The sequence below is a fragment of the Diabrotica virgifera genome, chromosome 1 (assembly GCF_917563875.1).
Source record: "Diabrotica virgifera virgifera chromosome 1, PGI_DIABVI_V3a".
NCBI classification, from domain to species: domain Eukaryota; kingdom Metazoa; phylum Arthropoda; class Insecta; order Coleoptera; family Chrysomelidae; genus Diabrotica; species Diabrotica virgifera.
Genome location: NC_065443.1, coordinates 116,274,291 through 116,346,379, shown reverse-complemented (window position 1 = coordinate 116,346,379; position 72,089 = coordinate 116,274,291). Strand labels below are relative to the sequence as shown.

At 33.8% G+C, this 72,089-nt stretch overlaps 1 protein-coding gene across 1 annotated transcript; it reads left to right on the top strand.

Annotated features, from left to right (window-relative positions):
* Positions 1 to 49,425: 49,425 nt before the first annotated feature.
* On the top strand, positions 49,426 to 50,987 carry LOC126890562 (piggyBac transposable element-derived protein 3-like). The gene is made up of 2 exons (XM_050659604.1): positions 49,426 to 49,537; positions 49,728 to 50,987. Exons 1-2 carry the CDS (start codon positions 49,500 to 49,502, stop codon positions 50,944 to 50,946), a joined length of 1,257 nt encoding a protein of 418 aa, XP_050515561.1. The 5' UTR covers positions 49,426 to 49,499; the 3' UTR covers positions 50,947 to 50,987.
* Positions 50,988 to 72,089: the final 21,102 nt, after the last annotated feature.

The window sequence follows — 72,089 nt, the reverse complement described above, 5'->3', positions numbered from 1 at the left end:
CACATACATAACCTGAACAGCTAATTACTCAAAATGGGACTAAAGATTTTCATGAGGTAAACATATGCAACAAATAAAAATAACAAACTATAAGTAGATTAATAAATGCATTCATAAAACCCTTTGGTTTAAGCTGCCTGATGTACATACACAAGCATCTACCACCAGATTAAGGCGTGTTCACGACGACGACCGGTCGTCGGGAGTCTGTCGTCAAGACCAGGTTGTTTGCACTTACTTTAGGACGTATTAGGTATACCAATAGGTAAATTCGAGGTGTGCAACGTAAAAATAGGTTATACTAAAGGTCGGCAGGGGGTGTCCTTGTCCAAATCAGTTAAAATGTAGTGCAATTTAGGTCGCGAGTCAAATCCGCCATTAATGAAAGATCGCCATGGTTCAGCCATTTTTTGAAACATAATGTTTCGCAATTTTTTTGCTAGATTTTAATGAATATTTTATTTTAATTAACGAATTTTGTTTATATATAAATCAAGGATAATTTTGTATGGGTCTAGACATAATAATATGTTTTTTTAATTACGATGGTTATTTCTATTTTTACCGTTTTGTTCGATTTAATCTGTAAATTTCTGAGGCGCTTTCAGTTTTTAGCAATTTTTATACCTAGTTTAACAGTACACTTCCTTGCGTTTGTAAATTTTCGACCGCATTATGCAATGAGGCAGATGATTAATAAAATAATTATACAAGTCACTTAGGTTATATTCTGAATAGAAAAGGAACCTACTTAAATAAGTATCAACAGGCCGTCATGAATCTTAGTTTCTGATGATTTAATATCCTCCAAGATTATTAACCTATTTGGTAAAAATTAAGTGTGTCGGCCGTACTTCTGTGGTAGAGAATATTATACTATTACTTTACAAGACCAAAGTCCTAAAAAACCAACGTAATTTGACGATAAAATATCTCGAGCTGAGAAGTCGAGAGGGGGACGTCGAGGCAACCCGTATTTCTATTCCCCACTTAGGTGCAAATAGCGGTTTTCTGACCGTCGTCGCAACGTCGCGTATTAACGTTGGGGCATTTAATCCAACGTTAAGACGTCGTAATATTACGTCCAATTGCTTCTTGGGCTGCAATTATTGCAGTTTATTTCTGTTTTTAGTTTTAATGTCTACCATTGAAGAAGATGTCAGTTCACACAAGTATGAAGTGACGAATTGCACTAATAACACAGGCCTACAGTGTTTTTGGTGCCAATAAAGTGTTAAGGGCGGATTTTAGGTATATTTGGGGTGCTGATTCGAAATATGGCTTTAGTTTTGCCCTATCAGCTCTAGTTTTCAAGATAACGTAGGTCAGGCTAGCTTTTATGCATTAAACTACGAATATGCTGATATGGATATACTAAATTGAAATTATTATTATTTACACAGGTTTTTACACAGTTAATTATTATTTATAATTTAAGAGTTTCCCTTGCTATAGCTCTGGATATTAGCGTTTTCTTTTCATCCGAAATACGTCGACACTTTGCGAATAAAATTCCATTTTAAGCATACCATTAGCAGCTAAATCTAGAAGACATTCTTTCATTTTTTTTTTGTTGACATCAGTCAGATCTATTGATGTGTCCAACAAAGAGTTTAGGTTTAGAATCCATCTACGCCTATTGTCAGCTTCAAAGTGCAACTCTGGAAAGTATGTCAAAATTTGCTCTTGTAAATTATGCAAACTATGTATAATGCAAGGAATGTGAGCCGATACTGCAAAACTTTGGTATGTTGCATTATCTTCATTAATCTTCTGAACACATGGAAAAGACTCAAACCTTTCCTTTTGCAGAGAGGTTGACCACAAACTTTTGCGTGAAATGCTTTTACTTTATTTTCAGCTGTTAAAATCTTCTCTTCTCTTCCTTGAAAGTTTTTGCTCAAATTGTTAAGGTGGCAAAAAAGATTTGACAAAATGCTAATTTCAAGAGCCAATAGGGTCAGAAAAACCGTAAGCATATTAAGTTTTTGCATCTTAGAACATTAACAATTCAGCTCTCAGCTCCAGAACTCTTGTCAATACCTTTCTTTTGGATAGCCAACTAACCTCTGTGTGATAAAGGAGATTTTGATGAAGCGAATCCATATCTTTACAAATGATTTTGGATAGCCGCGTTTGCAAAGCTTTACCTTTGATAGAATTTACAATTTTTATTACCTCCTTGAGCACGTTATTTATATCAGAAGGTACTACCTTACGAGCCTGTCGATGAAGAAAACAGTGTGTCCAGGATATGTTTGGGATTATCGATTTTATTTTGCAATAAGTTCGCTATTTTTGACATTCATAGCTTTAACTCCATCGCTACAAATAGCGATAAAAATATTTTTCCCAATCAAGATTGTAGTTGCAAGTGCTTTCTAAAAACATATCGTACAAACACTGGCCAGTAGTGTTTGCAGGAAGTGCTTTGCAAAATAAGATTTCTTTCATGATATTGTCATCTGCTTCAAAGCGCACAAATACTACAAACTGTACACAATCGGAAACACCTGTAGATTCGTCAAACTGCAAAGCAAAAAATGTTAGCTGTTCTTTAATTTTTTTCCCACGCGAATAAAAGATAAATGTACCAAATAGGAAAAAATGATTACCTAACGTATGTAGTTTTTAATTAAATTATTTCTTTGGCTTTCTATGACACCAGGAGGTCGCTAGAATATTTCAACCTGTACAGTGGTCGCAAAATCAAAAAGATTGAAAAACACTGAGCTAAACAAATGATGACAATACATAGTCATTTTCAGACTCAAACAACCATCGGTGCTACTATGGTATGCGGTCTACCATCGCGTTTCTATTATATATTGCGGTCTACCGAGGGATGCGGTGTATAAGCTGCATTATTACAGTGAAGACAAAAAATCTTTACAAAGTGAATAAAACGTATAAATCATAAGAATTATTATTTTAATTTTACAAATTATTACTTAACAATAGTAATTTAATTTGTCGTTATCAATTTGCTATTTTAGTTGTGAATAAGGCAATGGCCAATCTTGTACACCAACAGAAAAAATAATCAAGTGCGAAAAATATTTGAAAAAGAAAACAGCTTCAAGTTAGCCAGTTGACGCTGGCCTCGTGAAACAACTAATCAAAAATGTTGATACCTTAACAAGTTGAAGATAGAAAAAGTCCCTTGACAAAAAAGAATAAGTACCTATTAAAAATTAATGAATTTATCAATGAAAACTACGAAATTTTTGAATCCGGGAAATCTACAAAAAAAGTTCGGAAGCCTGGTGTTAACCAGCAGTCTTAGTAACTAGGTAACGGTTCCAAGTTCTATCATTAAATGATGGTCTTTGTAATGCTCCAGCTACGTTTGATTTGACCGTCTGATGGAGATGGTTTAAGACTTAAGAGGACACCTGGACAACATGTCTGATATATGTTAATGATATAATGATTATGTCAAAAACCTTTGATGGGCACCTGAAAAACTTAAGAGACGTAGTTGACAGAATGAGCATTGCAAATTGAAAGCTAAATTATAAGGAATGTTATACTTCTTGAAAATCACATTTATTGAAAACAGTAAACAATTTTACAAAACTTGATAACAACAATCTTAATGACAGAACAATCAAAAATTCAATTAGTAGTACTTGAACTGCCAACTTCCTGTTTATTTTTATTTTTTGGCAGAACTTACTAGACATTTTAGGATATTTCGATGACATCCAGAACGTTCTAGCATTTTTGTAGATCTTCTTTTTTGTCAAGGGACTTTTTCAATATGGAATCAATCTGGAATTACGGAAGTGTCGTAACAATATCATACATTTCAGATTTCAGATACCTACTCTTAATATAAAATATCTTCTGAATTTAGAATATATTTCTGATTATTATTTTGAGAGAGATTAAAAGAAAAATCCCAGCTTCTTTATAAAAATTAGATTATAGATTAAATTGAGATGATACTCACCTTAAGCACCGTAAATATTTGTCAAGAAAACTAAAGCCTTTTGTTATGGAGCTAAAAATAAAACAATAATAAACATAATCATGATTCATGAATATAATTATTCTCTAGAGGTTATCTGGTGAACTTTGAAGTTTATTCTAGACAAAATATGTAAATAACCGTTTACATTGTTTGTTTATTTATCAATATTGTACAAGGGTTGTTCTGCCAATTTATTTGAGGGGGTCATTCATTCCAATTAAATTCCCAATATGTTTGAAAATTAATGTTAGCATCTGATAGCAGATAATTTTTTCTACCCAAAATATTTATTTACATATTTAATATGCTCTACAGACACTCTACAGGCCTTGTAGGCCTATGGCTTTACAATTTTACAATTACAAATTTACATTTTTACATAATACACATCATGGTATATACTAATGTCTTATTATATATTTTATTTAATTTCTATGTAAAAATTGCTGCACTATGTTTCTCCACTGTATCCTATTTTTGGCCTTCTCTTTCCAGTCTGTAATTTCCATCGATCCTATATCTTCCTGAAACTTTTCTTGCCATCTTTTTCTTAGTCTACCTCGCCTTCTTGTCCCAACTGGTCTTCTTAGCAGTACCATCTTTGGCATTCTTGCTCTATCCATTCTCTCGACATGACCTGCCCACCTGATTCTTTGTGCCTTTGTGTATCTTGTTATACTTGGTTCATTGTAGAGCATCCTCATTTCTTGATTGGTTCTCCTTTGCCAACCGTCTTCTGTATTTTTCCCCCGAAATATATTGAGTAAAAACAACACGTTTTTTCACACAAACCCCCATACAAGTACACTTGGCAAAATATGCAAGGCCAACAATAAAATAGACGATACAATAACAAAAATACAGAACTATTAACACCGAAACACATACTTGACAAAAAAGCTTTAACATCGCATAATATAGAATCAGACCACAAACTGTTGCTTGACAAAATTTTTATCAAAATACCACAGAACAAGAAAAGGCCATCCAAGCACTTATAAAAACTAAAAATCGAGTCTCTAGAAGACCAGACCATAAAATGGTTGTATAGAACACGACTAGAACAAAGATTTGTTAATAACATATTACAAGCCGCAAAAGAAAGCATATGAGCCAGGAAACTGTATTTGAATACAATAAAAATATTAAAGCCCTGGTTTAACACGGAAATTAGAGGTATAGCGACTGAAAAGAGGAAAGCATACCTATATACAACACTTCAGAAACAAAACACCAAACAATATCTAACAATATAGACAAAAAGAGAATATGTATTGGACACGAAAAAATAAAAACAGTCCAGAACTGTACAATTGTACAAGGATGATATTCAGATGATCCTATACTCGAAGGAGAAGAAACACAAAATGAAAATGAATCAAACGTAGAAACGGAAATAGAAATCATAAAAGAGGAAATAACGAATAACATAATGTAAATTAAAAAACAAAAAAGCCTCAGGATCCGATGGAATACCGAATAAACTCTTAAAATGTCGAGAAGAAACGCTGAGAAAAAACATAAAAAAGCTTTTTCAGGAAATAATATGTCGCCAATGTGTACCAGACCAATGGAGAATGAGTATAATACTACCAATACACACGAGAGAAAACAGGAAAGATCCCACCAATTATCGTACAATTACCTTGCTGAGTAGAACTCTTAAGCAAAACTTTAAACAATAATACAATAAAATAAATAATACAGAATGCACAATTAGTAAAGAACAACAAGGCTTTTGACAACCCAGGTCTACAATAAACGAAACGCCATATTCATAGCCTGACGAATTGAAGAGAAAGCATTGGAATATAATAAACCTGCATATAAAAAATGTGCTTTATAGTCTTTATACGATCATGACAGAACACCTAGTAGAACGTTTAGGGCCAAACTAGACGGGCCACTCTGCAGCGCTACTCTGTGGATCCACAAAGCAGCTTCCGATGATTGACTGTGGGTTTTTATGTGAAGTGGACGTCGCACCCCAGACGAGCGACTGTGGCCAGCCACAGTCGCCGAGCCTCACTACTAGTGGCGTCCACTAGTGGCAAAACCCATTCAGACGGACCACTTTTGAACCTGCAACAAATATTGACGATATAAGGGGATGAGGGTTTAGGGTGTGAGAGTTAGGATATATTATAGGGGTTTTGCTCGTACTCGAACTTCAGCTGTAAATAATGGGAAGCACCTTGCACATCGGGGTTGAATAATAATAAGCACAAACTTTACTGTGAGCGGTATAATCACCGAAAGAAATAGAAACAAACTACATTATTAAAACTAATAGTTCAATGGCTTGGAGTACAAATCAGGCACTCTTGAAGCAGTCTCCGCCATCTCAGCTGTCAGCCGTCGGGAGAACCTCTGTCACTCGGTCGGCAGGGTTGCCAAGTATAATTCTTGTTACATCCTCCCCCTTTGGATCAGACGTAGAGTATGGCTGATACAAAACGGAATAACTGGTTGTTAGCGAGGGCTTGGAACAGACCTCGGCATCATACACGAGCATCTTGATAGCGCTTAGGAGGGCGCTTGGAACGTCTGGGTCTCTGTATGGAACAATCAATCTGCTTAGGCAACGAGGTACTACTGAAGTCACTGGTTGTGATTACAGGTACACCAGAACCTGTAGATTGCTGCGTTGTCTTAGGATGTCGTTTAGGGATAGCCCCTCTGCTTTTGGTTGCGACATCTTTCTGCAACGTGGTTGAAGGTCGGCCTCTACTACGTAACTCATGTAGAGGAGTTACAGGCGAATCGGAATCATCTTCCACAAAAGGATGGAGAGCAGACACGTGGTATTTTCCGATCGATACATCTGGGTGCGTTAGAGTTGCTAACTCGTACGAGGTGGGAGAAAGTTGGTTAAGGATAAGGTATGGGCCATCGCGACGCGGCGCAAATTTAGAAGACAGTCCTGCATCACTTTTACTAAGGATGTGAGTCTTTACTAGAACTTTCTGTCCCTTGTTAAACACAACGGTTTCGCGAAAATGTTTATCTGCATACAATTTCGAAGAGTCTTGGCGTAACTCATTATTTTCTCGAGCACTTAATAAAATGTCAGTATGCCTGCGCAAGTAAGGTGTTATCTCGGGAATAACCGTTTCACTCGCGATAATAGCTCGTAAGTCTTTATGCACATCTGTGGGCGTACGTAGCTCACGCGCAAAGTTCAAATAGGCCGGGGAATAACCGGTAGCTAAATTTGGTACGGTATTCATAGAAAGACGTATACTGGGTAGCACTTCATCCCATTTAGTATGGTCTCTTTGAACTAAAATGGAAATCTGAATTTTAAGATCTCGATTTTTACGTTCCTCCGGATTTGAGGCAGGGTGATAAACAGGAATGAGTGATTGCTGAATACCTAGGCAGTATGTAAACTGCTGCATTATTTTACTAACGAATTGAGGTCCGTTGTCACTTATTATTCTACGAGGGGTGCCGTATCGTAAACAAATTTCACTTATTAGTACCTTTGTGCACTCCTCCGCAGTAGCTTGTTTTAACGGGAATATTTCTATCCATTTCGTGGAAGTATCTTCCACTGCAAAAATCCATCTGTTTCCCTTTTCAGTCACAGGTAGTGGACCCACTAAATCAATTGCAACGCATTCAAAGCGTTGTGCCAACACAGGTGTTTGAATTAGACCTGCTGGTTCTAGATTCAAAGGTTTATACCTTTGGCAGTCGATGCATTTCTTTATATGCTTTACAACATCTCGCCTAATGGTAGGCCAGTAATAACGAAGAGCAATTCTTTGGATTGTCTTTTCATTTTCTTCCTCCCCCTGGAGGAGACATGCGCCAAGTGCATTACAAGTTTTCAAAAGTGACAAAACATGTTTAGCATTGCGTGGAATACGCATTTCAGCAATTGCTGATATCTTCCCTGGATCAGGAGCGATCCCATTGGGCGTAAGAAGGTGCCCTAAATACTTCACTGAAGAGCGCACAAAAGTACATTTTGCTCTATTTACACACAGTTTGAATACTTGCAATCTTTGAAACACACTAGCTAGATCATTGATATGATTTTCAAATGAGCTAGATAAAATAATAATATCATCTAAATATGCCAAAATAGTAATACTTGGTAATCCGCTACGAAAACGGTCAATAAGCCTTTGAAAAGTAGCAGGCGCGTTTCGTAGACCAAAAGGCATACGATTAAATCTAAAAATACCAAAAGGGGTAATAAAAGAAGTTTTATCTCGATCTGATGGACGAACACTTATTTGATGGTAGCCACTTTTCAGATCTAGTGTTGTCATAAATAGTGTCTGTGTGGTGGCATGCAACAGATCGTCCATCCTCGGTAGAGGATATCTATCTGGTACAGTTATTTCGTTGAGGCGTCTGTAATCAACGCACATGCGAAAGGTACCGTCTTTTTTAGGAACGAGCACAGTTGGTGCAGCATAAGCTGAGTCGCTTTCATCAATGATTTCCATTTCCAATAAATGATGGATTTCATTTTTGAGTATCTCTGCTTTCTGAGGTGTTGTCCTATAAGGGGGCACAGCGATTGGAATATCACTGGTTAAATTAATGCAATGCTCAGCAAATGGTGTAGGTTCATTATGTTCCATAAAAATGTCACCGTACTGATTTATCAAGCACTGTAAAGTATTACGCTCAGAAGTATTTAACTGTGAAGCTTCGTCCTGTCGTAAAGTAAGTTCAAGAAGATTAATTGAAGCATTGCAGGAGTTAGGTTCCCGTAATAGTTTATGTTGAATATCAGGAGAATCAGCAAATGAAAATTTCATTTGAGAGATATTAATAATAATATCAGCATTTTTTAAGAAGTCTATGCCAAGAAGAGTTTTAGCTGATGTGTGTTCAGGAAATGCCACAAAAGTTGTAGGTATGGATCTATCTAATAGGAGAACCAAACACTCAAAAATATGAGCTGTTACCGTGCGGCTTATACCGTCAGCAAGCACTAAACTCATTTCCTTGGAAATATAGTGTAGACCTTTGTTTAAAAAATGATTGTATAGTCTAATTCCAGCTATAGTACATTTAGCTCCAGTATCAACATATGCGCAACCACTCAAACCTAAGACACTTATTGGTAAGAGGGGACGATTATTCAAATTGTCAGTTTCTGCTAAAAGAAGCTCTACAGAAGAAGCTGCTTCTGTGGTAATAGGATTTACAGAAATTTTACAGTTAGGACAATTTGTGCGAACATAACCAGGAGTATTGCAACCGTAACAAACTACACTGGAAGAACGTTGAGAAGGTACATTTGAAGTGCTAGGATTTGTATTTGGACGACTAGGAGGTACAGAGGTGCTAACTGAATCATTAGAATTAGATTGCTTAAATTTTCTGCATTCCGGCTGAGTATGGCCAAAAATTTTACAAAATGTACACTTTGGTCTGAATTTTGGTTTAACAGAATCCTTGTTTTCATTCGATTGAGGTTTTTGTCGACGATCAGAGTCGGTAGCAACTAAACCTTCCTTTAAGGATGCTTCGATTTCTCGAGATTCCCTTAAAAGTTCCTTAAAGTCTCGAAATTTATTCCTTGGTAACCTTTTTCGTATTTTACGCGCCATTAAGCCATAAACCATATCCAACTGAACCTCTTCGGTTAGGGTATAAGGTAATTGTGCGAGCAAAGCTCGAATACGAGAAACAAACAGTTCGGTAGGTTCCTTAGAATTTTGTTCACGCGAGAATAATTCTCGAAATATTAAATGAGGAGGAAGTTTTCTCGAATAGGCATCTCTCAAGGCTTGTACAGCGTCTGCCCATGTGAGAATGGTATTTTTGACACCTTGCCACCATGTAGCAGCACTAGCATTAAGAAGCATGGATAAACCACGAAGAGCATTTTCATCACTTATTTGGGAACAGTCCTTAAAAGTGATCACATTGTCGAGAAAAGCTTCAACATCAGCGTTAACAGTACCATCAAAGCGAGCAGTACATTTAACGAAGTTTCCTCCTGACGTATGTGTAGGAGTTCTATTAATGTCTCTGATTTGTACCAGAATATCTTCAGATACTTGTTTGTTAGAATTAGCAAGTACCGAAAGTAATGAATCAAATTGATCTTGTGACATTGTTACCATAGCGGGAGCAGAACATTCTCCTGCTGTAGGATTTTTTGAATTACCTTTTGACATTGTACAAAGTATAGCAGATAACCAAATATTACTAAATGTGTAACAGACACAGGCAATAAAAGTGATTTTATTGTAAAAATTAGATAGTTATATGTATATGCAATAAAAGTTATTTTATTGAGAAATCGTAATATAATTACATGCAATAAAGTTATTTTATTGAAAAAGTATATAATTATATGCAATAAAGTTATTTTATTGAAAAGTTATATAATTATATGCAATAAAGTTATTTTATTGAAAAGTTATACAATTATATGCAATAAAGTTATTTTATTGAAAAAGGTATATAATTATATGCAATAAAGTTATTTTATTGAAAAAAGTTATATAATTATATTTTAATTTAAAATCCGAGCAAATTCGGTAAAATTTTAAATTTGGCAACAAAATGTTGAAAAAATTTGAAGAGCTACGAAACAGTGTTAGACATAGGCAACACCGCGCAGAACGACAAGTAAGCGAACATCAATTCGAATAATCGAAATACGAAATCGATTCCCCGTACTCAGATCGTGCATGCAAAATCGATATATACCGGTGAAACATGAAAATCGGCGCAAAATACATGCCACGCCACGATATGAAAAAGTAGGGTTATTGATTTTAAAATACTACTTACAGCGAAATTCTGGTATTAAAAAGCACTTTAACACTTACGAAACAATGTCTATAATTCCTAGCCACAAAGTTGGGACGCCAATATAAGGGGATGAGGGTTTAGGGTGTGAGAGTTAGGATATATTATAGGGGTTTTGCTCGTACTCGAACTTCAGCTGTAAATAATGGGAAGCACCTTGCACATCGGGGTTGAATAATAATAAGCACAAACTTTACTGTGAGCGGTATAATCACCGAAAGAAATAGAAACAAACTACATTATTAAAACTAATAGTTCAATGGCTTGGAGTACAAATCAGGCACTCTTGAAGCAGTCTCCGCCATCTCAGCTGTCAGCCGTCGGGAGAACCTCTGTCACTCGGTCGGCAGGGTTGCCAAGTATAATTCTTGTTACAACGAGAGTTTAAACGGTGAGCACGTAAAATGAATTTTGATTCCGAACGATTTTTAATTGAATTCCAAAACAGACCGGCTATGTGGGGTGGGATACAAGAACCCGAGGGTATAGTTATAGATCATTAAAAGGAAAAGCGTGGGACGATATCTTTGAATTATTTGTTCCTGATTTTAAAGAAGGTAGCCCTAACGAAAAGAATAAATCCGGTAAGCAATATTTTCTCTATTTATATTTACATTTTATTATACATTCTGACGAGAAAGAAGACTTTCCTCGTCTGAATCCATGATTTGATTGAACTGAACAAAACAAATACTCACAATCTTGTTTGTTTATTTATGTTTAATAGTGGGGTCCCATCCTCTGCCAAAAAAAAGGTTTTATTGTTTGTTGTAGAAAACAAAACGATAAGATATCAGTTAAAAGAGGGTTGCAAGTTATCATGTTTCCATATATTTAATGTCATCATCTCCTTAAAAACAGGACCTCGTTCACTCAGTTGTAATGGGAATCTATTTGTGTGTGTTTTTTGTGTTGAAAATTGTATCAAACTATTTTACGGCTGTAGGATACCAGATGTACTGGTTAATTTTTTATGTGATTCTTTCTGTGATATAGTTTGCTTTTGTCTGGTTCTTCTTAATTCCATTTATGTAGTTTATTGGTATTTTTTCAAAAGGGTAGAAATTTTATAAAATATTTAAAACTATGGACATTACAGACACTGACTTTGACGAACACACTTTTTTAAAAGATTATTAGCCGGCAAGTTTTTAATCATTTGAACAAGCTTACTTTTTTTCTCACTCATTACATTAAACGCCGCACCCTTCCAAACGATCCACTTCGCAGCGTAGTCGCCGGCGCTAGAAAATCGCCTGTTTCAGCCACTCTGTGGATCCACAGAGTAGCGCTGCAGAGTGGCCTGTCTGGTTTGGCCCTTAATGGAACAATGGTGGGACGTCGGTTAGTAGGTAGACCAAAGAAGAAGTGGATGGACGAAGTGAGAACAAACTTATCTACACCAAAGAGATATCGAGGGTGGCCAACTGGAGAATAGCAGCCAGAGACAGAGATACTTGGGGGCCGTTCAAGTATTACGTAACGCAGGTTGGGGGGGGGGGTTAAAAATTGCGTTACGTAATACGTGAACACCCCATTAAAGGTAGAATTCCGCACCAAGCGACCAAGACAGGAGACCGCGACAGGCGACAGATAGGCGAGGTCTCCCCACGACTGCTCTCAATGCAATTATATCAGGGTAGTTCTGCAGCCCGCGATCGAGACCAGCGACCAACTATCGCCTATCGCGCGACCTATCTGTCGCCTGTCGCGGTCTCCTGTCGCGGTCTCCTGTCTCGGTCGCTTGGTGCGGAATTCTACCTTAAGGTGCGTTACGTAGGGGGAAGGGGAGTCAAAAATCTTCAAAAACCGCGTTACGTAAAATACCTACTTGAACGCTCCCTTGTAGGCGGATGCTAGGGGAGACCAGAACTCGACATGGGCTGTAGCGCAATAGGAGGGAAAGATATATGTGTTTTATAGATTTGACGAAAGCATTCGATTGTGCCAGATTGAAGATGAGTTAAGACTACTAAAGAAGAAAAATCACATTAAGATGATAAAGATCACTAAAAACATGAATACAAAGAATAAAACCAGAATACAAGTTGAAAAGGAACTAACTAAACGATAGAATAAATAATATAAAGAGAGGAAGGAAAAACAGTAAAATGACAATTACACTCCAGTATATGGAGCGACGATATTATAAGCAAAACTAAACACTAAATCTTTAAATAAAACACTAGTGGAAGCTCGCTTTATGGTTCAGAGACGTGGTTGGCAAATAAAAGAATGGAAAATATAATAAACGCAATGTAAATGATATTTTGGAGAAGCTGTAGATTAACACTAATGGACAAAGCGACAAAGTTCGAAATGAACGAATTAGAGAATTACATGAGTGTGAAAGAGATGACACTAAATGATGAAATAGACAAACGAAAATTATTCTGTTAGACATATACGAGGAATGAAGGAGAGAAAAATACCACTAAGAACTTGGAAATGGAGACCAAATTGAAGGAGGAAAAGAGGATATCCTATATTACAGAAATTTTCCAAGCTAAAATAGTTCATTCAGAAATCGCATGACAGTCATACAGATAGACAAAAATTACAGAGTGTAGTAAGTATTTTATTTATGGTTGTTGTTGTTTTCTTTAACATAACTGATATAATTTTGTTTTGAAAGCTACTGTGAGATATTTTATAAAGAAACCAAACGAGATATGTTCAAACCACAACCAAAATAACAAATGCAATCCACACTAGCGTCCAATGTACTTTAAACAATTCATTAAAAATATTTTGTACTATTCGTAGTAATTTTCCTATTCATATAAGTAGATACGTTAGGAAGTTTACCGTCTTTCAATGTTCGAAAGAAATTGAAGAACGTTGATTTCTCAATTAAATCTGGCGTTTTAGTCCATTCTTTCACGGTTTTTGCTCTAAATTTTAAACAACCGCTTGGATTGACATGAAATTTGGCATACGTATAGCTTACATGTCAAAGAAAAAAAGTGATATTGTGCCGATGTGTGCTTTTGCCCTGGGGGTGACTTTCACCCCCTTTTGAGGGTGAAAAAATATATGTCCAAAATAAGTCCGGAAATGGGTAAACTGACTAATTTTAAGTAACTTTTGTTCTATAGGGCTTTTTCGCCAAGTCAACACTTTTCGAGTTATTTGCTAGTGAATATGTTCATTTTTCAACAAAATAACCACATTTTTAGACGCTTTTTCGCAAATAACTCAAAAAGTAAGTATTTTGTCGAAAAAAACGTTCTTAGCAAAAATATAGCTTAAAAAAGTAAAAAAAAAATGGTGTATGCGTTAGATCTCTAGATCTCGTAGAACCGGAGTTATAGCCAATGAAAAATATATTCATATTCACCAAATTTCAAATAGAATATTTCGACGTGAAATATCCAAAAAATTAAGCACTTTTTGGGGAAAATCTATTATAACTTTTTTATAGTGTTTAAAAAAAGCTTTATTTTTGTTTTTACAAAAAGTTTCTAGCATTAAATTTAAGCAAGTTACGCTCAAAATAAAGTAGGTCCCTTTTGTTTTTTCAAAAAAAAATCGGGAAGACCACCCTATAATTAGTAACTTAAATGAAATTAATCGTTACCGTAAATCGTTAATCGTAAAAAAGTAAAAAAAAAATGGTGTACGCGTTAGATCTCTGGATCTCGTAGAACCGGAGTTATAGCCAATGAAAAATATATTCATATTCACCAAATTTCAAATAGAATATTTCGACGTGAAATATCCAAAAAAAAAGCACTTTTTGGGGAAAATCTATTATAACTTTTTTATAGTGTTTAAAAAAAGCTTTATTTTTGTTTTTACAAAAAGTTTCTAGCATTAAATTTAAGCAAGTTACGCTCAAAATAAAGTAGGTCCCTTTTGTTTTTTCAAAAAAAAAAAAATCGGGAAGACCACCCTATAATTAGTAACTTAAATGAAATTAATCGTTACCGTAAATCGTTAATCGTAAAAAAGTAAAAAAAAAATGGTGTACGCGTTAGATCTCTGGATCTCGTAGAACCGGAGTTATAGCCAATGAAAAATATATTCATATTCACCAAATTTCAAATAGAATATTTCGACGTGAAATATCCAAAAAATTAAGCACTTTTTGGGGAAAATCTATTATAACTTTTTTATAGTGTTTAAAAAAAGCTTTATTTTTGTTTTTACAAAAAGTTTCTAGCATTAAATTTAAGCAAGTTACGCTCAAAATAAAGTAGGTCCCTTTTGTTTTTTCAAAAAAAAATCGGGAAGACCACCCTATAATTAGTAACTTAAATGAAATTAATCGTTACCGTAAATCGTTAATCGTAAAAAAGTAAAAAAAAAATGGTGTACGCGTTAGATCTCTGGATCTCGTAGAACCGGAGTTATAGCCAATGAAAAATATATTCATATTCACCAAATTTCAAATAGAATATTTCGACGTGAAATATCCAAAAAAAAAGCACTTTTTGGGGAAAATCTATTATAACTTTTTTATAGTGTTTAAAAAAAGCTTTATTTTTGTTTTTACAAAAAGTTTCTAGCATTAAATTTAAGCAAGTTACGCTCAAAATAAAGTAGGTCCCTTTTGTTTTTTCAAAAAAAAAAAATCGGGAAGACCACCCTATAATTAGTAACTTAAATGAAATTAATCGTTACCGTAAATCGTTAATCGTAAAAAAGTAAAAAAAAAAATGGTGTACGCGTTAGATCTCTGGATCTCGTAGAACCGGAGTTATAGCCAATGAAAAATATATTCATATTCACCAAATTTCAAATAGAATATTTCGACGTGAAATATCCAAAAAATTAAGCACTTTTTGGGGAAAATCTATTATAACTTTTTTATAGTGTTTAAAAAAAGCTTTATTTTTGTTTTTACAAAAAGTTTCTAGCATTAAATTTAAGCAAGTTACGCTCAAAATAAAGTAGGTCCCTTTTGTTTTTTCAAAAAAAAAATCGGGAAGACCACCCTATAATTAGTAACTTAAATGAAATTAATCGTTACCGCTCTACAAATTATTTTACTTATGTTGTGTTTATATGATCTGTAAGTTTCATCGATTCAAAGTGCTTATTTTTGAAAAAATTTGGTTTCAAAGTAAAATTTTTAAAAATTTAAATTTTGAAAAATATGCTTTTTTTCAAAATAACTTAAAAATTATTAGAGATACCAAAAATCTCGAAAAACAAAAAAAAAGTCAGATTTGCTTTTCTGAATATCATGTATTTTTTTGTTTTTCTGTTAGACAAAAATTGATTAAGATTTGGTGTTTCTAAATTTGAATACATTCGTGATCAGTGACTCGTTCAACCCCTTTTAACTACAGCCCTTTCAATAATAAGGACTTGGAACCGATGAAACTTACAGATCATATAAACAATATATACACGAGTCAAGAAACTTTTGAAGTCGTAACGATTAAGTTCATTTAAGATACTAATTAGGGGGTGATTTTCTCGATTTTTTACCAAAACATAAAAGGGACTAACTTTATTTTGAGCGTAACTTGTTTAATTTTGATGCTACAAATTTTTTTTATAAAACAAAAATAAAGCTTTTTTTAAACACTTTAAATAAGTTGTAATGAGTTTTCCCCGAAATGTGCTTCATTTTTGGTTATTTCACGTTAAAGTATTCCATTTGGAATTTTACGAATATGAACCTATTTTTTATTAGCTATAACTCTGCTTCTACTAGGTGTAGAGACGTGATATATACATCATTTTTTAAAAAATTTTACAGGCTATATTTTTGCTAAGAATGCTTTTTCGACAAAATACTTACTATTTGAGTTATTTGCGAAAACCGTCTAAAAGCGTGGTTATTTTGTTGAAAAATGAACATATTCACTGCCAAATAACTCGAAAAGTATTGACTTAGTAAAAAAACTCTATAGAACAAAAGTTACTTAAAATTAGCCAGTTTATCCATTTCCTGACTTTCTTTGGACGAATATTTTTTCACCCCCCAAGAGGGGGTAAAAACCACCCCCAGGGCAAAAGCACATCTCGGCACAATATCACTTTTTTTCTTTGACTTGTTAGCTATGTGTATGCCAAATTTCATGTCAATCCAAGCGGTTCTTTAAAATTTAGAGATTTTGCAATATTTTACCGTTAAAGAACGGACTATTTCAGCAGATAGTATAAACAAACCTTCTCTTTGGTAATTAGAACTAGAATTAGAGTTCCTTGGACTCGCTGGACATACCTGGAACATATTGTTATCTACATCCCCTGGGGATAAACTTTCCTAGACATACTTTCAATTAATTATATACTCTTTCGTAGCGTTCTGATATTGGTTCAAGATGTAGCAGCTCAAAATATAGCATGTCTGCATAGTTTTCCCAGTTTGCCTTTTTGAAGTCAAATCTCCTTTTGAATGGGTTTTCTTATGGTCTGACAGTTGGACAGGTGTTTTACCAATTGGTCTATGCTGGGTTTTGGTATGGGGCCCTATGCTACGTTGGTACTGGTAGGTACATCGATTTTTGAGATTAGTACTTGAAAAACAATATTATCCGGGTTATATCCTCTTTTCCAAATTTTGCCCTGAAAGGATGGAGGAAATATAGGATCATGGATTAATACAAAATATCAAAATTTCTTTGAAATCTGGGTATAAAGGTCGCGGCAGATTATCACGCACGAATCGTTTCCAGCACGTAGCGTAGTCTCCGAAAAACCTGATTTTACAAAGAGGTGTCTGATACGATACGTTCCAGACAGTGTGAATTGTTCATATTTAAAACCATTAAAATCAATATTTTTCGGAAACTAAACGCTACGTGCCGGAAACTATACGTGCATGATAATATGCTGAAACCTTTACGGAGAATCCTAAGAATAAGTTGTTTTGCACCGGATGGGAAAGTCACGGAAGTCGTCAGAACAATTAAAAATCTAAAACTTGAATATTTTGGCATGCGACACCCAGAGAGATATAATATACTCCATTTAATAATACAAGGCAAGGTAGACGGAAGAAGAGGGTCAGGTCGAAGAAGAACGTCATGGCTTAAAAACCTGAGAGAAGGGTTTAACAGATCCTCTGCATCCCTTTTCCGAGCTGCCGTCAACAAAATTACTATAGCCAATTTGATAGCCAACGCTCGATAATCGAGCACGGCACTTGAAGGAGTATAAGAAGAAGAGGAAGAAGAGAACAAGGAATACCAAAGGGTTACCAAATGGCAACCAAAAGATAACAGAGAACGAGGTAAACCATTGGAGAACGAGGTAAGCAAAACAAGTTGGAGAACAGGAATATATGAAGAGGTGAGAGAAAGAAATAGAAAAGGACCTATGGAATGACCGGACGAAACGTTATAAATCGACATGTAGTTGTGTACTAATATGGTTTGTATTTAAACCAAGAGGAGTAAACTAAAAAAGACAGATTCACACCCAAGAAAGTCACTAGAAAAATCACCAAATACATCTTCTTTTTTGGTTGATCATATCGGCCTTCGACGGTTATCCATACATATTACGAGTATATTAGGTATACTAATAAATCGGTAAGCAGTTCTAAAAACAACTGTTTTTTATATAAAAGTCGACTAAAAATCTAAAAATTAAAGGAATAATGCAGAAAACACAAACAATCGTCGACATAACTTAACCTATGAAAGGCCAGTAGTGTCAAAATTTCATAACATTGAAGTAAACTTGCTTGGGGTTGGATCAATTACAAACAAGTATTACGGCGCGGTAAATTTGAATTACTCCTCCTGTGGACCAAGAGCTAGCAACGTCGGAAAAGAATTATTTTAAGACAACTGGTTCTTTAATATATTATTCCCTATGCTTCATCGAACACCGTACCGGCCATCTGGCTGCTGATACAGGTTGCGTTCATTACTGCGCAGCACATTTGTACAGGTAAACATATTATTATCGAATTTAAAATTATTGTAAGACGAAATATAGGGTGAGTCAAAACGCAAGTACATTCTTTTCTCAGAAATTTTAAATGAAACACCCTGTATTTTATATCACCATCGAAAAGTATCATTACCGTACTTAAATTTTTGTATAATATTCTCTATACCTAAATTTGTTAGTTTTCGAGATATTTTAATTTTTCAGAGCAAGTTATTAATTAAGGTGTTCTATTTAAAATTACTGAGAAAATAATGTACTTGCGTTTTGACTCATCCTGTATTCGATATAAAAAAAAATAGCAATATCAACCATTTTTATAAATTTTGACAATCAACAAAAAATATGGCACCAATAAACCATTGCTGTTGTGCTTATTTTTATTTATACAGGTAGCTGAACTTATTACGATTTTCATAGAACGTTGGTTATAACTTTGTAAATACCCTGTATAACATAACAAACCTTTATACTTTTGTGATAGAGAAGTTAACAGGATTTCGAATATAAAATAAAATATAGGGTATTCCATTTAAAAAACATAAGTTTGGTCTGCCACTATGATATCGAACACCTTGTAACATTCTAACTAATTTTGTAATGTAAAGCTCAAAGTTGGCTACAAGTTTTGTTATTAACTTTTATCGCTATCTATTACTATAGCGGATCTACTAAGCTTTATCACACTAATCAATCACCCTGAGTTTGTATTTACCTGTACAGGTGTGCTGCGCACTATTATAATGTAACATTTTCCTATAACCAATAATTTATTGATTTATGTTTATTATTAACTAACTGACCACTCTAACCAACTTTGTGTTAAACTTTTCCCTTTCTCATTATTAACACCTCCACCTATGCCCAACAATGCGATAATATTGTTTTCAATTTTTGTCCTGATACCTGTTCTTTCACACACTACGTGAGTTCGTGTTCGGCGTTAATCTTGTTAATTTTTTAATTCAAATATAGACAAAATAATGAAATAATCAAATCCACTTTACCAAAAATAGATATATTGCTGCCACACGTTCCAGGTGAGTACTTTGTTTATTCTTTTTATACAGAACAATACAATTTGTATTAAGAACTATTTAAAAAGCTATTTATTTTGAAGGTCACAAGGCTGTTATTGTTATTATTTTTATTATCTCATCAGATATTGATAAGAGATTTTGTTAAGTGCTATAATTATGCAGTTTCTTTCTCTTTTCATTTATATTTAATTGATAACCTCGTGATGCGCTTTCAAATATTTTAATATACAAATCAAATATCAAATCAAATAATACAAAAGACTTAAAAATATAATGTGGCTCCTTACAGAGTTACAGGGTGTTTTATTTAAAAATTTAAAAACACTTTGTAACTAGTATGTACTTTAAAACCATTTAACACCTAATACTCGACAGGAAGTGAGGTACCGAACACTATGTACTATATTTTGTTAAATAATCGTTTCTGGCTACTACCAGAGGCGTAAGACAGGGAAAGTGAATGGTCGACCCTTCCCAATCCTGGCCACTGGAATTGCTATTTTAGTACAATTTTTCGATTCTCCAATACTTTCTATGTAAATAATATACTCTCCCTTTGTAACGATAAAGTCATTATTTTTCGAGATATTTGAAGTTAAAAATGAACGACAGAGTTATTTTGACTAATGTAGGTATTAATAATTATTATGTCGGTGTTTTTGGGTTACAATATTGTATTCATTACACAAATGCGTTTTTAGTCACTAATATCAAAAACATAATATTATGTACTGAAATTTCTTAAAATGAATAGATGTATTCTACATTTAAAAACAAATTGGGGTTCTAAAAAGAACCGTTTTGTTGTAATCTAAATAAAAGAACAATTTTAATAACACAAAAATATCAAAAAGCACATTTTTAACTCTTGATTAGACAAAAAAAATGTGTATTTAGATATTTTCATGTTATTAAAATTGTTTGGCTAAAGGTTATAAACTAAGGCCAGAATCAGAACAAAAAAAAATTGTTCTTTTATTTAGATGATAACCAAATGGTTGTTTTTAGAACCACAATTTCTTTTTAAATGTTGAATGCATCTATTCGTTTTCAGAAATTTTAATAAATAACGTTGTTTTTTATTATTAGCGATTAAAAATTTATTTACGTAATGAATGCTATCTTATGACCCAAAAAACACCGACATAATTACCTAAATTAGTCACAATAACTGCGTTGCATCATTTTTAACTTCAAATATCTCGAAAAATAATTACTTTATCGTTACGAAGGGAGAGTATATTATTTACATAGAAAGTATTGGAGAATCGAAACATTGCACTAAAATGGTCATTCTTTCAGTGGCGTAGAATTCGAGAAGGGTCAACCATTCACTCTCCACTGTCGTACGCCTCTGGCAGTAGCCACAAACACTTATTTAACATCATTTTGTAGGGTGCGCAGTACCTATACTTCCTACCAAGTATGACAAGGATATGTTAAATGGTTTTAAAGTACTGGGTACAAATAGTTTTTAAATTTTTAAATAAAACACCCTGTAACTCAGTAAGGAGCCAGATTTTATTTAAATGATTTGGGTTAAACCGTAATATTTTGAGCCCAGGAATCTACAGTTAAAATATTTCCAATTATTAATTAAACACCCTGTATGGTCGAATTTGCCGTATCCATTGGATCTGGATCAGTTACACGGAGCACGGAGCGCCAACGTACCGTAAAATGGGGTCACTTTGACCGCTGGGGTGAATTTGACCGAAAACATATAAAAATATCTATTGTGATATATTCCAGCCACCTTTTATAATTTTTAAAATTATTTTTAACGATTCAAATTTATAAATATCTAAGAATTCATTTTTAAAATAAAAAAAAGAATTAATATTCCAAGGGTTGTTAAATCCACCGATATAACGAATTAAGAAAAAATGGTTTAAAAAACGGTCAAATTAACCCCACCTAAAAAAAAATAAGTTTAACAGGCAAAAAGCATATACTGTCAACTTCCCCCCAGATGGGGTGAACTTGACCAAATACATTTTTTATTTTTTTTTCTAAGTCATGATTATTTTCTTGTAATTATAATCTAAGCTACTGAAAGTAGACGCCTAAACCCATAACATATTTGCATAATATACAAAAATAATAAGCAAAATTTAAAATATGATTTTTATAGGATTAAAGTACAAAATCGGTCAAAGTCACCCCATTGTACGGTAATGGATACGTACTTTGATACCTATATTGTTCTACAAACTGAAACACTTTTTTATTAGTAAATTTTTAGTAATTTTTAACTCATTTTTTTATTTGTCTTCTACCCTACCACATAGAAACTAAAAAAATGTTGCTGCAAAGACCACAATCCTTTTAAACTTTTTAAACTCAATGTCCCGTGTCTGCTTCCAAACATTACCTGCTTTTATTAAAGAAAAATAAAATAAACATTACACCTGTTTCACTATTACCTGCAAATCCTGTGAGCGTAACTAGAGGTGAATGACAGATAAGGGGTCAGTTGAGCTGCTAAACACTTTTAACAACAATATTGTGAATAATAGCACGTGGCTACTACTGACAACTATTATTTACAACACTTATCGATGGTTTTTAAGAGTGGTTGAACAGTTGTAAAGATTATCTAAAAATAAATCTACCAGGTAATTCTATAGATTTTGAATAGTGGCTAATAAATCAGTAGAAAGTAATCAATTTGAACTTAGTATGCCAGGCACATGATATACCTACATGTAATTACATTGGTTTTGTACTTTTTCCGCAACATGTAATGATTGGTTCGATTATGAATGATGAAATATTCATAAATTAACATGAACTTTGCGTGATGGAGCAACAAAAAATCAAGTAGATCACATCCTAATAGAAACCAGGCACTTCTCTAATCTAATGAATGTAGGTACATATCACGGAGCTAATATATTCAGACCACTTCTTGGTAGGAGGTACAAAAATAAGAGCAAAAATCACAAATGCAAAAAAATAAGGATAGGTATTATAATACACGTAAACGTAAACCCATTACCTACCTTATTATTATTATCACGAATTAATAGCATAAATGCAGTCGTAAATAGTACAAAATTGTAAGGAATAAAACCAGGATATTAAAAATAGACTTGGAGAGATTTGCTAAACCACTGGCCTGGTTTATGATCCGTTAGTGATCCGAGTTTATGTCTGCACCAAGATATTATTACGTTCTAATTGATTTTGTATGTCTTTTATTTTTGTTTATTTCCTAGTGCTAGTGCATCTATATTGTGATTTTAGTATATGTACATTTACTTTTCTAATGCTTTTGTTTAATTTATAATAATGAAATTTGAAATTATAAAATGTTTACAATAATAGTGCTTTATGTATTTATTTAGAATTATGTCAACACAAAACTAAAAACACGTTTACCTTGTTTGGTCTATACTTAGTGTGACCAACTCCAATTCAGTCGAATCCGGGACAAGGCTGAAAAAAATACCTGAAATCCGGTACTTTTCAATGAAAATCGGGCCATTTTTTTTCAGAAGACGATAATTAAAATGCAGAAAAAAAATTAAAAAAGTCCACCGTCCACCGATATAAAATCATGCGTTTTAGATGTGGTATTAGAATTAAACTCTAGAAATTGTCGACTTTTTTTCGTCCCACCAATTCAATTTGATGTGAATTAGAAGAATAACGTATTCAAAATTTCAAAATAGAATTTTACCAAAACCTTGAAAATTCGGATGGCCCGAAAGCCTTGTCCGGGACGCCGGGACACGACTTCGTAATTCGGGCTAGTTGGTCACACTATCCATACTGTAAAATTATGAATGGCGAAGAATATCCTTCATTATTGTCAGACACAAAGAGATTTGAACAAGTGTTACATAGGTCAGTTATTTCTTATAAGGAAAACAGCTATTAGGGACAGTTTTCTTATTGTCTTATTTTGTGAGTCATGTGTTAAATAATATGCACTTACTTTAATAAAGTGATCAAATCACCTTGTAGTTTGAACGATCAACTTACAGAGCGAGACGAATATGGTTATAATTTAAAGCAGGTTATGTCAATGAATGAATAATAAAGTATGCAGTGTGCACTATTATAGAAAAATGGTTACACAGATCGATGATCGATGTGATTTATATTGTAAAGTATGTATTTGCGTTTGCTTGTTTTTGTTTTTATTTTTGTCAAACTACAAACTGCATCCGAATCCAAGTCGACTTTCACCCATCTGTTTACCGGATGAAACATTTTTTTTATTAAATTTCATACATATAGAATACGTCTTGCATAGCTTGCCTATCAAAATATGTTTATAGCTATCCTTAAGGGTTTGAAATCAACATTTCACGCACATTTTTATGTGTGAAAAAAATTATTTTTTTTTTAAGTATGGTAGAATTATATTATTTTTAAATTAAATAAACATATCCAGTACAAGAGACTAAGTTTTCACTCTAATGGCATATAACATATCCCACCAGAATGAAACCAATGGGAACCTTCTCTGGTTACACCTCCGAGGCTTCTACAATTTGCAAGCCATACGGATGCTGAGACTAAGGAAGATGAGGGAATTCTACAATTTACAATTCACGTCACATCTGCTCAGCGCGGTAAAATTCCAACGAGACTGGTTCCCTTCATACTCCACACAGAGTAAATGTAAATCAAAAATGAATAACCATTTTCAATTTCGCTGCAAAACGAAAATACAGCCGAACCATATTCCAGTCCAATCAGAGAGTGCTGCAAGCACCTCTACCGGTTTCGAAACTTATTAGTCTCTCATCAGGAGGCACATATGCTGCTCTCCCTGATCCAACCAAAACAAACCCCAGCGTGCAGTCCCGAATTGCAACGAACGAAATGGCATAGATGCCCTAGCGGCAACTGCTAGCAAAAGACTAAGTTTTCACTCTAATGGCATATAACATATCCCACCAGAATGAAAACAATGGGAACCTTCTCTGGTTACACCTCCGAGGCTTCTACAATTTGCAAGCCATACGGATGCTGAGACTAAGGAAGATGGGGGAATTCTACAATTTACAATTCACGTCACATCTGCTCAGCGCGGTAAAATTCCAACGAGACTGGTTCCCTTCATACTCCACACAGAGTAAATGTAAATCAAAAATGAATAACCATTTTCAATTTCGCTGCAAAACGAAAATACAGCCGAACCATATTCCAGTCCAATCAGAGAGTGCTGCAAGCACCTCTACCGGTTTCGAAACTTATTAGTCTCTCATCAGGAGGCACATATGCTGCTCTCCCTGATCCAACCAAAACAAACCCCAGCGTGCAGTCCCGAATTGCAACGAACGAAATGGCATAGATGCCCTAGCGGCAACTGCTAGCAAAAGACTAAGTTTTCACTCTAATGGCATATAACATATCCCACCAGAATGAAAACAATGGGAACCTTCTCTGGTTACACCTCCGAGGCTTCTACAATTTGCAAGCCATACGGATGCTGAGACTAAGGAAGATGAGGGAATTCTACAATTTACAATTCACGTCACATCTGCTCAGCGCGGTAAAATTCCAACGAGACTGGTTCCCTTCATACTCCACACAGAGTAAATGTAAATCAAAAATGAATAACCATTTTCAATTTCGCTGCAAAACGAAAATACAGCCGAACCATATTCCAGTCCAATCAGAGAGTGCTGCAAGCACCTCTACCGGTTTCGAAACTTATTAGTCTCTCATCAGGAGGCACATATGCTCCTCTCCCTGATCCAACCAAAACAAACCCCAGCGTGCAGTCCCGAATTGCAACGAACGAAATGGCATAGATGCCCTAGCGGCAACTGCTAGCAAAAGACTAAGTTTTCACTCTAATGGCATATAACATATCCCACCAGAATGAAAACAATGGGAACCTTCTCTGGTTACACCTCCGAGGCTTCTACAATTTGCAAGCCATACGGATGCTGAGACTAAGGAAGATGAGGGAATTCTACAATTTACAATTCACGTCACATCTGCTCAGCGCGGTAAAATTCCAACGAGACTGGTTCCCTTCATACTCCACACAGAGTAAATGTAAATCAAAAATGAATAACCATTTTCAATTTCGCTGCAAAACGAAAATACAGCCGAACCATATTCCAGTCCAATCAGAGAGTGTTGCAAGCACCACTACCGGTTTCGAAACTTATTAGTCTCTCATCAGGAGGCACATATGCTGCTCTCCCTGATCCAACCAAAACAAACCCCAGCGTGCAGTCCCGAATTGCAACGAACGAAATGGCATAGATGCCCTAGCGGCAACTGCTAGCAAAAGACTAAGTTTTCACTCTAATGGCATATAACATATCCCACCAGATTGAAAACAATGGGAACCTTCTCTGGTTACACCTACGAGGCTTCTACAATTTGCAAGCCATACGGATGCTGAGACTAAGGAAGATGAGGGAATTCTACAATTTACAATTCACGTCACATCTGCTCAGCGCGGTAAAATTCCAACGAGACTGGTTCCCTTCATACTCCACACAGAGTAAATGTAAATCAAAAATGAATAACCATTTTCAATTTCGCTGCAAAACGAAAATACAGCCGAACCATATTCCAGTCCAATCAGAGAGTGCTGCAAGCACCTCTACCGGTTTCGAAACTTATTAGTCTCTCATCAGGAGGCACATATGCTGCTCTCCCTGATCCAACCAAAACAAACCCCAGCGTGCAGTCCCGAATTGCAACGAACGAAATGGCATAGATGCCCTAGCGGCAACTGCTAGCAAAAGACTAAGTTTTTACTCTAATGGCATATAACATATCCCACCAGAATGAAAACAATGGGAACCTTCTCTGGTTACACCTCCGAGGCTTCTACAATTTGCAAGCCATACGGATGCTGAGACTAAGGAAGATGAGGGAATTCTACAATTTACAATTCACGTCACATCTGCTCAGCGCGGTAAAATTCCAACGAGACTGGTTCCCTTCATACTCCACACAGAGTAAATGTAAATCAAAAATGAATAACCATTTTCAATTTCGCTGCAAAACGAAAATACAGCCGAACCATATTCCAGTCCAATCATGTGCCTCCTGATGAGAGACTAATAAGTTTCGAAACCGGTAGAGGTGCTTGCAGCACTCTCTGATTGGACTGGAATATGGTTCGGCTGTATTTTCGTTTTGCAGCGAAATTGAAAATGGTTATTCATTTTTGATTTACATTTACTCTGTGTGGACTATGAAGGGAACCAGTCTCGTTGGAATTTTACCGCGCTGAGCAGATGTGACGTGAATTGTAAATTGTAGAATTCCCTCATCTTCCTTAGTCTCAGCATCCGTATGGCTTGCAAATTGTAGAAGCCTCGGAGGTGAAACCAGAGAAGGTTCCCATTGTTTTCATTCTGGTGGGATATGTTATATGCCATTAGAGTGAAAACTTAGTCTTTTGCTAGCAGTTGCCGCTAGGGCATCTATGCCATTTCGTTCGTTGCAATTCGGGACTGCACGCTGGGGTTTGTTTTGGTTGGATCAGGGAGAGCAGCATATGTGCCTCCTGATGAGAGACTAATAAGTTTCGAAACCGGTAGAGGTGCTTGCAGCACTCTCTGATTGGACTAGAATATGGTTCGGCTGTATTTTCGTTTTGCAGCGAAATTGAAAATGGTTATTCATTTTTGATATCCAGTACAATTCAAAGAATATTAAAAAAAATCCAAGGAAAAATATTGATTGGAAAAAATAAAATAAGTCAACGGCGTCAAATTTTTATAAAAAAAAGGCTTTTGCGGTGGGCATCAGAACTCTTCATTGAATCATGTGAAACAAAAAATTCAAAATTATTTTATTAGCTCATGAGTTTCTATAGATAACGCTGTCGAGTTTTTTTACGAATTTTTTACGTTTTTTAACGATTTTTGACTTTTATTCAGAAGTCAAAACAACGAAATTTTTTGGAAAAAAGGGAAGGGTGAAAATCAAGTGAAAATCAACATATATTTATTATTGTTAAAATAAGAATAAACATAAATCAAAAAAATCTCTACAGCGTTACCTCACGAAATGTCTAAAAATATAAATTCAAAATTTCAGGTAGATTAAATTTGTCAAGTAGTTTTTGAGTTACAATGTCCACCGGCTTTGAAAAAATCATTTTTGAGAAGAACGCGTTTAAAGTTTTGTCAACTTTTATTTTCAATTTCCTTTTCGTCTGTCAAATCGTAAAGTGATGTGAGCTTTAAACGTGTTTTTCTCAAAACTGCCTTTTTCAAAGGCGGTTGATATCGTAACTCAAAAATTGCTTGACGTATCCACCTGAAATTTCGTAAATATTTTCTTTAGACATTTCGTAGCACTGTCGAGATATTTTTTATTCAACAATGATAAATATATTGATTTTCATTTGAATTTTTTGTTTCACATAATCCAATGACCAGTTCTGATGTCACCGCAAAATAATTTTTCTTAGGTGTCTGTAAAAATTAGGTACCGTTAGCTTATTTTCAATATTTTTCCCCGAATTTTTTTTTGAAAATTCTTTGAATTATGTGGAATATGTGGTTTAAATTTTAAAATAATATAATTATTTTACCATATTTCCAAAAAAATTCACAAAAATGTGCTTGAAATGTTGATTTCAAACCCTATACCCTCCCTCTTACTTCATAGCAATCATAGCTATGAACATATTTTGATAGGCAAGCTATGCAAGACGTATTTGTTTATGTTTATGTATGATATTTAATTAAAAACTTTCGGATTTCGGAAAAGATTCGGATCCCGTACTATAAAGAAGTGATGATTGAAATGAAGAAAATGTAAATTAACCTGAAGGAAGTTTTGGGTTATAATTTCATTGCATGTAAGTTATTAAAAAAATATTTCTCATAAAACTTGTTTTGTCGTGGAGTGATTTTCCCGAAAACCAAACTAATGTTTTGGCAGTAAGTAGTAATGTTAGGAATCCATGATCTGCGTATATCCTTTCTAGCAGCAATCTTTCAAAAAACTTGCTTATACGGTTGGAAAAAGGCTGATAGGTTCATAAACTATTACTTCATTGGGCTCTTTTCCTGATTTAAGGATCATAAAATGATGTCAGCGATATTTCCACATTTTTGGAAAGTAGGATAAGCTTAGCATGCGGTTACACCTATTATTATTTATAAATATTAGAGTTATAAAGATCAAGCAGCAGTAGATATAAACAAACCAAAACACGTTAAATGCTACTAGGACCACTCACGAATCATAATTTACAATGTATATGTTACACTCAAACTCCGAATTCAGACAATGTCCGAAATTTTTACTCACTTCGCGATGGGGACAACGTGAATTACCCACGTCGCGGAGTGAGCATTTTATTCGGACATTGGCTGAAGCGAAATACCCAGAACGTATTGTGGGTAAACGAAAGTACTCAATTGCCTAAATAAACACGTTCACCGGAGGTTGAGGAAAACCATAATACCCATAACCCGACGTGGGTAATCTATTTTACCCACGTCGGGTTGTGGGTATTTGTAATTTGCGCAAACGTCGAAAAGCTTCCAAACACAACCACACCCTACACTAATTCCACAATAATAAGCAAGACAAAAACAAATTTTCCTTGAAATTACATTTATTTTAATTAAAAAAAACTAAACAGTAAAATACAAGTATCTTATTATTGAAAATAGAAACAAAATTATTAATCCTTTTCATACTTACGTCTTTTATATGAGTCTTTTTTATACATGAGCCACTTTCAATGTTTATTACAGTTGTTATTTTCAGAAAATATTCACTTTACTTGAATCATTTAGAATTGCATTTTATGTTTGACTTTACACAACATGTACAAGATTTTCCCGAACAGTTCCTCCTGCATCCACATCCACATCTGATGAAACCTTGTTTGGACCCGGTTGCTTCTATACAGACATTGAGCTGTTCACCAGGTACATCGATGTTATTAATAAATTTATTAGGAGCTACCTGGAATAGGTTTCTAGAAAAGTATTTGTCGAGAACTCCATGCCTTATACCAAGGGTATAGGAATCATCGTTCTTATTTATTACAATAGCCATTACATTTCTTGGAGCTAGTCGGCCCCGGTCGATATCAGGAATGTAAATACCAAAACATTATCACCGACTGAAACTTAGAGGCTTTTCGGCGTTTGCGCAAATTACAAATACTCACAACCTGACGTGGGTAAAATAGATTACCCACGTCGGGTTATGGATATTATGGTTGTGCTCAATCTTCGGTGAACGTGTTTATTTCGGCAATGGAGTACTTTAGTTTACCCACAACGCGTTCTGGGTATTTCGCTTTGGCCAATGTCCGAATAAAGTGCTCACTTCGGGACGTGGGTAATTCACGTTGTCCACATCGCGAAGTAAGTAAAAATTTCGGACATTGTCCGAATTCGGAGTTTGAGCGTAACATATACATTGTAAATCACAAATCATGCTTTCCAAAGTTTATACGTTGTAAATTATGACTCGGGAGTGCTCCTAGTAGCACTTAACGTGTCTTGGTTTGTTTATTTCTACTGCATCTTGATTGTAAATTTAGTATAGATTTTAATGTCTTGAATAGAATATTAATTTGGCAATCCAGTGTGCTTAAATCCCGACTTTCCGGTGCCAGATTATCCGATGTTTACTGCACTAAGAAAAATCACATTTGTTTTCAATAAATATTTATGATACAAACCGCTAATTTACATCAATGTACATATCAGAGCGAACTATATAGACCAGGGTGGATCTGTGAAAAAACGTCTATTTTTGGATGTGCGAGGTGGCATTCGGATTTTTGCAGATAAAGTTAGGTGACAACTTCAGCAATAATAATTGATTTATTACTCTCAAATAGGCGCGGAACATTAATAAAAAAATTAAAATATTTAAAAATTTCGAAAAAACATCGATTTTTTTCTATTTCTTTGCTTATAACTTTAAAACGATTCATTTTGGAACAAAGTCGTAGGGAAATAAAATAAAGATAATTGAATTATGTATGATAAACGACTGGTTAAAAATGTCTTAAAATATTACTATTTTTGCAAAATAGTAACGAATACAAAATAATGGGGCAAAATAAGCCTGATTTTATTCAATGTTTTTCAACCACCTTGGTTGCACTTAGAACTTTCGTAATTCGCTTAGAAAATTTTTACAACATACTTAAACCGCCCACCAAATTTCATTAAAATCGACCTGATAGATTTTGCAGAATAATTTTGAAATCTAAATTTTTTTAAATAAGTTCAAATTTTTTAAAAACTTTCTGAAGAAGAGTAGACTATTTAGAAGTTTGCTAATTTTTTTACATATAAAGAGGTTCTCTACCTACAATACCTTGTATCTAATACACTTTATAGAATTAAAATCGGATTATTTAAGGCCATTCCTTCCAAAACATAACGGTGAATATCCTCTCTTTCAAAAATTTCTTTCTACACGTTAACGTTTACGTGCAGAAAGCCCAGATCAAAAATTCTGTTCACCTGTTATCGAGCCGACAGACAAACCGGACACCCCCTGGGTGGCAGTTAAGAAGCTAAACAATGAAACGATTAACTTGTGGTCATTCTTTTCTTCAGTGGGATTATGGGTAGGTAATTAGAATGTACATTGTAAATTATTGTAGAAACGTGCAAAGTTATATTTTCGAGAACAATATTAATTTAGATTTCAAATTTTTAAATAAAACAAAATTACTAGTAGATACTACAAATTACTAGTAGATAGGTACAGCGTACAGCATGATATTTTTAGGTCACGGTATTGCTGAGTTGGGTTTTTTTTAAATATAATGTCTTATATTTTCTTTTTTTTTAGGTCATTTTTTTAAGGACAAATTAGCTGTCTTAATTTAAACGTTGATTAAGGCTTGGAAATGTAATACATTTTTGTGAAATGTTGAGAATGTGGCGACACGATACTCTTGCCTCTTGACATATCCTAGACATATAAGTCTTTGTGGCTTTATTATTTTAACTATATAGGATCTGGTTGGTTATATAATTCTTTCAATTCCTGGTTGGTTCTCACTGTCTAAAGTTCTCTGGTGCCATCCTTAACTGCTACATATATTCCTCTAAGAATTCTTCTTTTTGCGATTTTTAAGTTTTGTTATTGTCCATGTTTCACAGGCATTCGTCATTTAGGTCTTATTGCAGAATGGTAGATGCTTATTTTCGTACAACTGGATACATAATCTAATTTCAATATTTTTTGTACCGCAAAAAAAACAACGATTGGCACTTTGTATTTTGTTGTTAATCATTGTTTATGAGTAATGTTATTATCAGGTGTGATCGTAGCTCCCAAATGTTTAAACTGATGAACCCTTTCCTTTCAAAGTTGTTCTGGTGCATTGTAACGTTTTGCCCTATTCTGTCTCGCTGCCCCGTTCATGTTGTAGCTATATATTTTGTTTTATCCTCATTTATTCCTCGGATTGTTTTGCGGAACTTCTCAGTCTAATAAACTCTTCCTTGACACTCTTCGTTGTATTTCCTACTACTATATCTATATAATCGCCTAATCGGTGAAAGCTAGTATAATGCGAAGCACTTTTGTTATAGGTATATAATGTGAGGATAATGTAATATAATGCGAGGAGTGTTTCTGTGCTCGTTTTCCTCACAATACGCTCCAAAGCGATACTGAAGGGAAGTGAGGATAAGGTATCTCCCTGTTTGAGACTACCGTTGATTGTAAAGAATGTCGACTATTTTCCTTCAATTCTTACAGCACTCATAACTCCATCTACATATATATGCTTTTGTGATATTTATCAATTTCTTTGGTATTCCTAGTTCTACCATGGCATTCCACAGTTCCACTCGTATACTACTATCATATGCCTGCTTAAAATCTATAAAAAGCTGGTGTAGTGTCTTGATGCATTCCCAGTATTTATCCAGTAACTGCCTAGAGGTATAGCACAAACTATACCTCTATAGTTTGTGCAATCCATCTCATCATTTATCACCTTTTTGTGTATCGGAATGATAACACTCTCCTTCCAGGAGGTTGGTAATTGATCTTCTTTCCAGTTTGGCAAATCAGCTTACGAAAGGCATGTGTGTCTCCTCTATTTTTCAAACATTCTGCAGATACAGTGTTGGTTCCTGCGCTTTGTGGTTTTTATGTTTATGGATAGCTCTAGAGTCTTCTTCGACTGTAGATTCTTCTACTATGGGTTCTGCCGTAGAATACACACATTCCTTTCAGGTTCCAGCTGACATGCTCCCAAAATTATGTCTATGAAGCATAGCCTATAATAATTATGATTAAAATTAATTTGAAATCTCTGCCTACATAACTGCTGGGCGAATTGAAACGGATAATGAATTTAGGAACATGAAATATACAATATACATGAAATCAATAACAAACATGAACTGATAGTTAAAGATATGGAAAATGTAAAATTGAATATAATATATTAAATGTATGTTAAAGACTAAGTTTTCACTCTAATCTAATGGCATATAAAACAACATAATGTTACTCTACATCCCACCAGAATGAAAACATATGAAAAATATGTTCTCACGGAAACAGAAAACTGCTAAGCAAGGTGATTACATTGCATCAATAGACGACGAACTGAACTCCTTATATGTGGCACCAAAAAACTAATTCGACTGACTACAAAGATTGTTAATATGTGTATAGTATAAATGGATACACCGTTCCCAGCTAATGGAAAGCGGCATAAATTTCCTCATTGTACAAAACAAAGAAAAGCAAAAAAAGCTATAGGATGCCTTTCTCTGGAACAATAAAATAACAGAAAAGATATAATTTAATATCTATGAAACTGGTAAAAAGCATGCTTTTATACGATTGTGAAATGAGGCGATTAACAGAGAGAAATATAAGAAAGACAGAAGCCGCGGAAATGGATGTAATAAGACGAACGCTAAGTACTTCGCTAACGTCTGGAAATTAACACAGAAAAAACAAAAATAATGACTCAGATGAGAAGAAATATAATCCCACAAAACATTATACATGAAGATGACATTGAAACGGTTGAAAAGTTTACATACCTGGGAGTAGAAATTGAATATATGCCGACGGATCAGAAGATGGAGAAATACGGAAGAGAATAACGCAGGCAAACAGAGCTTATTTTGCCCTCTCCCATATATTTCGGTCTAAAAGTGTCCACCGAAATACAAGGATGAGAATCTATAAAACCTTAATTCGACCAATAACATGCTATGGAAGTGAAACCTGGGTCCTGAAAGAAACATCCAAAAACAAGCTCGACACATTCGAAAGAAAAGTACTGAGGAGGACACTAGGACCTGTGAGGGAAAATGAAATCTTCAGAAGTAGATATAACAACGAGCTTTCTCAACTTTATAAGGAAACACCCCTGTCAGACTTCATTAGAATACAAAGATTGCAATGGGCCGGACATGTGATAAGAATGGGAGAGGATAGGCGACCAAAAAGAGCACAGAATGCTGGGAAAGAGACCGGTTGGAAAGCCAAGAAAGCGCTGGGAAGACATAGTAAACAGCGACGCACAAGTCCTTTTAGGAGTCCGTGTATGGAGAAGAGCAGCCACAGACAGGCAAGGGTGGAGGCAAAAAATAAAGGAGGCAAAGGCTCAATTTGGGCTGTAGTGCCGTAATTTCGAAACGGGAGAGGATAAGAAATGAAGAAATTAGAGCACGCATGAGAATACAAGGTACAGTCATGGATGACAGACAACGAAAGCAGCTCAAATGGTTCGGAAATGTCCAACGAATGAAAAACAGTAGACTCCCGAAACAAGTAATTGCATTGTCACCTACAGGAATACAGAAGACAGAAATACCTAAGAGAACATGGATGAAAAGAATAAGAAACTCAATGAGCTTCAAATCCAAAGAACTTAGAGAAGATCAATGGAACAGCCGAATTGAATGAAAAATGGGATCGGATAACGTCGAAAGACGTTCTAAACGGATTATGCATATCATAATTATACATGATAATACATATAATGAAAAAGTTTATACAAGTAACACGTATTATAAGAATTTGAGTAGCATCATGAGCAAGATCGATAAAATGAAATTACATTTATAAATATAGAATTGTGTAATGTTTCTTTAGAGGGTGTTTTGAAATAAAAATTATAATAAAAATTTTGTCAAAAGTCTAAATAATCTTTGTCCATTCATAAGCACTAATTCGTTTTTGTACCTGTAATAACATTATTGATAATCCTACCGACAGGGTTCCTTTACCTGCTGTCTGGCCGCGGGCTGGATATCGACAACAAGGACAGAATGACGGCCGAGAGAGATACATTTTAGCAAAACTTTGAGATTTTTAAAAAAGTTTAAACAAAATAGCTGCTTTGTGTTACCCTTTATGTTAAAAACAAAAACAGATTCGGAAAGTGGGAAAAATTCTCTAGTGCCGTATTTAAATTTAAATTTTTTTACGTTAATTTTAAGCAAAAAAGTTAAAAAAAAAAACATATTGTTTAAACAATTTAATAATTGATAAGCAAATAGTGCACTAGAACTTTTTAATACCTTTCATATAAAAAAAAGAATTATCTCAATATCTGCCATAGTTTTTGCGTTATTTTGTTTAAACTTTTACATTGGAATTTAGCTATGCTCAGAATCGTGAGGAACAGCCTTAAGCGGCCTCAGCACTATTTTAAAGTTATAAACAATTTTTTGTAGTCCATGTGGTGAGACCGCTCCCGTCTGAAAAAATTTCTGATTCGGTTTCTTTGTGGATTCCTATTCAAAAATGTCCCCTTTAAACAAATCTGAAGGGTGCCGGGCGGAATTTTTGGGCAGAAATTGTTTAAACAATTTTTTTAAACAAATACAAAAGATCATATTTTTTGCTCTGGAACATATATTTTTGGATTTTATGGGTCAATTTAAACAAGAAAGGTATCTTGTAATTTTTCTCAGAAATTGATAGTTTTGGAGTTATAGGCGATTTAATATCTGAAAAATGCGAAAATACGCATTATCGAGGCTTAAAAACTCATATTCAAATTAGTATTTTTGAGGTTGCCAGATACTTAAATTGAAGACTAAATATTCAGCTTCAAGATTCTGAAGAGTAATCGCGTCTAACTTTCATTTATACCGTTGTTTTTTAATTGTTAAATATGCGTGTTTATCCGATTTTTTTGCCGGTGCGGCGCGCTCCGTTTCAAAGATCTCCTATTTTCCTCCGAAAAATATTTTTGCTAGATTCTTTGTGATATTCTAAATAAAATAAGTTTCTTGCCATTTTTCTCAAAAGTTCATAGTTTTTAAGTTATAAGTGATTTAAAATCCGAAAAATGACAAAAAACGCATTTTGGTATTTTAAATCGCTTATAACTTTAAAACTATTAAATTTTGAGAAAAATGTCAAGAAACTTATTTTATTTAGAATGTCCCAAAGAATCTAGAAAAAATATTTTTTAGAGAAAAATAGGATATTTTTGAAACGGAGCGCGCCGCATCGGCAAAAAAATCGGATAAACACGAATATTTAGCAATTAAAAAACAACGGTATAAATTAAAGTTAGACGCGATAACTCTTCAGAATCTTGAAGCTGAATATTTGGTCTTCAATTTAAGTATCTGGCAACCTCAAAAATACTAATTTGAATATGAGTTTTTAAGCCTCGAAAATGCGTATTTTCGCATTTTTCAGATTTTAAATCGTCGATAACTCGAAAACTATCAATTTCTGAGAAAATTTACAACATACGTTTCTTGTTCAGAATGACCCACAAAACTCAAAAATATATGTTCCGGAAATATACGTTCCAAAAAAACGTGATCTTTTGTATTTGTTTAAAAAAATTGTTTAAACAATTTCTGCCCAAAAATTCCACCCGGCACAAGAAGGGATCCACAAAGCAACCGAATCAGACTATTGGCTTATAAACAAATAGTGAGGACGTTTGAGTTGGCATAAATTCATTTTCTCGAGAATAGGCGTCTCTGGAGATAAATCTCGAAATAGGTTGATTTTTATTTTTAAATTATAATTTTTTGGTATATATATCATACTAGTGACAGTGACGTCATTGACGTAATCGATGATTTTTTTAAATGAGAATAGGTGCCGTGTGATAGCTCCATCGAAAGGCTATTCAATTTTGTATTCACTAATATAAACTTAACATAATTATTTATACAGGGTTTGAATTAAAAAAAATTTTTGAATTAAATTAATTCCAATATTTAGATTACGTCATCACACCCAGATGGATGACGTCACTAGTATGATATTTATGCCAAAAAATTATAATCTAAAAATAAAAATCGACCTGTTTCGGGATTTATCTCCAGAGTCGCCCATTCAAGAAAATGAATTTATTCCAACTCAAACGTCCTCACTGTATTTGTCTATAATCCAAAACATTGTTTATAACTTTAAAACAGTTCTGAGGCCGCTTAAATAATCCGATTTTAATTCTGTAAAGTGTATTAGATAGGTAGAGAACCTCTTTATATGTAAAAAAATTAGCAAACTTCTAAATGGTCTACTTTTTGTTCAGAAAGTTTTTTAAAAATTTGAACATTTTTAAAAAAATTTAGATTGCAAAATTATTATGCATAATCTATTAGGTCGATTTTAATGAAATTTGGTGGACGGTTTAAGTATGTTGTAAGAATTTTCTAAGCGAATTATGAGGGTTCTAGTTCTAAGTGCAACCAAAGTGTTTGAAAAACATTGAATAAAAACAGTCTTTTCTGCCCCCTTATTTTCTATTTATTGTTATTTTGCAGAAAGGGTAATAATTTAAGACATTTTAAACCAGTCGTATATTATACAAAATTCAATTATCTTTATTTTCTTTTGCTATGACTTTTTTCCAAAATGAATCGTTTTAAAGTTACAAGCAATGAAAGTAGAAAAAAATCGATATTTTTCGATATTTTTAAATATTTAAATTTTTTTATTAATGTTCCGGGCATATTTGAGAAGGACCATAAGTCAATTATAATTATTGAAGTTGTCACCTAACTTTATCTGCAAAAATCTTTATCTGCAGATCCGCCCTGGTCTAATATTATTTATCAACGTTCTGACTAAGAGGATTTTATATGATTTCATCTTGAACTAATTTTTATTACTTATCAGGAGACTGCAACTGTATGTGATACATCGCGATTATTCATATACAATTCAGCTGCATTTCCCGTTTTACTCATATTAATAAATATAAAATATAACGAATAGTTTTAAGTACCTTCTTCTTTTTCTTCTTCTTTTTGTATAGACTAGACTCGGTCTGTTTTTTTCAATGTGCTTCTAGTAAGTTGTTACATTGCTTTCGTGGTCTTCCCACTGATCGTCTTCCTGTTGGGGAACCGTCTCTCGCTGTACTTACTGAGTACTCTATTTGTTGTCATTCGGCTTTTGTGGTCATTCCATTCTATTCTTCTGTTTCTTACCCAGTTATTAATGTTGTCCACCTTGCATCTCAGTCGTATATCTGTACTTCTAGCTCTGTCCCATAGAGTCTTACCATCGATTTTTCGAAGGGTTTTCATCTCCGCTGGTTCGATCAATCTTTTGTCCTCTCCGTGTCGGGTCGTGTTTCTACTGCGTATGTTATTATTGTTCTGATGACTGTTTTGTAAATTCTACCTTTCATTTCTTTTCGGAAATTTTTATTTCTCCATATTGTGTCATTCAGACATTCTGTTTCGAGCCTTTTGTAGCTTAGTCCGTCTCACCTTTACTTTACAGTATAGGGAACATAGGCAATGCAGTCCTTATTAGAGTTTTTAGAGCGGTGATGCCGATTTTATCAAAAAGAATTTGTAATCGAACATTAGAGAGATTAAAAAATTAAAACTGTTTTAGAAAGACAATCTATAATTTTAGGATCCGTATGCGTTTAAGTTTAGTTGATAACACTAAAATTGTAGATTGCATTTCTAAAACAGTTTTAATTTAATGCCTCTAATGTTCGATCACAAATTCCTTTTGATAAAATCGGCATCATCATCATTCTCTTTGCCTTATCCCTATGCGGGGTCGGCTTCCCTAACTGCATTTCTCCACATAATTCTATCTTGGGTCATATCAATGTTAATCCCCTTTACCAACATGTCCTGCCATATCGTCTCCCCCAGGTCTTCTTTGGTCTTCCTCTCCTACTTCTTCCAGGAATCTGCACTTCAGCTATTCTTCGTATTGGGTGATTAACGTCTCGACATTAAACCACCTAGCCTATGCTCTCTCATTTTGGCATCAATTGGTGCCACACCTAGACTTCCCCTAATATACTCATTTCCAATTTTATTCTTCTTTGTCACTCCATTCATCCAGCTAAGCATTTTTCTTCTTTCGTTCCTCTTTCTTTTTCACGTTGTTCTGAAGCTATTTTCTTGTGGCATTTTTATAATCAAGTATATTCAAATGGGAAATAAGCCACAATTTTACCTAAAAATGATTTTATTAACGTTTCGACGCCTAAGTATTTTTTCTTTTTCACTGCCCAACATTCAGTTCCGTACATCATAGCCGGTCTTATGGCTGTTTTATAGAATTTTCCCTTCAGCTTCATTGGAATTTTTCTGTGACACAACACACCACTCGCTTCTTTCCACTTCATCCATCCAGCCCTAATTCTACTGCATGCATCTCCATCTATTTCTCCATTACTCTGTAATACCGATCCTAGGTAATTAAAACTATTGCTTTTCACAATCATTTCACAATCCAAAGATACCATTTTATTTGTATTAACTCCATCTTTAAATAAACATTCCAAATACTCTGTTTGTGTCCTACTAAGTTTTAAACCATTTTCGCCTAGAGCTTTTCTCTTGTCTCTACTGTTCCAGTTTTTGTTCTAAGTCTCTTGCACTATTTCCTATTAACACTACATCATCAGCATACATTAAGCACCATGGAACGCCACCCTATAGTTTCGCTGATATCTGGTCCAAAACTAATGAGAATAAATAAGGACTAAGCACCGAGCCTTGGTGCACTCCTACTTTCACGTGAAATTTATCAGGCTCTGCCACACCTGTTACTCCCTCATACATATCTCTCACATATCTCTTACATTTTCGCCAGGGACTCCTTTCTTATTGAGTGCCCACCGCAGAATCTCTCGAGGAACTCTATCATATGTTTTCTCAAGATCAATGAATACCATATGAGCGTTGGTCTCTTTATTCCTGTATTTTTCCATCAGTTGCTTTACAATGAAAATTGCATCTGTTGTTGATCTGCCCTGCATAAAGCCAAATTGATTATCCGATATTTTGGTTTCTTCAAGTATCCGTCTATCAATTACTCTCTCCCATATTTTCATGGTGTGGCTAAGTAGTTTTATAGCCCTGTAGTTTGTACATTGTTGTATGTCTTCTTTGTTCTTGTAGACAGGTACTAATCTACTGCTTCTCCATTCGTCTGGCATTTGTCCAACTTCCATAATTCTATTAAATAGACCTGCTAGCTAACTTATTCCTGTCTCTCCCAATGCACTCCATACTTCCCCAGCAATATCATCTTCCTCGTTTGTTATTCTGGTAACCGTTGCTGCTACTGTCTCCGTTAACTCCACAGGCTGTCTGTCTAATTCTTCATTTATTTTTTTATTTGTTTTTGATAAAATCGGCATCACCGCGCTAAAAACTCTAATAAGAACTGTATTGCCCATGTTCCCTATACTGTAAAGTCAAGGTGGGACGGACATAAATAGTGTGATGTCTAGATATTTAAACTCCATCACTTGTTCTATTATCTGACCCTCCAGCTCCAATTGACATCTTATTGGATTTGCTGTTATAACCATGCATTTTGTTTTTTTGGTGAAATTAGCATGTTAAATTTTCTGGCAGTTATATTAAATTGGCGCAGCATACGTTCTAAATCATCTTCACTTTGAGAGATTAGTATTGCATCGTCTGCATATCAGATTATTTTAAGTTGTTTTTCTCCCATTTGGTAACATTTTTTAGTTCTTACTCTTTGAGTAATGAGTATCCCATTGCCGGCTTCAACTGGGTCAGTTAGTTCATCTTTAAGTAAGTACCCAGGATCGGTATTACAGGGTATATACCAGGGACAATAGAAAAGTGAGTGGAAATGCATAGTTGCATTTTAAAGTAGGTACATAAAATGCATCCAAAAGTGCATAAACAAAAACAAGCCAAAATAAGTGTAGGTATTAAGGGCCAGATTTTGCTACTCGGGAGTTTTTGGGATCGCTGAACAAGAATACGCCATCAGAATCGACCCCCCACCTAGTGCCTAAAAACCCTCTAAACTCCAGAAGTTAACATGCCTTAGCAGTGACCTTGGGCATCAGGTAGTCCAGGGGTCGATTATGATGGCGTATTCGTCTTAGGTACGTTTCTCCATAAGTTTCTGATTTGGAGGTATTCCTCCTACTTCCCCCAGAAACCTTCGTATTGTGTGACTAACGTCTCGATGTTAGACATGCCCGAACCACACTGAACCATCTAAATCAATGCTGCCTCTCATTTTTGCATCAATTGGCGCTACCCCTAAACTTCCCTTTCCCTAATATACCTAACTCATTTTTTACTTTATTCTTTTTTCTAACTCCACTCATTCATCCTGTTTATTTGAACTATGTAGGTATAGACTAATTTTTTTCGTTTTTCAAGCAAAAGGAGCCATTTTCAGGGCCGTAACTACCATTGGGGCAACCGGGGCAGCGCCACGGGGCCCCCGGCCAAGAGGGCCCCCACACGGAGAGGCTTTGGTTGACCGTGCATAGATTGTACCGAGGTCAAATAAACTTTTTAAATTACTTTCAGTCAAGTTCTACTTCGAGTCGTCCGATTGTAATAACTACACGGGATATTAATTCTAACAACTTCAATGATCGATTTTAACCTGTTTCACTTGCACCATGATAAAAAATTTTGTCTCAAAATCTTTTCATGAAGTCACCTCATTTTCTTTGCTTTTAAACCACAAAGCAGTATTTTAGATGGCTTCTTACAATTTCTTTGCAGTTTTCGAAGTTGAATGTTGAATTTGTTTTTAAGGTTTTAATGAAAGGTACCGGATGTCTTTTTCTAACATTCCCGCCAAATTGGAGTCAACTCTCATTAGAGCTGTATACAATTACTTCCCGACGGTCTCCTCCTTTTTAACCTATCTCCTTCAATTTTTCTTCCATTTTTTCATATCGAATTTTAGCACATTCTCGATTTTTCTTAGACCTTTTCAATTTTCTGTATCTTCTCAGCAATCTGGTTACCTCTTTCTGCATTTTCTTTAAATAAAACTTTATATTTTTCCAACTGCCAACGAAGAGTATCGTTCGTTGGGAGCCACTGAAGTCCTCATACCAATCTGAAAGATGTTCCTCGAAAGTGACTCTAAAACCTTTCAATCCAACTCGCTGGACTGGGGAAGATTTGATGCAGTCAATACATTGAAACACAGATTTTGCGATGTTTTAAAGTGCCTTTCAAGTCTAGTTCTGACAAGTAACAAAAAAATGAAAGGGACGAAGCAACACAACTGAAAAAAAGAAACTAGAATTATTCAAATTTGTTTTGTTACTAGTTGTGCAAAATAAAATCCTTGAAATCCTCAACATAGTCTCGAAAGCACTGCAATCAAAATCTTTCGACCTTTTAGCAGCTTACAGTTTACTTGAAGAGAGCATCTTAAAACTAACTGAAATGAGAGGACAATTTGAAACCTTCTTTGAAAATTCTTCAAATATGTGCCAACGTTGGGGGATTGCAGTAGGGTTCGCTCCAAAAATAATGCAGAAAATGAAAAAACATTTCGATAAACTGTGCGAAGATGAAAGATTTCAAAATCAAGTCTGACTTAAGTCATGCTTTAGAGTTTAGAGTAACCGTGTTTTAATCAATGATCGACACATTATGCCATCAGCTAGACACTCGTTTTCAAGGAACGAAAGCAGGTACCGAATTGTTCAACCTGATTTTATTTTGAATGCAAACGAACAAGACCTTCAAAACAAAGCAATCAACTTCGTAAAACGTTTTCTAGATGATTCCAGATGAGAGATGGGGTTTACCCCTCCTTCCGCTGGGGAGCAAACCCCCCGAGACCCCCGGTAGGGAGCCCCCAGATCACGTTTGCCCCAAGGGCCTCCAACATCGTACTTACGGCCCTGGCCATTTAGTTCAGAGAAATAAGGAAAAAAAATATCGTGTTGGTGACACATCCCCCTCCAGGCTGAAACCAAATTTTTCGAGTAATATGGTCATCTATAATAATAACCTATATGTTTCCTGCAGCCGATTTTGATGATATACATAGTTATAAACAAATGAAGATCAAAAAACGGTAAATTTTCGCTTTTTTCGTCTCTTACTAAAAAATTGGGCATTTTAAACAAATTTGAGAGTAATAAACTCATAAACCATATAAAAAAACTTCAATATGGCGTTCGCTGAATATGTCTATCCTTATTGGTTACTTAGAAAATTGACAAAAAAATCATAAATTTTGAGTTTTTATAAATATTCATAACTTATGTAAAAATTAACTTAGAACCTTCTTATTACATGGAATGCTGAGACTTATGGTGCTTAAATTACACCATAAATTCCAAAGCAATTGGTCAAATAGTTTAAAAGTTATTTAATTTATTTATCCAAAATTAATTTTTTTTGCAACACTGTAAGTCAGAAAATGATGAAGTTACAGTAATATTTTGGATAGTTTATGAAAGAAGAAAATTTACAGTATTAATTTAATTTAAAAAAAAAGACAAAAAATAATTATAGATATTGCAAAATAATTTTGCAAAAACATGTGAATTAAAAAAATGGGGGGGCTAACTTTGTTCCTAAATGTCCTAGAACAGTTGTTTTTCTTTCTAAATGTGTATAAAAATTCAGTCTTTCTAAATATGAAAAAATAATTTTTCTACGGGTAACGGTTAAAAAGTTATTCTAATTGTTTATAAGTAAGCAAAAAATGGACATGTTTTTGCAAAATAATTTTACACTGTTTAAAATTATTTTTTGTTATTTATTTTTAATTAAGGTAATAGTATAAATGTTTTTCTTTCATAAACTGTCCGAAGTATTATTGTAACCTCATAATTTTCTGACTTATAGTGTTGCAAAAAAAAATGAATTTGGGAAAAATAAATTAAATAACTTTTAAACTATTTGACCAATTGCTTTGAAATTTAAAATATAATTTAAGTACAAGAAGTCTCGGCATTCCGCGTAATAAGAAGATTCTAAGTTAATTTTTACCTAAGTTACGAATATTTATAAAAACTCAATATTTATGATTTATTTTGCAATTTTCTAAGCAACCAATAAGGTTGGACATATTCAGCGAATGCCATATTGAAGTTTTTTATACGATTTATGAGTTTCTTACTCTCAAATTTGTTTAAAGTGCTTAACTTTTTGGTAATAGACGAAAAAAGCGATAATTTACCGTTTTTCGATCTTCATTTGTTTATAACTATGTATATCATCAAAATCGGCTGCAGGAAACATATAGGTTAATAATATAGATGTCCATACTACTCAAAAAATTTGGTTTCGGCCTGGAGGGGGATGTGTCACGAGAAAAACCTTATTTCTCTGGACTAATTTTTGTTACTATGTTTTTCAATAAACTTAAATTTCCTAATTTATTTGGCTTAAAAATATTTTATAAGTACGCCAGTTGTTTTGGACATTTGGACATGTCTAACGAGCTAATTAATTTACTTATTGCTGTAAACATAAACATATAAAAACTTAATCAAAAACAATAATTATTTTGCAATATACGATACCCCATTTTTTTATCTCTTTATTTATACTTTATACTTATTTAAAAATTTCCATCAATTGGTGTCATCTACGACGTTGTGCTAAAAATAATCTTTGCCATTCTAGTGTTAAATTAAATACACTCCATGTGTTACCGACTTTTTTGAAGGAACCAAAACTAAAGGCCATCGCTCAAGCATGCATATCACCACATCTTTGACGAATTTTTTTATGGTACTTGGAAGCCAAAAACTTACGTGGCAGTTAAAAATAAACAAAGGACCGGATACCCCATTGTCGCGATAATTATAAATAACAGCAAAAGGTAAATTTGTATATCAGTGCTGAGTGCTGACTAATTCGTATACAATTGTTTTGTTAGTTGGATAATGAAATGAACGTTAGCCAAATATAAATTTAATTCCTTTACCCTTTTAGAAGTGACAATGCAATGTATAGGAGATTTCATTAAATATTCTATAGAAAACTTTATATATTAACCAGCATTTCTCAATCTTTTTGTGTCATGTACCACCAAATACTTTTTATTATTTTTGGTACCACCTAACTGAAATACATATCTAACTAGGTGATTTAATTAACTATAATAGTGGTGCTGATTTTGGCTGTTTTTGCGTTTTGTGTACCACCTCAAAAAAGAAATGTACCACCAGTGGTACATGTACATACCACAGATTAAGAACCGCTGTAAACTAAACTATAGAAAAATTGTCCTAGAAAATCCCCGCCCGGTTCAAGCCCCCCGGAAGCCCACCTAAAAGATGGAGGTATAGTTAAGTTGGCAATATACCTCCCAGGAAATTAAGCAAAGGCAGCTGCAGAATTAAACAGATCGAAAGATCTTCAAGAAGTAAAAGAAGAAGAAGACATATTCTATAGGCTTTTTAACATCAATGTCAGGTAAATAATGGATAGTTTTCAACCATTTCCAAGTAGGAGCAAGACCTTAGGGCGGCTTGACACAATCCAAGAATACTTGGATTCCAACTTGGACTAAGTGCACTTGTACAAGTTGGTTGCCACGGTTAAATGACTTAAATGTCAAATAACCAGATGGAAGTGATTGTGGAAGGCCTTCGAGTGGTTGCTGATATGTTGATACATGAGCTTGAAATCCAGAAAAGGGGAAAATTTCATATAATCAATTGCAACTTTTTAGAACTTTCTCTCTTTGTCTTCACTGCAGCATCCATCTGGCTTGCAAATTTTAGAAGCCTTGGAGGTGTTACCAGGGAAATTGACCAATAAGTTTTCAATTTAAAAATCTTTTAGTAATATTTTTAATATTTTTCAATATTATTAATGTTGCTATTACGATTGAAAACTTTACCTTTTAATCTCCGGATGACGCTAGTCACCTAATCCATACACGTCAGTTGCAATGTGGGGATAAACTTTCATGGTTTGGTCACTTCGAGCAGAGAGCAGCAGCCTCTCCGATGATGACTCCAACAAGAGTCGAAAATCGTCGATTCAGAGTGCTGGACTGCGCTCCCTGTTCTAAGCGAAATATAGGATTGTTTTGCCTTCGCATTGCAACTGAATAAAAATGGTATACATTTTTATTTTATTTTATATAATCCTTTAATAGGTCTGGATCCCGCGTATGAAAAAAAAGTTGATTAATAGCAAGCTGAAAATTTGTTAATAGCTTAAGGGTGTCTAGTCGGATAAACTTTGATATATGGGAACACTGGAACAGGGGCAGTTTTAACTGTGGAACAGGTTAAAAATTTGGAACGGTCACACCTCGAAAACGGCACATTTATTTTGTCCGACAGAACAGACTTAACCTCTCCGAACAGAGCAAATCATGCAAAAATCAGACTGCTATTTATCAGCTGTCATAATTCCTGTCATTTGACATATTCTACATGTTCCACTCATTAAAACGCCCATTTGGTGATAAATAGCAGTCTGATTTTTGCATGAGAGTTTAATCTCTGTTCGGAGAGTTTAAGTCTGTTCTGTCGGACAAAATAAATGTGCCGTTTTCGTGGTGTGACCGTTCCAAATTTTTAACCTGTTCCACAATTAAAACTGCCCCTGTTCCAGTGTTCCCATATATCAAAGTTTATCCGACTAGACACCCTTAAGCTATTAACAAATTTTCAGCTTGCTATTAATCAACTTTTTTTTCATACGCGGGATCCAGACCTATAACCGTACATTCCATAATGCTTCCTCATTATGCTTGAAAACCATTTTCAGACAATGCTTCAGACTATTTTCTTCTTGAGTTTACTTCTCGTTCTTGATTTTCCGACACCGAAGCTATTTTAGTTTACAATTCGACATTACCTACTTGGATCCAAGAAAGTTGGCCAGCGTCCTACTTAAGTTGGATAGAACCTGTTGATACAAGTATACATACCTACTTGGACGAATAGGCGACACGATCAAAGTAGCTTTCTAGTGTTGCACCCGCAGCGTCCAAGCAGGCCTTGACCAAGTATACTTGAATCATGTTAATCTGCTTTTAGGTTAGTGGAGAAGCTCGGATCCGTCCTGGCAGTCGTTGAAAGACTGCTTACCGAGGAATTGGTAGAGTGACGACTAGATATAGACTGGATTACACTGGATGAAGGAAGAAACCGAAGAAAATATTTGAGAAAAACAAACGGGTGTATAAAGGACATGCGGCTATGTGTCATCCTAATGTACCACCTAACCCAACCTTAAGGTGTCGAGGCAATGCATGACATAGATACTGAAAGATGAAATCAAGGAGCGTAGGGCGGAATATGTGAAAACTGTGGGGTTTGCTAGGGAATTTCTTAGAAAAATATGTTTCTATTTAAAAAAGAAAATTAAATTTTCTTTTGTAAAGAAAATCTCATGTGCTGTGACGATTTTTCCCTCATGCCGTTTTAGGAATCGATAGAGGAGTATTGACTCTATTTTTAACAATTTTGGCATAAGGGTCACAATCTATTTTCATAATCGAATACAGGCAAAGATAAATGGAAAACTAACGCAGTTTATACCAGTACAAAGCGGAGTCAGACAAGGTGACTCATTAAGCCTACTGCTCTTTAATATAATAATGGACGAAATAATAGAAGCAGTACGTAAAGGTCATAGTTACAGAATGGGGAACAAAGAAATCCAAATATTATGTTATGCAGACGACGCCTCAATAATCGCCGAGACAGAAGACGATCTCCCAAGATTAACACACATCTTCAATACAACAGCCAAGAAATACAATATGATAATATCAGCAGAAAAAACCAAACGTATGACAACATTTAAATTCCCACTCCACTACGATATAAAATCGAAATTGATGGGAAAATAATAAAGCAGGAAGCAAGGTTTAGATATCTGGGAATAGATATAACCAGTTACGGAGATGTTGAAGAGGAAGTACAACAACAAAGCTTAAAAGCAAGTAAAGCGGCGGGATCCCTTAATGGCACCATCTGGAAGAACAAACACCTAAGACAAGACACAAAAGCAAGAATCTATAAAGCAGCAATTAGACCTATATTGACATACACGACGGAGACAAGATCTGACACATCTAACACGAGACGACTACTAGAAACAACAGAGATGAAAATACTCCGACGAATATCAGGGAAAAGTCTGTTGGATAGGGAGAGAAGCGAAAACATAAGAAGATCATGCAATGTAGAAGACATAAATGGATGGGTGACAAAACGGAAACAGGAGTGGAACGAACACATTAGTAGAATGGCAGAGGATAGGATAGTACGAATAGCCACGAGATAAGTCACCAAATGGACGAAGAAGTATTTGCAGACCAAGAAAAAGCTGGTGCGATAACTTAAATAATTAACGCCTACATACAAGAAGGAAGAAGAAGAAGAAGGGCTACTGGTGCCCTAAGGGTGTTAATTATTATGACACAAGTAATGGTATGAGGACAATGTCCATGATTTCTCCTTCATGCGACTTGAAGGTTTGTTAGTTTTGAGGTACATAATGACAGATGGTGAAAACGAAAATTTTACCTTAAAAAAGTTGCGGAAAATAAGAAAAACTCGATTTTCAGGAAAACTTTAAACTTTTTTTCTTTTTACGAATTTGACGGTAGATTAACCATTCATTTATGTCGTTGGTGTTGTTTACTTGAACCAGAGAACAACAACCACATGGTGGTTATTGTTCTCTGCTTGAACTGAGATCTTATAGTATGTTCATCGAAAAGTTAAAACCTTTTACAATAAATTTTTTCGTTTTCTTTTCTCACTGACACTACACTACAGGATTATGATCTGTGATCTGTGTAACGTGTTAATCCTTTATAAATCATTTTCCTAATAATATTTTGAATATAATAAATATTATATACCTTTGTTCACAATCTACAGTCTGATAAAAGATCGAATGCAACAGGAATGCAAATTGAGTAGTAAGTTTTGTGGACATCGCACACATCTTATGGAAAATATAATGTCACTCAAATTCAATAAAATTTATACGATTAGATTCGTTTTAATATAACGATCAATTCTTACTGCACCAACTCTTAATTATGATTAATTACGGCGCAAATTGCAATTAAAGTTTATCGAAATCACATTTTTGGAGTCCATAAAATAGTTTACAATCATTATTGCTCTGAGTGCTATTCATAACAGCTTAAATCCCGCTGGCCCTAAGCGGATTAGTGAAACTAATCCGCTGATTTATGGAGTACCGAAAATCTGGGTATTTTAAAATATTTTTTCTCTCTCTAACTTATGTACCTACCCATTTTATTTCAGATTTATTTATATTAATTTCTGCTCTTATTTTTGAAAATAGAGAGTTGGCGCAATGATAAGATTTGATCGCTAATTTAAAACGAATCTATTGGTATAAATTTTATTGAATTTGAGTGACATTATATTTTCCATAAGATGTGTGCGATCACATATTCTGGGACCAAAAATAGTTCGATTGAACCTAACTTACCTTAACCCATTCATGCCCGGTGGCAACTACAGTTGCCGCGCCTATGAATGTCTTCCCCGCCCCTCTCCCAATGTGTAATTCGCAAAGTGCACTTAAGTTAGGTGGAGGGGGTTATCGGCTAACAAATTCAGCAAAGCCACAGTTTGTATGTATCATTCAACCAGTTTGTATCGATAGTTTTCTTAGTGGTGTTATATGTGTTTAGTTATATTCATGGCAGCCGACAGTTCAATGTAAGTATACAAATATGTATATATATTTTTTCAAACCAAAGATTTATTTTCTTCAATAGCAAGCTTTTGTCGCAATTTTTAACTATAATTGTTATTCGTGAGGGATTTACTTTTTTCAATATACATATATAAAAGTACATGGCAACTTGAGTTGCCACTGGGAATATGGATTATCGTTTGTTATTTTCAGGTATGTACGAGGAAGAGATGGCAAGGGGTTAATTTTTCACGAACTTCTGGAGGCTCTCGAAGAAGAAAATGAAATGCCTGAATATATATCGATTTTTCCTCCCGAAGAACCTCCAGATGCAGATACAGATAAGGATTCTGATTTCTCGGATGAAGAAGTGGCCGGCGATACCAATCATCTTCCAGGTCGTATCCTGCGCTCTCAAGTAAGTGTGAAGTACAGTCATGAAATTAAAGCTGCAGATGATACTAACAACGTTTCCCAACCAAGTACCTCTCGACAGAATAATATTTCTCAACCATGTAACTCCAAATGCCCGAAATCTGCCAAACGACCACGTCTAAATCCAACTACATGGAAATCAAATATTTTTGAATTTTCTTCGAAGGTTCCTGAACCCGACAACGAATACCGGCCAAATGTAGAGGATCTTTTGAAAGAAACAGTTAAAAGCCCGACTGACGCATTTAGGTGTTACTTTACACAAGATATAATAGAGCACATTGTTCGCGAAACAAACTCTTATGCTGGGCAAAAATTAGTTCATAATCTGAACGCCACTTCGGCAGAAATTTTAACGTTTGTTGGGGTTTTGCTCTTATCGGGATATCATCCACTGCCTTGCAGACGGCTTTACTGGACTGTAGATGAAGACGTTCATACACCAATAGTCTCAAATACAATGAGACGAAATCGTTTTGACGAACTCATGAATTTCATTCATCTCGCCGATAATCAGTCCAATGACGGTACTGATCGAATGTACAAATTTCGCCCTTTGTTAGATATGCTAAATTCTGCATTCAAGCAAATTACTCCTGGTCCCACTGTTAGCGTCGATGAGAGTATGATTCCGTATTACGGGAGACATGGAAGTAAGCAATTTATAAGGGGTAAACCCACTAGATTTGGGTACAAACTGTGGGTAGCTGCCGATCCTTCGGGTTACATCCATCATGTTGAACCGTATTGTGGCTCTTCCACTCGCCTTCCTCAAACTGGTCTAGGACAAGGTGGTGATGTTGTTATAGGTCTAATTGATCACATGCAATTGAAAAAAGGACACAGACTTTATTTTGACAATCTTTTTACGTCGGTTGCATTGTTGCAAGAATTAAGTTCCAGAGAAATTGGAGGCACAGGAACATTGCGTAAAAATCGCTGTAATGCCTCAATGAAACTGCCAGAAAAAAGTGCGTGGAAAAAAAAAGAAAGGTGACGTGCCTACTTCATCGTCTGGAGATCTTTTGCTCGTTCGCTGGAATGATAATAACGTTGTCACAATGCTTACCAATTGTGACAAAGTATATCCTATGAAAAAAGCAAGCAGATATTCTCGTGCTGAAAAAAAAAAGATTACAATCGATATTCCAGGTCCCGTTGAACAGTACAACAGCAACATGGGAGGCGTTGATATAATGGATCAATTCGTGGCTTCTTACCGTTGCCGAATTAGATCAAAAAAATGGTGGTGGCCTTTTTTTTCATGGGCTGTAGATGCCGCATGTGTACAAGGTTGGCTCTTATATCGTCGACTTGGTTATGATATACCATTGTTGAACTTTAGGCGCCAATGCACAGTTTATCTTTTGAAATCGTTTGGAACCCTTCCAAAAATACCTGGTGTCAGAACGTCTTTGAATTTTTCACCTGTACTTCAAGAACTCCGAAAAGACCACACTGATCATATTATTCAGAAAGGTGCGTCCAAGTATCGCCGTTGTAAGGTCTGTGGCAATCGGACATCCTATCTTTGTATTAAATGTGACATTGCATTACACCTTGACAACTGTTTTAAAGTGTTTCACACATAGAATTTTTGTTGTTAGATGTTATTAACTGAATTTAATAAATATATACTAATTTTTTCGTTTATTTTTATATTTACACCGCTTAATCCCAGTGGCAACTAGAGTTGCCGGGCTGCCATTTTGGCAGTTAGATGCTGATAAGGTTTCAATTACCATTTTTACATTTAAGGTACCATAGAAGTTCCGTGACTAAAATATTACACAAAAAAAATCACTAGGGAATTCTGGGCATGAATGGGTTAATACAAATGTGCACATAAAAAAGTTACAGCTCTTTGAAGTTACAAAATGAAAATCGATGTTTTCCAATATATCGAATACTATTAGAGATCTTTTATTGAAAATAGACATGTGGCATTTTTATGGTAGTAGTATCTTAAGAAAAAATTAAGAAAAAAAAAACTCCTACATATTATTTATATCTATATTATCTCCAAATTCTTGGTAACGCTTATCTATTTTTGTCAGGCGCCATCGGGACTAGGAGATTAAGAATGAGATAAGATTATCCATTATGAAGTTTTTAAAAAACAAATCTCTAAAAGATTAGATAGGTACATGGAGTAATCTTATCCAGGAATTTTTATTTACTACAGATGTGCAAAATATTTATTATGCAGATGTCATTAGATAAACATACATACAAGGGCAAGTTATAAAGTTCTCGGTCTACTACGTATCAGGGCCGTTTTTAAAATATCTGCCAATGGTGTGTTTACAAAATATAATTAATTTATCAAATTGTGATAATATATTGGAGAGATCCTTGATATTATCGGTCTTGTTCTTGATACTACTTCGGTCTTCCTTTACGTGAATCATTTCCATTATACATCTTTAGTACAGTCGGAAAATGAAAGAATACCCATGAACGAACATATAAAACACACTGTATTTTCCTGTCACCGTGTCACACAAAAAATTGGCCAGCGCAAGTACATGTAATAATTATTATTACATGTACTTGCGCTGTTAAAAAACCCATGCATCCTTCCAAACAAATACTTCTACTCTTAATAATTACTTTTCGGGAATTCTACAAATTTTCTTGGGGCTTAAACAAAGAGACTTAAAATTCCAACTTTCTCTACATTACTTTTCTAAATATAATAATTACCTATGGCTTTTGCCCTCGCCCGTAACAAAGCAACCGTTTTAAAATTATAATCCTGAAACAAATTGTCTATTCACATCACTTTATTTACTAATGTCTTTAATTCTTCAGAAAAAAACTCATTAAGGATAAACCCACTGCTTAAACACTAACTTATAATAAATAGTTACAAATCAATATACAGGGTGTATCAAATTTATGTGCCCGCGTTATACTAAAAAAAAATAAAGTTTTTATTCTATCTTTGATTGACAAAATGATACACAATAGTATATTCGCTTAAAACTCTGTCTGAAAGAAAAGGATAAGTATAAATTTTAAGAAAACTAAACTTATGACGAATAATGAGCGGAAAATATAACTATTGAAAATAAAACCATACAACAAACAGATATTTATAAATATCTCTGACACGAGATCAAATAAGCAGAGACAATTACAGCACAAAACATAAAATACAAGCAGGATTTGGCAAACTATTATACAGAGAGAGTCTGTAAAGTGGAATAAATTCAATATCTCAAATACTAATTGTTTTTTTGGAAAATGCTCAGACCCGTCGATTAGTATTTCAAATTGTCCTTTTTGACATTCAATAATAATGTATACAGGGTGTCCCAATTTAGAGATATGACGTCATCGTCGATTTTCTTAAATGGCAACACTGTCATTTTGATAGCTAATTTGATAGGGTTTGTAAAGTTATACATAACTGCAAAATATCAAATTTTTATTCTCTACCATTTACAAGATAATAGAAAATAACAAAGTTATATCTGTAATTTGGAATATATTCAATAATTAAAATACTAACTGTTTTTTTGAAAAATGCTCAGACCCGTCGATTAGTATATCAAATTGTCCTTTTTGACATATAATAATAATGTATACAGGGTGTCCCAATTTAGAGATATGACGTCATCGTTGATTTTCTTAAATGGCAACACTGTCATTTTGATAGCTATTTTGATAGGGTGTGTAAAGTTATACACAACTGCAAAATTTCAAATTTGTATTCTCTACCATTTAGATGATAATAAAAAATAACAAAGTTATGAAAAAGAAGTAATCAACTAATAATTGAATTTAATTATTTCAATAAATTAAGCAAAAACTCATAATGTTGCCCTCAATTATTGTCAAATTGTCAATGGGCAACGTTATGAGCATTTGCTTAATTGAAATAAATAAATTCAATTATTATTTGATTACTTCTTGTTCTTCATAACTTTGTTATTTTTTATTATCTTGTAAATGGTAGGGAATAAAATTTTGAAATTTTTCAGATGTGTATAACTTTACACACGCTATCAAAATAGCTATCAAAATGATAGTGTTGCCATTTAAGAAAATCGACGATGACGTCATATCTCTAAATTGGGACACCCTGTATACATTTTTATTGAATGTCAAAAAGGACAATTTGAAATACTAATCGACGGGTCTGAGCATTTTCCAAAAAAACAATTAGTATTTGAGATATTGAATTTATTCCACTTTACAGACTCTCTCTGTATATGTTTAATACATATTTTAAGAATGTTTTATAACAAATGTGTTATTCCCATACAAACTTATAAAGCAGATACTTTAACACGCTTTAACACTGATCCAAAAATCCGAAAAAAAATCTCAGATTTACACGAGTCATCGAATGTGAACTGCTGACCGTAAGCCTTCGAAACCACATAACAAACCATAGAATCGGGCAAATATCAGGCGTTCAAGACGCTTCTTCTTCTTCTTCCTTCTTGTATGTCGGCTTTAAAGCCTGTTTCTTCTTCAATATTAGCCTCCTAAATTGTTTAAGTTATCGCACCATCTTTTTCTTGGTGTGCCAATACTTCTTAGTCCATTTGGTGACTTATCTCGTGCTATTCGTACTATCCTATCCTCTGCCATTCTACTAATGTGTTCGATCCACTCCTGTTTCCGTTTTGTCACCCATCCATTTATGTCTTCTACATTGCATGATCTTCTTATGTTTTCGCTTCTCTCCCTAAAAATAGACTTTTCCCTGATATTCGTCGGAGTATTTTCATCTCTGTTGTTTCTAGTAGTCGTCTCGTTTTAGATGTGTCAGGTCTTGTCTCCGCCGTGTATGTCAATATAGGTCTAATTGCTGCTTTATAGATTCTTGCTTTTGTGTCTTGTCTTAGGTGTTTGTTCTTCCAGATTGTGTCATTAAGAGATCTCGCCGCTTTACTTGCTTTTAAGCTTTGTTGTCGTACTTCCTTTTCAACATCTTCGTAACTGGTTATATCTATTCCCAGATATCTAAACCTTACTTCCTGCTTTATTATTTTCCCATCAATTTCGATTTTACATCGTAGTGGGCGGTGCCGTAACAAACTCCGTCGGGGCCCCACCGCAGAATTGGAAATGGGGCCCCCTTTAAAAAATTACTAAATGCGACATGTGTAACAAATACCTATATGTGTTACAGCCCAGTAAATCAACGTAAAATATGGCGATACCGTGTAATTTTCAATGTCACCACCAAGTGGTCAACTTAAGACTTTTCGAGTTATTTATGAGTAAAAATGTTTATTGTTCAACAAAACAACCTCGTTTTTAGGCGATTTTTCGCAAATAGTTCAAAGAGTAAGTATTCGATCGAAAAGAATATTGATAGCAAAAATGTATCTAGTTATAAAAAAATGAAACAAAAATGAAGTCTGTCGACTCAGTAAAAGAGAACTTGTAGCTCATGACAAGTTTTTCTTATTCGTCAAATTCCAAATCGAGTATTTCAACGTGAAATAACCAAAAAAATGAAATACTGTTCGAGGAAACTCATTAGAACTGCTTTAAAGGGTTTAAAAGAAGCTTTATTTTTTACAAAAGTTTCTAGCATCAAAACTAAGCCAGTTACGCTCAAAATACAGTTAATCCCATTTTTTGGTAAACAATTGTGAAAATCTCCCCCTATTTAGCACCCCAAATAAAACTAATCATTATCGATTTACAAATTATACCTATCTTTTTTATACGACCTGTAAGTTTCACCAGTTCAAAGTGCTTATTTTTAAAAGGGCTTGAACGAGTCACTAATCACGAGTATATGCAAATTTTAAACAGCCATGTCTTATCCAATTTTTGTCTTACAGAAAAACAAAATAAAGCCAAAATATTTATAAAAGCAAGACCTACCTACATTTTTTTACTCGTTGAGATTTTTCGTATCACTAATACTTTTTTTTATTTTGAAAGAAGGCATTTTCCAAAATAAAAAAACTTTTAAATTTTTTCAAAAATTAGAACTTCGAACTTGTCAAACTTACAGATCATATAAACAATAAATATTTAAAGGAAATGGCAAAGCGCTAATGATAAATTTTATTTGGGGTGCGAAATAGGGGCAGATTTTCACGATTTTTTTACCAAAAAAGGGACCAACTTTATTTTGAGCGTAGTTTTGGTGCTAGAAGCTCTTATAAAAAATAAAAATAAACCTTTTTTTTTAAACATTTAAAAATAGTTAGTTAAAACTATTTTTAAATGTTTAAAAAAAGAGTTTTTCCCGAAAATTGCTTCATTTTTTGGTTATTTCAGGTTGAAATATTCGATTTGGAATTGGACAAATAAGAATAATTTTTCATGAGCTTCAACTGTGCTTTTACTGTGTCGATAGACTTCATGAACAAGTACACCATTTTGTGTATCTTATAAGCTACATTTTTGCTACAAATATTTTTTCGGTATCTAATATTTAATTCGATAAATACTTATTTTTGAGTTATTTGCGAAAAACCCGTCTGAAAACGTTGGTTTTTTTTTGAAAAATAAGACATTTTCACTTGCAAATGATTTGGAAAGTATTAGCATTAGTAAAGAAACTCTATAGAAGAACAAAAGTTGCTTATAATTAAACCAACGGCATAAATCCAACTTTGAAGTGAAGTGTAACTAGAACCTAAATCCAAATTGTCAGTAGTAATTGCACAAGAGCTGTAAAATTCTATATTAATTTTAGAGATCGAGTGCAATTTGTAGCGATTATTTCATGAATAAAACTATTCAAAACCAAAATTTTATTGTAATTTATTTATGTAAGTACAAATTAGTACAATTAAACACACAGCTATTATAAATGTTTGACGGTTGAAAATCATCACTTTTATAATTTTAAAACATTAATTGTCATTAATGTCACTGAATGTATTTTTTCATAGCAACTAAGGGCATCTGACGTAATATATTTGACGACGGGAAATTATCAAAAATTATCAGTTTAATTTGTATTTCTGTAGCTTTCTATTGGTCAGAATCTCCTATGAATGAAATAATCAAGCAAATACGTCCGTCGTGACGCTGATACTGATTTCACTCCAAAACTGTAATTTACTGAGCTATTGATGTATTCATGCATTGTTTATGACGACTTACATTTTTCATCTTTATTGGTACCTATAGAATAAAATAGAACAAAAATTACTAAATGAGTACATTAGTATTATTCTATGAGATGAACAACTTTCTTCGTGCACTATCTACTGTCAGCGAATATATCTACAATTTTATTAATTCGGATGGACAACTTCATTTTCACTACTGCACCGCTTAAAAATCGTATATATGCAAATAATATAACAACACATTTTTACATATATTAGACAAAAAGATGGGGCCCTTGACATATTACCCCCCGCCCCGTAAGCTTCATGCTGCGAGGGCCTCTGTTACGCCTCTGGATAATTGTATCGAAATACTAAACGTAGGTAAAGATTAAAGAAAAAACCCATTTCTAGATTTAGAAATATTGTTCTAAAATTCGGCAAATTGCAATTCTTAAATCTTTCAATAGTCACGTACAAAGCATTTTAGTTTATTGTCGTTATCATAAAATTTCGGTAGGACGGAAGGGATTAAGTTTCTAGATATTATGAGATGATTCACTTGGCAAATACGTCTTTTTAGAAATTTACGTTTTTAATTTTAAACACACAACGTAAAATAATATAACAATAACAGATTTTTACATAATATCAGATGACAAGATGGGGCCCCTAAGCGATTGGGGCCCCCCGCAAGCTTCACGCTGCGGGGGCCTCTGTTACGCCCCTGGTAGTGGGTATTTAGATGTTGTCATACATTTCGTTTTTTCTGCTGATATTATCATATTGTATTTCTTGGCAGTTGTATTGAAGATGTGTGTTAATCTTTGGAGATCGTCTTCTGTCTCGGCGATTATTGCGGCGTTCGTCTGCATAACATAATATTTGGATTTCTTTATTCCTTATTCTGTAACCATGACCTTTGCGTACTGCTTCTATTATTTCGTTCATTATTATAGAGCAGTGGGCTTAATGCTTAATGAGTCACCTTGTCTGACTCCGCATTGTACTGGTATAAACTGCGTTAGTTTTCCATTTATCTTTGCCTGTATTCGATTATGAAAATAGATGTTTTCGATGGTTTGAATAATATTGATTGGTATGTTTCTTCTATACAGTAAATGTAACACGTCTTCGACCTGGATGCGATCGAAAGACTTTGTCAGGTCTATAAAACATAGACCTAACGCCATCGAAAGAATACCGACGCTTAAGTGAAACTGCGTAGGGCACTGGGCACTTGGCTAGAACACAAGATGTAGGTGAACAAAAAAATCAGGGAATTAAGGCCCAGAATTTATAAAAGATGCCGAGGTTGACCATCGACTAGGTAGACCGACGACCTGAAAAGTGTAGCGGTAAACTGACTGCAAGCTTTCCAACGTAGAGAACATTGGAAGAAATTCAGGGAGGGTTGTGTCCAGCATCAAATGCGATTGGCTGAATGATGATGATGAATTTAGAAAAAAAATTGGAACCGGAAAAGTGGAATCTGAAAAAAAGAAAATAGAGGAAAATATGAAGAAGAAAGATCAAACATTGAAGGAACAAAAAACAGAATGTGTGTATCTAAATGGGTGAACACAAATAATGCTGTAAAAGATTAACAAGAAGAGATAATGGATCTGAGAAGATGAAGTGGAACTGGGCAGCAAGAACACAAAACGGACGTTGGACAAGACTATAAAAGAAGCCGAGGAAGACATAGAGAACACTGGAAGAGACTGAGGAAGGCCTATGTACAGCAGGAAACGTGATGGACTGAATGATGATGATGATGATGATTATTATTATAGTGAACTTTTTGGTATATTCCTAACGTTTTACAGTTTGTTTCTGTGCTATAAATACTCAGTGTAAGATGGAAATGGTCTCCCTGGGCGGTTGTAGAGTGCTTAAAGTATTTTATAATCATGGTATACTATATAAAACGGCTGTTAGTAGTCTACAAATATTAAATGTCAAATCTTCATTTGTTCCATTGCTGTATTGCATTGTATTGTATATTTGGGTTGCTATTAATAGAGGCATTATTTGTTTCGTTATACCTTCGTTATCCAACGTATGTAAATATAAGAAGCAGAATACAACATTTAATATTACGATGTTGGGTTTTCCAACATACAAAGTATTATTTGCAGGTCGTTTTACATGAAAATAGAGCAAATTTGTTTTGATTAATCTGTACATACATTTCAGAGTTGTTGCATACAATGGCTGAGTTTGTTTTCTTTGCTACATTTTTTCATGTCAAGGTATATTTACGTCGCCACAACGTTTTGCGCATTTACTTAAAGTATTAATATCTAAACAATGGGTAATATAATTAGATAATTTTTTTTATGGTTATAATTTTATTGACACTTAACTGGCATATTTAGTACTTACTTTAATTTTGAAATTGTAATGGCAACAATATTAATTTTAAACACATGTTTATTGTAAAAAATTCAGATAGCGGTTTTATAAAAGATTAATTTTCTTTACTTCATTACGTAACTAATTCATAGAATATAATGGTCACATTATCTGCTAACTAAAAGATTGTAGAAGAAGTAACAAAATATAGTCGAGGCCCCAGCTAGTGGCCTATAAAACTTATCTTGGTCAAAAATAAAATTTTATACTTAAAGTCCAAATGTTTATTGCTCAAATTTGTTTAAAACCCTTATAAACAAATGAATGTACAAATTTTTTAAGAATATTATAATATAACTTTAATACAAATAAAGACAAAGTAATTTAATAAACTTTGTTTGGAAGTCTTTGAATGAAGCTTTAAAATGAGACTTTGCGTGCTCATTTGCATGCGTAGACGCTGAGTTACGATCGAAAAAGCTTCGAAAAATACTTTTTTCTACGACCGTTTAATAACATGCTCATTATTCGCTATTTTTTCATAGATAATAGCACCCATTACTGTACCCGTGAGTAATAATTGATTACTCATGGTGCTCACGGGCTGAAGTTACTCATGGGCCATTACTCACGGGCTGAAGTTAGATTCAAGTGACGCATGCCACTTTTAATATTAATCGTATATTATAAACTGCAAATAAAATTACTTAAAGTTGCTATTTAATACAATAATTATTGTAATTTATATCAATAATCACCTTCGAAAAATTTTTAAAGGAATTTTAACTGTAACAATGTCAGTATATTTTTTACGTTTATAACTTGTTTACTAAAAATTTTGACGTTTATTATTTATTTTAGTGACAGTGACATTAGCTCATTTTGTTAATGTTAATTGGAATTTATAAATAATATTGTGTTTATTTTTCAAGTTGTATTGTGTTAAATACCTATGTTATAACATATCATGTATCGATATTACTACTTATATTATATATAATTAAATGTAAATATACATTATAACTATTGAAATACGTCCACCGACAACAGCCATTTCCTATTTATTAGATTAATAATTGACAGTAGGTACAAATTTAAGCTTATAATTTTTCGGAAACGAATAGAACTTATATTGACTATTTCTAGTTGTATTTTTACAATAAATAATAATTTGCTAATAGTAGGCAACCAATCATTCAGCCACGTACTAGGGGTAAATAGCATTTAGGTATTCTTGTAAATTATTATAATTTAAATGTTGAGTAGTTGATAATTAAATTTTTTTCTAATTAAAATAAAAAAAAGTCGTAGAAAAAGTATAGTGTTCTACTCGCATGTAATGGCTATTACTCACTCTGATGAAATCGCAAACTTCATGATTGTGAGTAATAGTCATCATTACATGCTCGTTGAATAATATACTATTTTTGTAAATTGCAATTTGCATTAGGCACTAATTTTTACAATATCTTGAGTTGTAATAATTATTGGATTTAAGTTTAAGGAACAAATTTTATTTGAAAACATATTTTTATCTCTCCTAGTTTATGAGCTGGAGCTTTATAAACATTTTATAAACAATTAAATTTGTTATAACAATTTTTTGACCACTCGGATTCAAATCCACCGTTGAAATTCGTAATCAGCAGCCAAAAATCTATAAGAATCCGTTGAGTTTGTCCATCAAAATTGAAAAGGCCACGGTGACCTCTATTTGGCTCCTAGAGGCCCTAAGCCCTAGACTATTAGTCGTATTATAAAGTTTTTCTGTGCAAAATATGAGGGCTGTAAGTTAAGTGGTCGAAAAAATTTAAAGGAATGAATAGAAAAAAAATTCCAATGAAAGTAAAAGTTCACGTAACAAAAGCAAAGATAAGACCTTCAAAAGGCCAGACCATTGAAGTACTGCACGAAATTTTAAAGGAATTTTCATTTGTATAACACTTCAGTACCCTTCATTTGTGTAAATTCATATTTGGCATTTTATTTTTGATACCTACGTCTTCATGAACATTGTTATTATTCTTAGAAATGTTACAGTTATAACAAATGATTGCAGAAGAAAAAATATGACACTGACTTCTTTGTCTCCTTTAATGTACATGTCATTGAACTTAAGCTATACATAATATTATCTAGTTTCTATAACAATGCAATTGTTTTTATTTTAAATCCTTCAAGGGAGATTTTTATCCAGTTATCTTACAATGTACGTAGGGTTAAGAATTTTTATAAATTTTTAAAATTTATGGTATGTCCTTAACAATGAATAAAATCTTGATCTTTTAAGTTAATAAATTCCGATAAGGATTAGATTATATTGGCAATAAGGGGGTTAAGAAAGGTAAAGGATTTGTGTTTTACATTGTTTGAGGAGCATTTCTATTGAATTTGACATTGACTTTTTGCCTCGATTCGATTCGATTCTATGTTATTTTTTTAAACATCATATTAATAGCACTTTTTAAATTACCTTTTTGTCATAAATCTATCAAAAATGATCAAATAAATAATATTCTTGCACAAATGTTTCTTCACATTTCACATAATAATTTATTTCCTCTATATAATAAACAAGCTGAAATGCGAGAATTATCATAACGAAAACTTTGTGTATTTGTGTATTTTAACTCATAATATGGAAAATTGCCATTATGAAAAGTAGTTTAGAATTAATAATTATGTTTTAATGTGCAATTATATCATTCTAATTTAAATGTTATGAACTATAAAGGTAGTTTACTCTTAATCGAAATTCATATTTTTTTTTATATACCTCGTATAAAATTAATAAAATTTTATATATAATGGTTGCATTATAAATCTCAGAACATGAAGAGCTTTTTTTATGAAGAATAACTTTTCTTCGTCAAATTAAAAATAAAAGAGTTATAAATGAAAATGTTGTTGGTATCCATAATTTGAGAAAAATCTTCAAATATTTTTTTCCATTAGAAGGATGTAATTGCACCTATCAGACCATAATTTTTTATACCAAACAATATTATTTCATATACTGTCGGTTCGCTAAACTCAGACACAACTGGCTAGTGATTTTAGTCAATAATTTTGCCAATTGGGCAAACAAAAATGATTACTAATTAGTTAATAATTACTAAATAATTAGTAATTTTGCCAATTTTGGCAAAATTCGCAAAAAACAAAAAAATTACCTACTAAAATCACTAGCCAGTTGTGTCGACTTTAGCGAACCGACTATATTTTAATTTCATAGTAAATGGAACAGTCCATTTATCATAAAGGGGAGGCCGTATACTCGTATAAACCTTTTTAATGCTGTTAATAAATTATTGCTTTCAAAATATACTCAAATTGTATTTTTGAACATCTTATTTATTTTATATAATAATTAAATTCACTATCAAATGTCATTGATGTTTTATTAATACTTAATTTAAAATTTAGTTTGACATTCACGAAGTGTCAAACTCAAATGTAAATAACCTATGATTTGCTTAACAAATCCAGATTAAAAAACTAGCCTACTTAATAGCAACGATTTCAGCTGGACGTGTAGTGTGTCGGCAGAAAATAAAACGATTGTGACGTCACATTTTAGACTTTGAGGTTGATTATCTCGAAGACGGATAGAAATATCTAAATGCCGTTTTCAGATTTGGATTCAGAAGAAAAAACTACATAAGAATCCATCGATAAATCTGATCTGAGTATTGCAGGAGCGGCAACGCAATAACACACACACTTTTGCAAATTTATAAACGAAATGTTTTCGTTGAAAAATAACAAAATAAGAAGAACTTGAAAAACACTAAATAAAATCAAAGTTTACAAAAATAATAAATATTGAGGAGGCAGAAACACAAATAAAACCTAACCTTATCATACTCACTACCACTATTTTAAAAAAAAATTATACCCAGGTTAAAAAAGTACTATGGCTCAGTAGTAAGAGTAAGAGCGCCTACTTTTGGACCCAATGATTGTGAGTTCGAATCCCAGCTGGACTGGACATCTTTCTTTATTTAAAATATAAAAATAATTTCTATACTCGTGGGATCGGTACTCACGTACGTAAAGGTGAGGAAGGTGAGTATTGTAAAAATCGTTCCCTTTTAAGTACTCTACTTAAACATAGCGATGTTGGGGTTAAACTGATGTGATTGAACTATAATTTGTTAAATGTGGGATATGTTATAGTTATAAAAAAATGTAATGAGGCTTTTGATTTACTTAAGCGGTTAATAACTTTTGCTAAAATTATATATTTCTAGTAGATTTCCATTAAAGAGCAATAACCTTAATAATCCCAAATAATTAATTTATTATCAGCATAACATAAACAAATGGATAGATGTTTGCAATTGGGTTAGATTGTTATTTCATTTATATTTTTTCTCTCTTATTATAAAAGAGTTGTGCCGAAAACAATTTGCTTTTATCAATACGATAACAAAACAAAAGATAATAAAAACATTCCCTGATGATGTAATTAACAAAAAATATATAGAGCAATAAACCTAGGTGGTGTTAAGATATCTAACTTGCGTTTCGAAGACGACACTACACTTCTAGCCTCTACTCCAGAAGAAATTACTGAATTATTAAAAAAAGTCCAGGTAGAAAGTGCTAAATTTGGACTCATGGTTAACTACAACAAAACCAAAATCATGGTTATTGATCACCAACAACAGTTTCCTGAAACCCAAACTATTGCGGGATGCGAGGTAGTCTCATCTATGATATATCTTGGAGCTCTAGTTAACAACACAGGCAGTTGTGAACCCGAAATTAGAAGACGCATTCAACTAGCAAGAGCAGCAATGAGTGAACTAAACGGGGTCTGGCGTGATGGTCACATTACTATGACAAACAAAAAGAGACTCGTTTCAACTCTGGTCTTTTCCATATTTTACTATGCATGCGAGACATGGACAGTCAAAGAATCAGATAGACGACGTATAGACGCCTTTGAAATGCGGACATGGAGACGCCTGCTTCGAATTCCATGGACGGCTCGCCGTACAAATATCTCGGTTCTGGATGAAATTAAACCGGATCAGCGTCTCTCCAGTACCGTTTACTCTAGAATTTTAAAGTTCTTTGGTCATATCCATCGAAGTGATCACAAAATGGAGCGGTTGGTGGTCCAAGGAAGGCCTCAGACTCAACGCCAACGCGGAAGATCTCCACAGCGATGGGCGGACATTACTAAAAAGCTTCTCAACAAACAGTATACTGAGGCAATACATGTAACTGATGACCGCGACCAGTGGAGAAATATTATCAATCAAACTGCCAGAGCTGCTGAAGCCCAATTATGAACCACAACACATCTACTAAGATGTTAATGGGCGCGTTCACCAGATGCAAACGTTGGCAATCAGTTTGCGCTTTATGGTTCTGAACGACTTGCTAACGTCAAACATGTTTGGAAAGCGGTCGCCATTTTTGCACACATAACATATTTAAGTTGAACTTTGCAAACGTGTTGAAATCTGGCGGGAATTTAAATTGTATATATTGTAAAATATATTGATAAGGGTTTTATATATAAAATAAAGGCTACTGAAGACATTCTGCTACGTTATTATCTATTAAATAAATTTTCTTTTTTCCTTTAATAAAAAAAAATAAATTCAAAAACGTATTTATTGAGAAAATTTATTTTAGGTTACGTTCAAACCAAGCAAGCAAAATGTCAAATTTTAACCTAAACAACCATCCGTTCAGTTCGCTGTCAACAAGTTTAGAATCAAAGCGCAAACATTTGTGAATGTGTTTGCATCTGGTGAACGCAGTCAATGACTATGATGATGATATAGAGCAAAGAGGCAGTGCTATAATATTAGCTATGAATCATACGTAAAAGGTATGGTATTTTAGTGGATTAGAATAATTGTATCTAAACACTCTATCTATAATCTATAGTGATCGGAAATGTAAAAAAATTTAAATAATTTTTTTTTACATTTCTTATTTTAATTTGGCAAATTTGGCTTAAGAATAATTTTGCAAATAATTAATTAAATAAAAATTGTTAATTAATTGTAATAATTATTTGTAAAATTAAAAATCTAATAGTTTAGGATCCCCATCGAATGCCTATTGTGCAACTGTTTTTCACGAAGTCTAGTATAACTCCGGTTCTAACAATCTGATCAAAATATACCATACCAGATGTCATTTTGTTCATTTTTTCCAAAAAAAGGAGCAGTGCCAAAAAACATAAAAATGTCAAGACACCGAGGGGACATAAAATGGTTACTGAACCCTCCCTTTAAATGTTAAATGATTAAATAATATAAAAAAATCTTAAAATAAGTTCTGTTCATATGTAGTCTCAGACAAAACAGGTTCGTTTTGAACGCATAAAACAATCGATGACGGCGCATACCTTACCATTTCTATACACTTCTGCAGCCTTACCATACTTGGACGACAGGCGATTGCTTGTATATCTCATTTGAATCGAATAATTCATGATAATTTTGTCTTGTGTGCATTTTAAAAACATCAATTTTATTAAAACTTCCGTCACTTTTTTTAAACGCTTTTCTTTAGTTCAATAGTTTGGGTCAAATCTTTAGACGTTAATTTGACTGCCTTTTCTTCAATGCAAATGAATCAAAATTTGCAGACATATGCATTCGCGGGAACAATACACGAATAGTCAATAAAAATTTTTTTTATGTTTAATAATTGTTCTAATAAAAAAAAGATTTTAATGGAAAATGCTTAAATTCTCTTGTTTCAATGTAGAAACTTAAAACTTTTACAGATTGTAGCTAATTATATGAACTATACATAATTTCACTTTTTACGTTAATTGTTTACGATATGTTATGTTTGTACATCATGTTTATAAACATCCTAAGCGGCGACGATTTTGACCGCTCATATCTTTGTTTATATAAACATCGGCGCTTATTCGTGTCAAATTTCAATACGATACGAAACAAAACTTCAACCAAAACTCCAATTTAAAAAAAATGGTGTTTTAACGTAATCTTAGAATTAGAAAAACCACCTGTAGAGACCTTTCGTGCTACAATAATTAACATTAGAATTCGTATTTCGCGAGAAATAAACAGGGTCTACACTCTACATCGTGCAACAGTAAAGTATTAGAAGAGATGGAAACAGTGGCGGCCGGTCAGGGTCGGCAGGGTCGGCAGTGCCGACCCACACATTTATACAGATAGATTTTTTTAATATTTGTATCTGTGAAGTAAAAAAAAATCTGTCAGATAATACAGACTAAATTTTATTCATGGTTTTTAAAAGGATTTGATCAATCCGAGCGTTAAGTGATCCCTGCGCATAACAGACTTCTCAAAAAATGAATGATCCGAGCCATTCATCTGACTTTTCGGCTAGCCGTACCCAACGCATTCGTAGCTGACGATTTACACGTAAAACTCAACGAAATAACAAGTCGATGAGCAAGCGAACATACTGTAACGAAAGAGTTTCGAATCGGCGCAATAAACAGTCCCCGGCTTGGGAGAATTCCAACCGTCGGAATAACAGTAGCCGTGACGTCACAGAAGCGACGGCGCTGTGAGCGAAGATCTCCAGAATATTCATTAGGCCGAGGGATATGTAGACATTTCGAGAACAGGACCTATTGGCTATTTAAGCGGAGCGCGCTGTTATTAGAGTTTAGTTTTAAGCTAAAGTTTGTAAAGTAAACTTGTATAAATAAATAATAAAGTCGTAAATAAATACGAACCGCTAGTTTTATTGTATTTTAACAGTAATAACCATAATCACGTTATAATACATTCTCTCCGTAGGCAGGTACGGCATATTTAAATCTGCCGGTCGGTAGTGCATCGCCAAATCGCATCGGCAGAAATTGTCAAAAATAATCACGCCGTTTTACGTCGTTTAATTGATATTGTAATTTTTTTAAGTTGTCAGGAATTATCATTTAGTGGACATGATGGATTGAAGCATTTGTTAAAAATCAAAGTAATTATAGAGAAAATAATAAAATTGTTTTAGAAATATTTACTTTCTGATTCGAAGTTTTATTCGTAATACAGAATGAACTAATACATATAATCAAATATGTAGTTACATTTTGAATAACGTTATTGAATCTGAGATTTAGAAAACCATTTGCTTTTCGCTGAAAGTAGACGAAACTTTTGATTATCATGTCATTCACAATTATCAATTATTGTTGTTCCATACGCGTTACGTCGTTACGTGGTAATATTTATGAGAGGTTTTTAGGTTTTAGAAACGTGAGTAAAAGCAATAAGGCAGAATATATTTTTGATGTTTTAAAGAATTTTTTAAAATTTTTTGATATCAAAAATAAATTTATAGGGCAAACTGGGGCAATCTTATGACGGCGTTGCTGTGATGTGTGGTGAATTGCATGGTCTCATAACTAAAACTAAAACTACATATTGCATCACAAGCTTTATTTACTCACTATTATGCGCATATAATGAATTTAAAAAAAAGCGAACAGTTTGTCAGACGCGATGAAATTTTAAATCCTGGTTAGTTTTATCTAAGCAGATTATCTCTGGTAGTTTTAGTATCTGTAGCAGATTTTCGTGAACAGCTTTTGGAAGTTTTTGATTTTATTATCAAAGGCGACGATTTTGAAATTGGCGATACCTCGATCCGTGAAGCAATCGATTTGAGAACTTTCTTTTAAATTTAAATTCTTTTAAATATTTTTAAGACAGAGTTTGCCCAAGATATTCATTATTGTTCAAAATCAGTCAACTGACATTATTTATTCAGAAAATAGAATACGAAAGCTGGTGCAAAATCTCAGAGATTTTCGTAATGATAGTAGTTTCCAATACATACGCAGTGACATTTTGGACATATTTCCGAACCATTCCAAAAAGGACAACATGATACATATCTCGAAAAACGAATAGGTATATCTTGAAATTTTGGATACCTACTAATATATACAAATAGATACTCGTTTTTCGAATTTTGAAGATTTGCAAATTTTTGACCTCTTTGACGATTCAAAATTTAAAAGTTACCTTCGCCAAAGAATTTCCAAGATATTTATTATAACAAGTTAGGTACTTAAAAATTATACCGATCCAAATATTTTCAGACAGTGGGATAAGTTACAAAATATGTATGTATAATTCTATGTAGTAAGTACTGCAATTCGTTATAACAAACTGTTCATCAATTATCTTATCACCACTACCTCCAATTTCTGCCTCAAATAAACGGGATTTATCTTGTCTCAAAATAATCAACACGTATAGTCGAAACACCATGAAACAAGAGAGAATGTCAAGTACATCAAATTAAAAAAAACTTTTAGTTTGATGGTATACCTATATGAGGAGACAGAAAAACCTTGCCGACCCTGTCTCCAAGGCCACGAGCCGCCACTGGATGGAAAGACTGCGAAAACTGTAATAGGTGTAAATAATGATTTTGATTTAACAAATGTATGAAGAAATTGCAAAAAATGTTCAATGTATGTATCAAATGTTGAAATAAATGCAAAAAATGTGTATATCATATACCTACATCCCTTTTTTAAACATGACGATATATTTTAATGTTTGAAAAGTGTAAGACTAAAATGTAAAAAATAAACAAAATATGAAAAAGTTTTTAAGAAACGCTTTTCTTTAGTTACGAGTGACTAAAATTAAAAATATTATAAAAAATCAACCAAAAAGCAAAAAATAAAAAAATTTCAAACTCGAAGCATTATTCGAAAAAAACTGTTAGGCAGATTAAATATACAAAAATCTCACACATTCGTTAAAAAATTGAAAAAATCTAACACATTCGTTAAAGAAAAGCGTGGGGCGCGTCTTCATCGAATAAACGGTTTGAGGATAGATACTTTTTTACTTTTCGCGCCCCACGCTTTTGTTTAACGAATGTATTAGATTTTTTCAATTTTTTAACGAATGTGTGGGATTTTTGTATATTTAATCTGTCTAACAGTTTTTTTCGACTAATCCTTCGAGTTTAAATTTTTTTTATTTTTTGCTTTTTAGTTGATTTTTTGTAATATTTTTAATTTTAGTCACACGTAACTAAAAAAAAGCGTTTCATAAAATTTTTTTTCATATTTTGTTGATTACTAATAAAATACATATTACATATTATATTTGACTAGCTCTAGCTGCTAGCTGAAATCATACTTTTTCTTTGTTCGTTTTACGTTTTACATGATGTTGGAAATGATTTTAACCATTTTTAATTGGGATGCTGAACCAGTTCTCCTGTTCTCATGCTGAACCAGTTTTCATGGGCAGGATATCTAGCAAGATCACAGCATAACAACCCTCCTAGAAGAATCCTTCCTTATGTCACAACCTGTGGGAAGTAGAAATAGGGGTAGGCCGAAACTCAGATGGAAGGATTGTGTAGATGAGGATGGGAGAAAATAGGCGCAGCAAACTGGCAACGGTTGGAAATGGATAAGACTGACTGGCGTAATAGACTTACGAAGGTCGAGACTCTTTCATAGGGCTGTAACACCATTGATGATGATGATAATGCCCTGCAGAAGACTACACACCTAAACTTGAGAAGAGTGTTCTCTTATTAATGTAAACGTGGTTACATTTTGTTATTGTATCATTCACTTAATTTACATTTTCTTATTATGATAGTGATTATATTGATATTGATGTCAAATTTGTTGTTAAATTCGATCTTGTATTCTATATGGTCAACAAATACTTTCAACTGCTTATTTAATTTTTTTAAATTATCAGCCTACGTGTCATTGATAACCCAAAAAAACAATTGATCATTAATTTCCAATAATTGCTTCACCTACATTCATGCATGTATCACTCCTGTTTAACCTTATAATCATTCGTAACTAAATACACATAAATCTTTCCACCTACATTGTTATTTTTGTAATTCTGAGAATTTTGTGATCCCGTGCGCAATTACACTAACCTACTTTTCTAAAAACAATAATAACTTGATAAAGAATGATAAAGGTATTATGTAATACTCATTTCCAATTAAGAGCTTCAGGATTTGGGTAATGTAGGCAGCTTGAAGCTGATAATCAGACCGATATTAATGGTCTACCACGCTTATTTTCCTCGATATTGCGTGAATTATCAAGGAAAACCGTCAGGACAAGGGCATATTGCAAATATTAATCAACACGAGGCTTATGTTTTATTGAAGATAATAGATATAATTTTCAGACTGATCCATAAAAAAATGATATTTTTTATCATAAAATAATATTGTACTTCCAGATTCTATAGAGTAGATATATTTTTCAATAATAAATTGTCAACTATTCAGCTGCTAATTCATCATCATCATCATCATCATCATCATCAACGGTGCTAGAGGACTATGAAGGAGCCTCAACCTTCCCAAGTCTATTACGCCAGTCAGTCTTATCCATTGCCAACCATTGCCAGTTTGCTGCGCCTATTTTTCTCCCATCCTCATCCACACCATCCTTCCATCTGAGTTTTGGCCTACCCCTATTTCTACTTCCCACAGGTTGTGACATAAGGATTCTTCTAGGAGGGTTGTTATGCTGTGATCTTGCTAGATGTCCTGAACATCTTAGTCTTCCTATTCTTATAAGAGATACTACGTCTTTACCACCAAATATATGTTTATATCTGTGGTATACCTCGTAGTTGTACCTCCTCCTCCAAACACCATTTTCACATATTATGCCACCGAATATTCCTCTCAGGATCCTTCGTTCCAATATAAGCAAGATGTTTTCGTCTGCCTTGGAGATGGTCCATGTCTCCAGTCCATATGTTAACACTGGTTGTATAAGGGTTTTATATATGGTTATTTTTGTTTTTTGACTTAAGTTTCTGCTTCTCATTACTACAGCTACTAATTACTTGAACATATTTCGATCGTTCTTGTACTCTTAGCACAATATCCTATTTTTCTTAATGTATTTTTAGCATCATTGAGAAGTACGGTATGCGGCAAAATAAACAGTACTGAAATTCCTATGCCTCAAATTTGTATGTGTCCGGCGCCGAAAAGTACTGAGTGGTTTCCCAACGTTGTTATAACGTATATGAATGTCGTGATAATGTAAGGTGCTTCAGAATGAGTCGCAGTTTTGCAGAAAATTTTTTTGAAGTTATACTTCTTTTGGCGCGATTGAGAGTAAAATTTCATAACACTGCGCGCATGCGAACACAGACAGGATGGCGTTTAGTTGCTAAATATTTCAAGTTATGGTTCATTCCACCAACATACGTCTTTTTTGGATTATCGCGACAACGGATATTTCAGTGTGCAGCATACGAAGCACGAAAGTAAATGGCTCTAATATAATTATTCCAATAAACAGCAATGTAATTTGCAATTTATTTTCGTTCTTCATATTTTGCACAATAAAATATTCGTTGTCGAAATAATCCAAAACAAACGTATATTCGTGGAATAAGGTATATGTATAAATATATCAGTGCAAGAAAAGGTGTGAAAAGAATATATTAGTGTTTTTAGTAAATATATTTATTATAATTTTTGTGTCTTTGGATTTGTCTTCCTCAGGAGTAAGATGAGTATTATTAAAACATTCTATTGTATATTTATTATACATCACCTTGTCTGTTTGTTTACTGTGAATTGTCATTAGGTACGTCCGAACCGATACAGACACAGTCCTCGTAGCGTATTTGGTATAGCATTCGGCTAGAGATCGAGAGAACTTGAGTTCGAATCCGGAGCAATCCTATACTTTTTTTTATTTTTTGAAAGCAGTAAGCACAAAATTAGT

Excerpts from the sequence above, each read along its gene's own strand:
- LOC126890562 (XM_050659604.1), top strand. The coding sequence starts at position 49,500 with ATGTGTTTAGTTATATTCATGGCAGCCGACAGTTCAAT. Across the intron at positions 49,538-49,727 it reads ATGGCAGCCGACAGTTCAAT|GTATGTACGAGGAAGAGATG; the intron begins GTAAGTATACAA and ends TGTTATTTTCAG.